The sequence below is a fragment of the Magnolia sinica genome, chromosome 6 (assembly GCF_029962835.1).
Source record: "Magnolia sinica isolate HGM2019 chromosome 6, MsV1, whole genome shotgun sequence".
NCBI classification, from domain to species: Eukaryota; Viridiplantae; Streptophyta; class Magnoliopsida; order Magnoliales; family Magnoliaceae; genus Magnolia; species Magnolia sinica.
The window spans coordinates 49,712,971-49,785,059 of NC_080578.1; positions in this window are offsets into that span (position 1 = coordinate 49,712,971).

The window sequence follows — 72,089 nt, forward strand, 5'->3', positions numbered from 1 at the left end:
GAGGAACTGTATTGATATGTGTACTTGACGAGAACTGGCATGCTTGCTTTGCATCTTGCATATGACATTCGGCTACATAGGCCTCGCATTGCATGGCCTTGGTATGGCCGATAGCATTCATGCCTTGCATTATATAGCTTTAGTACAGCTGATAGCATTCATGGACTTATCGCGTATTTCTGCATTACTCTGATATTGTACACTTGGCGCTTGCTTGCGCACACACTTACACCACCCTCTAAGCTTTTGTAAGCTTATGCACAACCGTTTCGTGTAGGTGTCATTGGACAGCAGTAGCATTGAGGCAAGAGCGCGCATCTGATCATTTTGGAGTTTTTTTTATCACCCTATATCTCCCTTTCCGCATTGTACTTAAAGCTTTTGATATAGTGGATATGTGGTGATGTTGTTTTGTGACTTAGTTATGCTTGTGGTTATGCTCCATTTCAAAAAAAAAATCATACTAAAAATCCTCCTTGTAGGATCCCAGGATCGGAATCTAGCATGTGAGTGCCGGGATCCAAGAATGGGGCACTACGGAGGCTGTCGGTGCCTGATTCGGTGATCGAAAATTTTGTGAGCCCATTTTTCGAGTTTGGGGTGTGACATCCCATACACCCGGCCTTTAACCCAAGTTGAGAGATTCCAAACACTATCCTGACTCGACATCCATGATAGACATCAAGCCCGGTAAGATGGTTGTTATTCTATAGTTTCGAGTCTACTAGGTCACTAATGAATGATCTATATCTAATCCGGTGAATCTGGGCATTTTCAGGATGAATTGGGTAGCAATATTTCTCATACACAATGATTGAGATTTGGATTATCGAAATTCATAGTGTGACCTATTTTTAATTAGTGGAAATGGTAATTCGGCTTTAATCACCTTAATCAACGACCATAATTCAACTATAGTCGAAGTTATCTGAATTAGAAAAATATACTAAAAAAATTAAAAGAAAATATTAATTTAATTATATTGGATGATTCCTAGTATGATTATAAGAAATTCTTAAGAAGACATCAAATACAAAAACTCTAAGATGAAAAAGATATGAGCAGTTCATCGACAACGTGTAGTAGTAGAAATTTTCAGTTTCAATAAGTTTATTTCATATAATAATTTTGCTACTTTTAATTATTATATTATTTTTATTATTTTTCTAGTAGTTCTTCATCAATTCCACTTTATCTATACCAAAATTCATTACATTCTGAGTTAGAGAAAAATTCTAAAATTTTTGGGAGTACTAGATGCCTAAAACTAATGATTTTGGTACAGTTTCTAAAAAGTCCTAAATTTAACCTCTTTTAATTTTTGTTTTTATTTTTTTTTTATGTATTTTCTATAAAACTAGACTCATCAAGATTTAATTTAGTTTTTGAATCACCTCAATTGGATTGTAGAAAAATAGATATGACTTTTTGAAGTCATACACTGAACTATCAAAATCCGAACATGCAAAAAATTGCTGAACGGAGTTACTCAGTTACACCGAGTTTGACTTAGTGCAACAAAACCCTGCTGTCTAGATTTTCTCGGTTGCTTGAGGATTACTCGGTGCAACCGTGTAGGGCTACCCCAGTTGCTCCAGTTTGCTCGGTCCACTCGGTGCAACAGAATTATAGTGATTCACTGCCCAAATGCAACCTACTCCACTCCCAAAATTACTACACTCGCAATTTTGGTTTTCTCTATTTTAAGGTTTTTCAGGGTCACCTTAACAACCTGATATAGTTATTGTGATTTTCACGGGCTATCACAATTAAACCTACTTTGAGATTTTCACAGGATCACCACAAATAAATCCGCTGAGATTTTCGTGCTATCTCAGAAAAACCCAAACTGAAATAAATATAAAGATAGTACTTATCTTCAATTGACGAGTCAAAATCGTAGCTGTAACTTGAATGCAGCAATCTTCTTCTTAAGATGTAAATCAAGTCTTTGTATGAGTTTAACCCAAAAAGAAATAAAGGGATCTAATGTATTTTCAATAAAAATGAATGATGCCCTAATGCTGCAAATTCAATTCTTTATTTCTTAAGTAGAGTATGGATTAATCTATTAAAATAGTTTAATCTAACTTGATAGAAAGAATAAAATTAGCTAAAATAAATATAAAAATTACAGCACGAATAACTTAAGGAGGCTTGGAGTTTCTCTTTTCAACACTGAATAGATCTATCAATTTTCGTGGTTTTAAGAGTAAGAAAGAGCCTCTATTTATAGCCAAGGATTCTGGAAGTTCGATTGGCCCGAGGGTCGGTTTGGTTAGCTGGATTCTAAAGATTAAGTTTCAATGGAACTCAGATTTCGCGGGATAAGATCTTTCAAAAATTCGGCTGGCCTAAACCCAAGTTCGGCTAGCTGAACATCAGGTTCGGCTGACCAATCAAGTGGTTCAGTTAGCCCAATTTGCCTAAAATCCGAAGATGTGCAGTTGCTGGAAACTTAACTGAACACACCTTAGGCTGGTCAAAGGTCATGTTCAGCTGCCCGAATCTCAGGTCAGGCTAGCCGAACAGGCCACAAAAAAATCTTTTCAGATATGTCTTTTCACCTGAATATTGTAAGGTTGGACAAAGTCAGTTAGGCTGGCCGAACCAAATGTCAAACTAGCCTAACTTGAGTATATTTAACATAAAATATGATTATAGTTATGCATATGTGAAATACACCTAACCTATGGTCAATCTAGGTTTATATCACCTAAAGGTTGACTCATATGAAGTGTTCTGAACTTTGAACCATGAATGATCTTGTCTTAAGATGTTGAGTCTTCTTTTCAGGTGCTTGATCGAGTTGATAACTTGTCTTCAGTAGAGCTTATGATCCTAACAGGACTACAAAATTTGATAAATTATAATGTGCTTAAATATAAGCACTTACACCATCGAAGATGACTTCGATGTCATCAAGAGATACTTTGATGCCATCGAGATTTTCTTTGTAAAATTCACTTTGGTTGCTGGACAGATTTGTCCCTATTTCGATGCAATTGATTAGACCTTCAATCCCATCGAACTGTCTTCGATGCAATAAAAAATATTAGATTTTCCTAGAAAGCTTGCTGGAAAAAATGGTCTATATTTTGATGGATCAATCTTGTTTCAATGTCATCGATAACTTACTTTCGATATAATCTAAATTCTTTCGATGCCATCAAACGAATTTAGATTATATCGAATAACACTTAGAGAAAAATCAGAGTTGATAGAGGAAGTGGCTAAGGTCGATGCAATCGAAGAGGGTTCGATATCATCGAAACTTATGTTTTTATGTCATCAAACCTCCTTCGGTGCAAATGATAATTCAAGCTTGTTTTTACAAATGTTGCTAGACAATTATACCTGAATTTTGATTCCATCGAACATTGTTCGATGCCATCGAAACTTCCCTTGATTGCAGCTCAATGCAATCATCAATACCAGAATTTTACCTGTTTGATTTCTTTCTCTACCAACTATAAGATATCTCTAATCTAAGCTTACCACGAAGTTTGCAAATATGTCTTTGGGTAGGATATGTTCATTTTATTTTGAGGCATATACCTGATAGGTTTGGTTAGGGAGATGAGGCTTAATTTACCTTTTAAGCGCATCCGTACATCTTCATCTTGATGAGTCATGAACTTGTGATCTTCAATTTGGGGCTCACTTGACAGACAGACTCACAATTCATGTATATTGACAAACAAGGGAACTTTCACCGTCATGTACCTACAAAACCAAATAACGATGGGGGCTCTGGTATAGCTGAGGAACCTCCGATGCCTAATTTAAAATAAGCACTCCAGGTAATGTCGTATTAGGATAGGAGAAATTAACATAAGGATAAAGATGCATTGAAAAATAACTATAACATAGTATCCAAATGTAAGTGAAGCAAGAGTAAAAATAATTCTGAAGTTATTACAGACCATAGTTTATAAACAAATATCTTAGTCAAAACTAGAAGAGGATGGTGCAAACATGTCATGATCATTAATCTTCAGACTTCTATTGAAATGATGAAAGTACTTTTTCATGTACTTCATTTATTGTTTCTGAGTCTAAAGTAATGCTTCCTGAGAAACATGCAAGTTGTCCACCTTTTTCTCTAAACTCTCCAACCTCTTTGAAAATTGTGAAGGCTAGAAGTCGGAGTCATTGGTGTCGTCTGATTCTTCCAGGTCAACAAAGATGTCATCCATGTTAACATCTCCTTCAGGAACAGCTTCCTGATCACCTCGTTGCTCAGTCCTTATTGCATCATATTTAAATTTACATTACCAAAAGGGGGTTCAGACTCCGGTGCTTCAGTCGCGAGAATTTGAACATGATACCGCAAAGGAATGGAAGTAATAAGGAATGCAAAAGGAATAGAGTCATAACGAGGATGGAGATGATACTGAATAATCAAGTAAGTAATCAACGATGGAAGACAAATACGAATATCAAAAATGACAGAATGCAAAATGCGCATCATATAAGGAGTAAGATCAGTCTTATTCCCACCACGAGGATAGACATTTGAAGTGAAAATATGATGCAAAATGCGATATTTTCGAAGAAGATTGAAGGTGGGGAGTGAGTTATGGTTACATCAAGTTTCATCAAAACCACATAACACCCGAATTGGAGAATCACTTTCCATTGGATACATATCTTCAAAAAGTGGTGGAATAGAAATTCCATCTTCCATCATATCAATGTCTAAGATTGACGATATGATGGAGGGTGTAATGGTGACAGTGTCTTCCACAAACTGAATAGTAAAAGTAAATTGTTTAGAAGAGATTGCACAAATGGATGCATACATCCCTTGAGAGATGAACCAATAAGATGCACCACCCCATGCAAAGATCTTCTCCCATCCCACCTCGGATAGAATTTCAACAAGGCCAAATCAGGTAATGTGATTTGCATTCATAGTGCGCTCAATAATTATGTTACGAGTACAAAAATCCCACACATTCTCCAAATCATTTTCCAGTAAGCGAATAGTGACCATAATCCGATTGGTAGAGCGGGAGGAGGAACCGGACTGAGGATGTTGAATAGTATGCTTAGTCCGAGATATTATCAAAGAAGTACCAACAAATAGATGAAATAATATAGATGAGATTTTCCAATAAAAACCCAACAAAAGAGAGCTCTAGATTCAAATAAGATGATGAAATCTTCAATAAAGCACAACTAGGAGCTTAAATCTAAAAGTAAACACAAAAAGATACACTTACAAGAAGTTTAGATTGATGGGTTGGCTGAAAGAAGCACCGACGAGCTGCGGAAGAAGATGATGAAATGAGGGTTTTGAAATTTTTTTTCCCAAATAGCCCAAATCACGCTCGATTTGGCTAGCCCGAGTGCGGTCTTCGGCTGGCCAAACCAGTCGGTCGGCTATGGGCCAGTTGAAAAATTTTTTAAAAAAATTATTTTTGAAAAATGATATATATGAACATTATTCTATTAAAGCAATTAAAATGAAATACAATAAAATTGTAATATATAATGATTAGTTAAGAAATACAACATAATCCAATATCATTTTTTAGATTAAAAAAATCTGACACTACCAAGTGGTTTTGTCAGAATCTCTGCAAGCTGTTTTTCAGTATTGATATATTCAAACATAACAGTCTTGCTTTCAACTAATTCTCTGATATAGTGATATTGAATATCAATGTACTTAGTTCGAGAATGTTGAATGGGATTTTCAGATATGTTTATGGCACTAGTATTGTCGCAGTATAAATGCATTGTTTCTTGATCAATAACATAGTCTGCTAACATTCATCCACATTAATTGTGTGCAAGCATTTCCTCCCGCAATATATTCAGCTTTTGTAGTGGATAATGATACTGAGTTTTGCTTCTTGCTCATCAAGGAGACAAGATAATTTCCAATGTAGAAACATCCATGACTTGTAGATTTTCTATCATCCACATTACCTACCCAATCAGCATCAGTAGATCCAGCAATTTGTAAAGATGTATCATGAGGATACCATAAACCTAGATTAACAGTACTGGCAACATATCTGATTATTCTTTTAACCACAGCTAGATGTGATTCTTTAGGGTTAGATTAATATCTAGTACATACGCCTACACTGAAGGAGATATCGGTCTGTAAGCAGTTAAATATAAGAGATTACCAATCATGCTACGATAGAGACGAGGATCAATGCTTTTACCCAAGTCACCTTTAAATAACTTGAGTGTTGTATCCATGGGATTTAAAAAGTTTTTACCATTCTTAAACCCAAATTTCTTAATTAGATTTATCGCATACTTGGTCTGAGATATGAATATCCCATCTTTAAGTTGTTTCACTTGAAGACCAAGGAAATAGTTCAGTTCTCCCACCATGCTCATATCAAATTTTGTTTTCATAAAGTCTGCAAACTTAGAAGAAAGGTTATCATTTGTTGATCCATAAATAATATCATTTACATATATTTTGAACAATTAACATATCTTTATTAATTATTTTAATGAATAAGGTTTTATAAACACTTCCCATTTAAAAATTTTGACTAAGAAGAAATTTTTTAATTTATCATACCATGCTCTAGGAGCTTGTTTTAAACCATACAGGGCCTTTTTAAGACGATATACATTGTTAGGAAGTTTAGGATCTTCAAAACTTTTAGGTTATTCTATATAAACTTCTTCATTTAAGTCACCATTTAAAAAAGCACTCTTAACATCCATTTAGTAAATTTTAAAGTTTTTATGACATGCGAAGGAGATAAATGATTTGATGGATTCAAGATGAGCGACTGGAGCAAACGTCTCATCATAGTCGACTCCTTCAATTTGGGAGTACCCTTGTACAACCAATCTAGTTTTGTTTCTTTTGATATTCCCAAATTCATTAGATTTTGTAAGTACTATGGTTTCATGCTCCTTTGATTGTCAAATTTTGTAGTGTCAAAACCTCAATGTGTCTTGTGTAGCACATTGGTATATATGTTCAAGGCAATGCATCACATGTACAAGGACAATGCTTCAAGTCAAGAACAAAGATCTACTTCAAAAACTGCAAGATCAAGTACATTGTTCTCTTTTGTAAGCTTCAAAGCTCAGTGTTTTAAAACTACATCGAAAGACGAGATCTTGTTTAAGACTCAAGGTGAAGTACAACTTAAGAACTACGAATTCAAGCTTTCAAAAATCTCATGTTCAAGCTTCATTATGTGTCGAGATCTCAAACTTCATGAGCTTCAAAGATCGTCTACCATCTGAAGAAAAGAAGGTTCAATGTCCATACTTCATGTTTAAGGTTTGAAAGACCTTAGATTGACCTTAGGGTAGGTAATTTCGAATACATAAGTCAATTGCTTATTTTATAAATGTTTTGGTCTATTCTTAAACTAGTCCTGGACTCTGTTCGACTAGTCCTAGTAGTGGCTCGACCACTCTAAGAAATTCCAAGACTAGTCCTAAGTTTGTTGCAAATTTTCAGAATTTTTTTGTTAAGCCACAACCAGTCCTGAAGTTTGCTCGACCGGTCGTGTGAATAGTACATGACTCATTCACGACCAGTCCATCAGCTACGACTCAAACTCCAGCAACTATTTCTGGCACCTCATGACCAGTCATGGTTAGGTCACAACCAATTGTGGAGGTCTCACGACCGGTCATGAAGTGCCTACAACCAGTCGTGGAATGGTTTTATCCGATCGCGCTTAAAATTTCAAAAATCAGTTCGTTCTATGACCAATTGTAGTGTCCACAGGACTAGTCGTAAACGTGATTTCTGCAACTATAAATAGAGCACAATTTTCAGAGTTTGATATCTAATTCAAGTAAAATCAAGGCATCACTTTAAGAGATAAGTTTGTAATCTTCTTAAGGTAGATTGTGCATATTTATTATTCTCTTTTCAGTAGCTTTTTATATTTGATTTTGTTTCTGCATTCTAATCTGATTTGAAAGAGAAATTGTGTTATTCAACTTCTTGTAATCAAAATCAAATAGAGCTAGCCCCAACTCAATTTAATTTAAAATCAATTAGAACCTAGAACCATTTCAAAGTGAGTGTGGACATTGAACTTCTATATTCGAATTTCTACTCAGTCTTGGTTCTTCCGAGCTGCAACAAAAGGAGAAATCTAGGTATTTTACATTATTGTAATTTCTATTGTGTTGATTTCTTTTGCAGTTAAGCTAGAAAAATCTCATTCTTTTTGGTTATCTGAGGAGAGCCAGAAAACTCAAAGAGTGTGGTTTTTGAATTGTGTAAGCCCACTTGAAAGACACAATTGTGAGGGTTTTATGTGAACCTAAGAAAAACCTATTTTCATAGTGAACGCTAATATCCACTGTGTGAGGATATTAGGAGTGGAGTAGCTGTGTAACTATTGTTGAACAGTTGGTGTACACACAGGCAAACCACTATAATTCTTTGTATTTTGTGGATGTGTGATTTATTTTCTATATCTTTTATCATTCAAAGTTGTGGGATGTATTTATGGATGTGAATGTTGTAATATTTTTATTTCAAGCATTGTGGGGAATGTTGTAAGAGTTTAGATTTTAATTCTTGCTATTTTATTTCTCTTTAGATTTTGTTATTGATTCTTAGATTGTTCTAGTAAGGTTGTCCTTGCCATAAACCCTTAGTTTTTATGGTGTAAGGTTGTCCTTAGAACATCTAGAATTTTAAGGTTGCTTTACATTTCAGTATTGTGAATTGTTTAAAGCGCTAGATTTTCTTTATTTAATTAAATTCCACTGTTATCATTTTAATTTGGCGTAGTCCTATTCACCCCCCCCCCCCTCCCCCCTCTAGGACATATTCCTTGCCCTTTTCAGATTTGTTTTTAAATATCCGTTTAGTTTCAATCACATATTTGTCAGATGGTCTAGGAACTAGATACCAAAGATCATTTCTGACAAATTGAGTTAGTTCATCCTGCATAGCCAAAATCCAATTTTCATTGGCTAAGGCTTCATTTACATTTAACAATTCTATTTGGGAAGTGAAACACACATGATTACAGATGTTTTTCAATTGTCTTCTGATTTGAACACGAGTGTGAGGATTTCCTAGTATTTAATTAGTCAGATGATCTTTGAATAATCTATTCTCAGTTGAATATGATTTCGATGAAGGTTCTGACTAATTGACGATAACTTCATCATCATGATCATGAGATGGAGTGATTGTTTGATCATCAATTACAATGTTTATGGATTCTTGTATCACTCCGGTCCTTTTATTTAGGACATGATATGCTTTGCTACTTAGAACATACCCTAGAAAAATGCCCTCATCACTTTTTGCTTCAAATTTTCCTAGATGTTCTCGATCTCATCGAATGAAGCATTTTCTTTCGAAAGTACAGAAATATTTTACTGAAGGTTTTTTGTTAAACCAGAGTTCATAAGCCATTTTTTTCCTGCTCTTATATATACTCAATTAATAATACAATAAGCAGTATTAACAGCTTCGGCCCATAAATTTTTTCCTAATTTTTTATTGTTATGCAAAATAGTCCTCATTTCTTGTAGAATTCTGTTTTTCTTTTCAGCTACACCATTTTGTTGAGGAGTTTTAGGGGCAGAGAATTCATGTAATATTCCATGGTCATTACAAAACTTCTCAAAATTGCTATTTTTAAATTTCGTTCCATGATCACTTCTTATCTTCTTCACAGACAGTTCTCTTTCCGTCTGGATGCGTTTAAATAATTTTTTGACTTCGTCAAAAGTATCCGACTTTTCTCTTAAGAAGGCTACCCATGAATACCCAGTGTAGTCATCAACTACAACTAGAAAGTATTTTTTACTTCCTCTACTCTTTGTTCGAGTTGGTCCAACTAGGTCCATATGGAGTAATTCAAGGGGTCTAGATGTGGTTAAGGAGTTCACCTTCTTCTGACTACTCCTGATTTGTTTGCCTATATGATAGGTACCACATACTTTCTTTTCCAATTTTTTAACTTGGGTAACCTTGAAAATGATCTCTTTTGCTTCGTTTATATAGATCGCTAAAGTTCACACGTTCAAGACGTTGATGCCATAGTTCAGTTTTGTTTGTTTGGACCATATAGTGTCATGCCCCAAACTTGAAAACCGGGCTCACAAAATTCTCGATCACCAAATCCGGCTCCTACAGCCTTCTTAGTGCCCCATTCTCTTCTCCCGACACCCATACGCTAGGTTTCGATCATGGGACCCTACAAGGAGGATTTTCAGTACGTATATTTATTGTCATGCCCCAAACTCGAAAAATGGGCTCACAAAATTCCCAATCACCGAATCCGGCGCTGACAGCCTCCGTAGTGCCCCATTCTCGGATCCCAGCATTCATATACCAGATTCCGATCCTAGGATCCTACAAGGAGGATTTTCAGTATAATTTATTTTATAATGGAGCATAACCACAAGCATAACCAAGTCACAAAACGACATCACCACATATCCACTATATCAAAAACTTTAAGTACAATGTAGAAAGGGAAATACAAGGTGATAAAAAAGGCTCCAAAATAATTTGATGCACGCTCCTACCTCAGTGCTGCTGCGATCCAACAACACCTGCATGCAACGATCGTGCATAAGCTTACAAAAGCTTAAAGGGTGGTGTAAGTGTGTGCGCAAGGTAAGTGCCAAGTATACAATATCAGAGTAATGCAAAAATATGCGGGTAAGTCCATGAATACAATCAGCCGTACCAAGGCTATATGATGCAAGGCATGAATGCTATCAGCCAGACCAAGACCATGCGATGTGAAGCCTATGTAGCCAAATGTCATATGCGAGATGCAAAGCATGCATGTCAGTCCTCATCAAGTACACATATCAGTACAGTTTCTCTTTGGGATATCACCGGGGTCTAATACACTTCACACTGACTGCCACCTTCCTAGCCGCGCAGCCCGATAAGTGGAATAGACCACACTATCCGCTCGTGGCCTACTAGACGTTGGAGCATCTCCTGGTGCCAAAAAGGTTCTGAGACTTTCACCCAAGGACATCCTAAGTGCCCACAGTGTTAGAGCTAATATTTTTGGTATCCAATCCGATCATCCATGATGTGCCTGTGGAGGCCATGGCCCTGATGTCGCTGGGCGTACAATGATCATGTCACACATATGCAAGATACATGAGTCACACCGTCCAGTCACGTAGCAATCCTGCGCGTACTGCACGATCATGTGGGTAACTCCTATTAATGAGTCCCATAAATAATCTGCCAAATATCATATGCTATGATCAGTCACTCCTCATATCAAGCATACATATGATGCCTATGGGCATGAATCATGGAGTTATACTAAGCATGTTATAAGGTGATGAACTATTCTCACAACGAAGATGGGCCTAGATGGCCTACACACAACAAGTATGGGCCTATCAATGGGCCTTAGGGAGAGTTATAATGCGGACATTTAACTAACATTATTCTTACAATGTGGATGTCAAACCATCATTGCTCCCAAGGCATAGCCTGCCACAAACATCATTACATAAACCATGGTGGAATCACACATTGTAATGGTTCTTATGTACATCCCATTAGGCCTCGACCCATGGGCCTCAAATACATCCAATGGGCCGCGTCACCTGGGCCGCATGTATATCAAGGTGGGCCTCAATGGACGGGCCATAAATACATCAAGATAGGCCTCATCACATGGGCATCACACACACACACACACACACACACATATAGATATCAAGGTGGGCCTCAACGGATGGGCCACCATACATTAAGATGAGTCTCATAAGGCAGCCCATGATTAGGCAAAATAGATGGACAGTGGGTCAAAAACATACATCATGGTCGGTCCCACGTGCTATGGCGAATGACATGGATAAAACATACATCACGAGGGGTCCATTGGACGGTGTGGATATGTACCACATAAATCAAGGCAGGCCCCTCAAGCCTTGTTAACGTCACTACAGCAGCCATATGGCTAGAGTGAGGTCCACCAACCATCCCACCTCCCACACATGGGGACGGTGTGGGTAAAACACTTACATCAATGGGGCCCACCATAATGTTTATTTCCCATCCATCTGATGATTAGGTCACACAGACCAAAAAAAAGAATAAAATAAAAATTCCTTTTTTCTACAAAACCTCTAGAGCTAGAAGAGTTTCAATGGCAGACGCTCAATTCCCACTGCTTTTTGCTGTGTGGTCCACTATCAGGCAGATCTACCTCATTTTATCTCAAGCCTTAAGGCAACTCGCCAACTGGATGGACGGTTTAGATGTGACATAGACATCAAAGGTGGGGTCCACTAGCCGTTTAGCAGCCCAGCAAAATGGCTAGATGGCATAGATAAAACACATACGTCATAGTGGGTTCCACTGTCCAATCATGTGCACGGTGTGGATAAAACACATACATTATGGTGGGGCCAGCGCTGGGACCCACAGTCCCTGCACCCCCCTTCACGTCCTAATGCAGCAGGCATTGCGCATCCTCTGGATAGCAGCAGCGCCTGCTACACTACCTATTATTATTATTATTATTATTATTATTTGCATTTTTATGGTTTTTCCTAAGTAAGGCCCACATCAGGAGGATTCGAACTAGCCGTTGGATATATGGCTCAAGGCAGTCCAAATGAGCCCAATATTTGATGTGTTTTGGTGTGTAGAAACCTTAGAGTGGATTTTAACAGTAAAACTACTGTTTTTAAAGATATGGCCTCCCAGATAATTGGATTGGCCTCATTTTTCGGTTCAATGCCTAAAATGAGCAAGGGAATGGGATGGACGATGTGGATTAGATCAATGCATCAAGGTGGGGCCTATATGAACGGCCCACCCAAAAAGTTTAGAATCAAGGTGATATTTTTTTTAGTACAATCCATTGTCTGTTCACACTTCACTACACGTCCAGCATCCGGGGACGCTGGACGGTGTGAATATAACTCATCCAGGTGGGTCCCACATGGACGTAGCCCACTTGATTTGTATCAATCTAATATTTGTGTTTTTCCCATCACTATAAGGTAGGGCCCACCTGCCCACATGGTTTAGATGGTGTAGATCTAACACGTCCATCAAGTGGGTCCCATGAAGGTGGACATCTTGGATAAATTGCACACATCATAGGGCCAACAACAAGGGAAAAGAGAGAGAGAGAGAGAGAGAGAGAGATCGAGTAATGGAGGGACCCCGGCACTATGGGCCCTCCCTTCCATGATTTACAACATACATCAAGTGGGTCCCATTACATATGGGCCCACCGATCAAAATCAACGGTGGAGATCCTTTCTCCACTGAAATGCAAGGTCTAGATGACCCTATCCATGTAAGGAAAATAAACATCATGATGGGGTCCATGGAGAATGGCCCCATCATGGAATGATCATGAGAATCAAGGTGGGCCATCGGCCACACCTAAGGTCCAAAGTGAGATCCATACCATCAATCGGTAGGCCTCACTTGGCTCATCATCAAAGCATCAAATCTAGGCCTATAAAACACCCACCTTTCGATCTTCTTGGTCTGACAAAATGTCGAACTCCTTGTGTCCCTCTTTGATGGAAGATGATGAGAAATGAAGGGCTAGGATGATGGATCTGGGAGAGGAAGTGGGCCACACAACACACTCTCTTTTCTTTCTTTTGGAAGTGCTTGGACGTGCACTATTTTTGTCTCCTTTATTGCTTGGAAAATGTGAAGAGAGAGAGAGAGAGGGAGAGAGAGAAGGGATGGTTGTAAGAGAGGTGATGGATGTAAGTGATTGATGTGAGGTGATAGTTGTACTTGACATGTATGGGTGTGTAAGAGAGAAAAAGGGAGAGAGTTCACTTTGGGGTTTCTCTTGTACTTGGCATGTTGTAGAGATTCTCTTGAGATTGCAAACGCCCAGTGTTTTCTCGAACTGAACGCAAGCCCACATCTCCTGGCCAAGGTATCGGATCGGTATATAAGACGCGGCGACGATACGATCGCAATGATATAAGTCTCAGATTGAGCCGACTTAGATCTATAGGATACGACTTAGGGTCATGCACAAACGTCGATTATAGGTCACGGATTGCCGAAATTCGACAGAAAGGATCGCGGGAGTCGATGAAACAGTACAGACTAGGATACAAGCCTTATATTTATCTCATAAGAAGCATAACCACAAGTTTACCCAAATCACAAAGGCAACATCATCATCACATATCCACTAATATAAACAGTTGATTACATTGCTGAAAGGGAAATATACATATATAACAAATCAAAGCTCCAGAAGACTGCTGCATGCTCCAAGCTCAACGCTATTGCGACCTAACGCCACTTACACGCATCTATCGTGCATAAGCTTACAGAAAGCTTAGAGGGTTGTGTAAGTGTGTGTTCAAGGTAAGTGCTAAGTATACAATATCAGAGTAATGTGGAAACATACTGGTAAGTCCATAAATACCACTAGCCTTATCCAAGTTATGTGATGCAAAAAGATAATAAGCCAATATCATATACTAAGATACAATGCAATATGTAAATCCTGACAAGTCCATGAATGTCGTTAACCTCATCTAGGCCATATAAATGCAAAAACGTAGCAACCCAAAATACCATATGCCGCGGATGTAATTCAATATGCGGTGCAAATGAAATAACCAAGCTGGTGTGTGAAGTTGAGATGATAGTACGTAGTATCATAGGCTAAGGGGTCCATCACAAGGGACTTCTATCCAAACCAGTCTCATACCTAAATTTGGATAGATAGAATTAATGTGGTAAACTCCTGAACTCAGGTTGGTCATGTGCCCCAACCCAAATCTTAGCCATTGCGAAGGTGCACATAACAATTAGTTGCGCACCACCAGCCCAAGTGGATAGTGAATGAATGAATGAAAGAGTAGAAATGCTGAGTATGCAACTCCTGCTCAATAAGTCCACATATCAGTACCATACATCTTTGGGATCATCATCAGGGTCTAGTACACTCAACGCCACCTGCTGCCCCATCAAGCGCACAACTGGATAATTGGAAGAGACCTCACTATCCGCTTGGCTAATAGTCAGCCAATATATACTCGGCACATCGATAGCGAACTTATTTATAGGTTGGTCAAACTTAGCCCAGTTATGCCTACTCCCTCCGACGGGTAAGGCCACTACCCCCTCCAACTGACCACAACACAGCGAGAGAAATGGCCTACTAGTATTTGGTACTTGGGCGCTCATGTATCCACTCAGTTTAGGTGTTGGAGCATCCTCTGGTACCAAGTGGGTTTAAGGACTTTCACTTAAGGATATCTATGGCACCCTATGTAGAAAAAGATTTTCATTGTCTCATCTGGCCATCCACGATATGCCTATGGAGGCTACGACCCTAATATCGCTAGGGCGTATGGTAGTCATATCACAAAATGAGAGATGCATGAGTCGCACAGTGTAATTATGCATCAATCCTGCGCATACCGTGTGCTCATGTGGGACTACTCTACCCATCAAGGAGTCTCATAAACAACCTGCCCTATGACATATGCAATGGTCAACCACATCTCATAAAAAATATGCAGGTGATGCGTATGGGCATGTATCATGATGCTATGCTGTCACATACTCATAATCGGTATCAATAATCGGCTTCTATAATCAACATCGATAATCAGCCTCGATAATTGGCATCGATGATCAGCATCGGCCTGATAATCGACACCAATAATTAGCATCGATAATCGGCACTAATACATCATCAACCTTGATAATCGACACTGATAATCAACATCGATAAATGACATTGATAATCGACCTAACAAAGGGCCTAAGGGAAGGTCACGATGTGGATATTTAACCATCATTGCCCATCAACGTGGACATTTAACCAACATTGCTCTCAAGGAGTGGCCCACATAGAACCAAACGTATAGTGGGTCCATGGCCTCACATAAAGGCCTAATATATATCACCATGGGCCTCACTCATTGGCCACATATACATCATAATGGGCCGAATCACATGGGCTACATATTCATCGCATTGAGTCTCATCAAATGGGCCATAATTAAATCACATTGGGCCTCATCAATGGGCCATAAATACATCACATTGGGCCCCATCAATGGGCCTCATATACATCAAGTGGGCTGCATTAATGGGCCTCATAGATATACAATACATACATCATGGTGGGCCGCACAAATGGACAACATAGATATACAATACATGCATCACAGTGGGCCGCACAAATGGATAACATAAATATACAATACATGCATCACAGAGGGCCTCACAAATGGCCACATAGATATACAATACATTCATCATGGCGGGCCGCACAAATGGACATCATAGATATACAATACATGCATCACGGAGGGTCGCACAAATGGATAACATAGATATACAATACATGCATCACGACGGGCCACACAAATGGACATCATAGATATATAATACATGCATCACGGCAGGCTGCACAAATGGACATCATAGATATACAATACATGCATCACGGTGGGCCACACAAATGGACAACATAGATATATAATACATGCATCACGGCGGGCCACACAGATGGACAGACAGTGGGGATCAAACACATATATCAAGGTGGGCCCCACCCCCAAACGTCCAGCATGTGTGGGGTGGGTCCCATGTCCAGAGAAGATGGACAACATTGATGAAACACACGTATCACGGTGGATGCACGGCGTGGATCAAACACATGCAACATGGTGGATCCCACGTATCAAAGGTGGATACCCACCGTCCAATTCATTGGATGGTGAGGAAGGGAGATGAAACGGATACATCTGGTTGGTCCCACATGGGCCCACCAGCAATATATAACATATTATATTATATATAATGCTTATATTTGGTGGGTCCCACGTGGGCCCAGTAGCGATATATAACATATTATATATATATGTACATATTATATTATATTATATTATATGTATATTATAATTTTATCTTTGAATCATCCAGTCCGTGGATGTTATTGGCAGACGGTCCTGATTAACAGCTGGTGGGTCCACGCATGCTACTAGCTGTAACAAGCTGATATTTATGTTATCCCTTCCTCCATGCCAGCCTGAGAATGGACAGGAAGGTGGGCCGACTGGACATGGCAGCGAGATGGGCCCCACTTTGGACAGCGGTATGTTCCACTAAATGCACGGCGTGGGTCAATTCACGCATCATCATGGTGGGCCATCAACATGGAGAGAGAGAGAGAGAGAGAGAGAGAGAGAGAGGGAGAGAATGCGTGATGGAAGGAAGCCTCGCCACTATGAGCTCCCTTAAACACATTACATACATCAAGATGGGTCTTAAAATATTTGGGCCCTCAAAATAGCAAATCAAGGTGGAGATACCGTACCCACCACAAGATCATGGGTCTAAATGGCCACTACATATTGAATATCAAATAAACATCATGGTGGGGTCCATGGTGAATAGCCCCAACATGGATTTATATATATATATAGGGAAATGCTCACCTGCGCACCAGTTTGCATGGAACTAGTGTGAACTTTTTTGAGAACCCATCATACGTGATGCGGATCCAATATCTGAACCATTCATGTGAAGCAGCACCTCGTGAAACCCCTCGGGCCTAAGTTTTACTTTGATTTAAAACTTTGATGGGCCATGAAAAATGAAAACAGTTTCCTCCTTTGATTTGCATTTCTCTTTGCCATGGCCCACCAAAATTTTAGATCAGGGTGAAAATTTGTCACATGGGGTTTCATGGGATTCCGCATCACATGGACTATTCAGATTAGACACCCATGACACGTGTGCAAAGGTGCGCATGTGCATAGGTGCGCAGGTGAGCATGACTCTCTCTCTCTCTCTATATATATATATCATGATGGGCTATTGGCCAAACCTACGGTCCAAAGTGAGATCTATACCAACAATCAGTAAGCCTTACTTGGCCCATGCATCAAAAATCAATTTTAGACCTAAGATCACCCACAGTTGGATCTTCTTAGTTCGATGGAATGTCAAACTCCTTGGATCTCACTTTGATGGAGGTTGATGAAGGTTAGAGGGTGAAGATGAGAGATTTAGGGGTAGGGAGTGGGCCACACTTGGCTCCTCTCATGGACGTTTCCTCTCCATGAGAATTACTTGAATAGAGTGAAGAGAGAAATGAGAGAGTGATGGGAATTGTAAGGATGGATGACATGGAGTGTATGGGTGAGAGATGGGGCTTATTAACTTCTTGGGGATGAGATGAGATGGGGTATGGGTAACATTGCCTTGTTGGCATGAAAGATATTGGAGAGGTAAGCGCTTGGTTGACTTGGTGGAAAGAGGGGGTATGGGTAGAGATTGCATTTTCTCAACCAGGAATCTTCTTGGAAACAGCGCACACGTTGACTATGGTGTTTCCTCGATTTATTCTCAAGCCCACAACTCTAAGCCTGGGTATCGAATTGGTGCATGAGACATGGCATTGGAACAACGACAACGGCGTGGTCGTAAGGGTACAAGTCTTGGGTCGAGCTGACTCAGATTGACAGGATGTGACTCAGGGTTACGCGCAAATGCTATTTATGTTTCATGGGTCTCCAGAATTTAACCAGGAGGATTGTGGATGTCATGCCCTAAACTAGGAAACCGGGCTAACGAAATTCTCGATCACCAAATCCGGTGCCAATACCCCCATGGTACCCCATTTTCGGCTTCTAAAGCGCATACGCCAGATTCCGATCCTGGGATCCTACAAGGAGGATTTTCAAACGTACATTTGTCTTATAAGAAGCATAACCACAAGTTTACCCAAATCACAAAGGTAAAATCATCATCATATATCCACTAATATAAACATTTGAATACAATGCTGAAAGGGAAATACATATATCAAAAATCAAAACTCCAGAAGTCAGCTACACGCTTCAAGCTCGATGCTGTTGCAACCTAAAGCCACCTGCACGCATCTATCCACTACCAAAAAAAATGAGCAAAGGATATAGACTATGTAGGTTTTTAGCTACGGATATAAACCGTAGCTATATTGCTACGGATTTAATCCGTAGCAAAAAGATAGCTATACCACTAGAAATTGACGGTCCTGTAAAGGACTTTTTGAGGCCCACCACAATATATTTGTTTTATCCAATCCATCCATCCTTTTAAAATATAATTTTAGTATATCATCCCATAAAATGAGGTATATCGAAGGCTCAAGTGGACCACACAGTAGGAAAAAATAAATATTAAATCACATGTGATTCCTATGGTGTGGTCCACTTGGGCCTTCAATATACCTCATTTTTGGGATCATTCCCTAAATGTATTTCTAAAAATTAATGGACGGAATGGATAAACCATATACATCATGGTGGGCCCCACCTAGGCATCCACGCCCAAAATAATTGGGCGCACGCTTAAAACAGAGACGCTCGCCCAAATCAATATCGGTCCTCTCTCTTCCCCCCTCTGTCTCTCTCTCTCTCTGTCTCTTTCTATATCTCTCTCTCTACGCCAAAACCAAGTCTCCCTCTTTATGCCCAAAACCCTCTCTCCCTCCCTCTTTCTCAATCATCCTATTTTCAAAGCCCTAGCATTTTCTCTCTCTCGCTATCTCAACGAACTTGGAAAGGTGAGCGATTTCTCCTTTTCTTTTTATTGATTTCCTTATGTTTTGCGAATCTTCTCCAATTCTCGACCGAGGATCTTGATTATCAGTGAAGAAATGGGATATTTCTGTCATGATTTTGGAATTTATTGCCTCATTTGCTGCATTTCCTGCATTTTTGCTCTCATTTCTCCATTTAGGGTTTTGTTTATGTGGTTAAAATTGTTTGATAAAATGCCTCGACAAGGATAGCTATGTATGTTGTTGATTTTATAAATGGGTTACAGGTAAAGAAGGGCTTGTACAAGCCCATGAGCAGGGGCTGTAAATGTGGAGGCGGCTGGCTATGAGCCTGGGGCTGGGCTTGCAGCTAAGCCTAAGGATGTGGATGAGGCTGGGGCTGCTGCATCTACATATGAGGAGGATGTTGGAGGTGGGGCTGAGGGGCTTGGCATGGTAGTGGGGTATATGCTATCCAATCCATTCTTCAGACTTGCCCCACCAAGATGAAGGGACACCCAAAAATCATCTATTTCAAAAATCAGGTGGACAACATCATGTGATTTTAGGATTTTTTAGGCATGATTTTGCATTGTTCCCTATTGTATGTTTACAGAGAGGAGAATAATTCATAGAATAAGCTTATTCAACAAAGAACTATCGTAGAACTAGCCTCTTTGGAAATGTTGATTACTCTGATAATACAAATGAAATGGATGTATGGCAATGTGAACTATATTTTAAATGGACCACTCACTATTTTAACCATCCATTTGATAGACATTAAATGGATGGCTAAGATTTCCTTAAACATACCATGCTCCATTTACCATGTGCCTAAAGTTTGGATGGTATGGATGGCATTACATGAGTTCCATGTGTGAGGTGGACGAGTGACCACAGATTCTTACAAACCAAAGATCATTAGACTATATAAATCTTCTTTGTAGCAATTACGTCACAAGTGATTGGATCCTTATATTCATTTAGCATTTCAAACTGCCATTCTACATTTCACACATATATTTCAAAAAAAAAAAAGGGCCCTACACCATAAAATATCATTTATTTCGCAAAATGCCTCCAGACCAGCATTTATATTAGCCAGCCTTTATTTAGATTTTCCAAAAGAATGGTCCATCTTTCATCATTTGATTTTTTATATGATTTTTCTTTGCTTTAATGAATGCAGTAGTTGGCTTCATTTGTAATGTTGTTACAAAGGTTTAGGCTCACGATGATATTTACTGTGTTCAGGAACCTATAATGATGTTGCTGCCCTGTTCTCAAATTGTTTCACCTAGACTTGTATAAAGCATTTCTCTAACTTGTCTAACATTTGTTTTAATTTTTGTTTGTGCACAAATGTGAATCTTCCTTGATATATGTTGAGAAATGTGGTTAGAAGGGTTTTGCTATAATATGGGTACAATTAGAGACTTATTTGTAATTTTCCAAAGTTTCTTTTAAATATATTAGAAAGGGGGCAGAAACATCTTTAGTTTTTTTCCCAAAACTTCTCTCTCTCTTTTTTCCCTTTTTCTTCTCTTCTCCTCTCCTCTTCTTCATCATCTCTTGATAGGGTTTTATCCTCTATTTCCTCTTTATATTAGAGTAGGGAAAAACACCTGCGATTTCTCAAATATGAGTTTCAGTGCTAATTTTGGACAACCATAAATTTGATTTTATCCAACCTTCAAACTCTGACCTCTCCCGCTGAAGAGTGGGCAGCAAACCCCACTTCTTATCAATATGATAGTTAGCTTCTATACCCTTTGTACTAAGAGTACATAGATAAACGGATTTTGGCTCAGGGGATTGAAGTGATTTGTTAGACAATATCTACATTAGCTGACCAAAGTCAATCTACAGCAGGTCATTATGGTTTCAATGTTTATGTCACTACTTGATGGGTTTCTACAAGAATTGACCTTCAAAATTTATTAATATCTGATAGTTATTGGCTTGTGATACTTTCATGACTTGTTTTCATGGTCCGTTTTACTATCTTATAATTACATGCTTTGCTCTCTCTCTCTCTCTCTCTCTCTCTCTCTCTCTCTCTCTCTCTCCCTCAGCAATTGATCTATTTCTAATGCTACAACACTAATTTCTTATTGAATTTTTATAATTTGTTGGATCTTCCTATGACTCTTTAATTTTTGCAGTTTTTTATTTTTTTATTTTTTTATTATTTTTTTCTGGCTTAAATCCAAATTGTAGTTTTATGAAATATTGTACTTGGTTGCCATGGTGATTTAAGTGATTTGTTTGACATGATGATCAGGCTTCAAGGGAATTCTGTATGTACTAATGCAAATGAAGTCAACATAATCAAGTTCTATGGGTCTCAGAATGGAAATGGAGTGACCTGGAGGCTCAACAAACGCCACACCCATTTGTCCCATTCTAGCATGCCGTGTAGATTTCAATTTTAAATGTTTCAGAATCTTATCTTTTTTTCTTCTTTTTTTTTTTTAATGAATTAAAAGTCTCTCGTGGTGCTTGTGAAGAAGAACCTACAGGAAATCTGTCGAATTTTCAAAAACCTTTCAGGCATGATCCAAGCCTTGCATGCTAAACTTCTAGAAGAAACTCTCATCCATGAGCCATAGGTGTGCTTTTTCCTAACTTTTCAAACTGACAATTTGCTTCCCAAAATTTTCCATATTTGGGTTTTGTTGGTTTGAATTGCAATTTGGTTTGGACCCATGTGTGCAGGAGTCCTCTTTGCTGGTAGAAAATGATGAAAAGAACTCGGTTGGTAATTTCAAGAGCCCCATGGATGCTAACAAAAAGCGTAAAAGATGAAGTATTGCTAGACTGGCAAAGGTAACTTCTTTCATTGATCTCAATTCAACTTCACCTCCTAGCAATAGTAGATTATGACTTTCAAGAAAGATTCTAGGGAACTTCCACTAGATTTCTATATGAGTTCAGGGAAAAAGAAGCCTGACCAGACAATCATTTTCCATAGTTCTGCATTTGGTTGGTGTTGTAGAATGATACCATCTGACACTCAGCATTTGGTAAACTATGTGTATGTATGTGTGTGTGTGTGTGTACATATATAATTGTTTGCTAGACCAACCATTGCTCTCTCTACATGCACTCTTAAATGCAGCTATAGGATATTTAAGTTGTGGCCCCGCTCGAATCCTCCCATGTGTATTAGTTTTGATGTTATTTGCATCCTGCTAAATGGAGGGTGAAAAAGGTTTTTTTTTTTAAAAAAAAAACATCAAAGTTGTGCATCAGTCTGAATCTACCATGTAGATGACCTAGACCCTAGATTAGACTATTAACAATCAGGTTCTTGATGCATTTATGGTAATAATTGCTGTTTTAAACCACCTGCTCATTTTAATCAGGTGTGGTGTTATCAGGGGTTAATCCGCCTATTGCTTTAGACCTGATTATCTATATAATAAGTCCAACTTTATATATAGCTGAGATGTCCTAACGCAGGTCATGTAGATCACATGTGAAGCTCATGTTTGAATGCTGAGGCTGAATGGTTGTATGCATGTCTAGCTACCCTACTCATCTACATCAGAGCTCTTTCTAGGTTTAATGGCGTCGAGCATTGGGTTTCTAGGTCTATTGAATTTGAGTTGTAACAGATATTGCCTTAACCTTGAGAATTTTTTAGTCTTAAGATCTTACCTTCTGTTTTGCTTTACCATTCTTCCTCATTCTAATTAAAAGAAACTATTTGAAGTATTGCTCTGATTGACATGTTTATACATTTGATCTCTGGTTTGGCTACACAATTATATCTTATTCTGTTAATTGGATTTTATTGGGGATAGGAAAACACATTTCAATCAGATGTGGTTCATTTTTTGTTCTTTAATAACAGCATGTCTCTTGTTTTATGAGAAACAAGATCTGCATAAATGGTCCCAAATGTCACTGACTTCACAAACCATAGTTTAAAAAAAGGATCTTATCCAATGTGTATCTTTGCTATCTAGATATCTCTCATGTTACAAGAGCTGAGGCTGTGTGTGTCGATTTGTGTAGGGGCCAATATTACAAAGTATGCCTTTATGCTGGAATTAACATTAGTTGGATCAATGGTGAAGTTATGTCTAGCCAAGTAGTAATCTCTAGCTTGTATTCTCTCTTTCGGTTTAGCTTAAATTTTAATGCAGTCCATGTGAGCCCCACTTATCTTGAGGACCAAGATTGGGAGGAAGTGTCAAGCCATTTCCTATGGACAACAATATGGGTGGCCTTGCCATTTGGATAGGCCCATGTTTATATATTATCTCGAAATTGATGAAGCAGATCCAGATGTGCGTCGGAGCTATCTGGATGTTGAGTGGGGGTCCTTGGAAGGTGGGAATCGCTATTATGACCATGATAAAGCTGTCCATTTCTTATGGACAACAATGGAGGGACCCGGCCATTTGGACAGGCCGTGTTTATATCTGTATTTGCAGGGACCACACCCTTAACCTAAACCACACCCTAAACCTATAACATAAACCTAAACCTTAACCTATAACCAAAACTTTAACCTATAACCTAAACCTAAACCTATAACCTATAACCTAACCTAAACCTAAACCTAAACCTGTAACCTAAACCTATAACTTATAACCTTAACCTAAACCTAAACCTATAACCTAAACCCGATCCTAAACCCGATCTCGAACCCGAACCCGATTTCCTAAACCTATAACCTATTCTCAATTCCCTAAAGCTATAACCTATAACCTATAACCTAAACCTAAGCCTAAACCAAAATCTATAACCTTAACCTAAACCAAAACCTATAACCTAAACTGTAACGCCCTGAAATTTGGGGGTCGAGCATAACTCATCTCCCGAGTTTCAAAACATCACTTATGCAACATATTGAATGATGGATGTATGTTGTCTGTATGAGTGCATAAAACATGGAATAGATTAAGCCAAACTGCAAACATAATTCAGGGATAAGTGAAGAATACAAGCGGAAGACTTAAAAGAATATATGTGTACATGTGCAAATCCCTGAAATACATATACATACCAGGTCATACTTACAAGTGTTACTATCAAAATTACAAGTATTAAATGCCATTATTTATTCCCAAAAAGAAATCCCAGAATCCCACGCATCAGAACAAGGCTCACTAGAACCCGCCTGAAAACTGCATGAAAGAAAATGTAGCCTCATCATCCTCGAACTCCAACTCTGCCTCAGGGGTCGCATCAATATCTGCATCAAAGACAGAGTCTAGTGGGTGTTTAAACACCGTCCTAGAACGTGGGAGTGAGTGATCAACTCAGTGGAACAATAAAGTAAAGGTTAACATGTTATCAATTCAATCAAGCAGTAATGATAAAGCAGAACAATCAAACATGTCTTAAGTACTTTGTTAGTGCAAGGATGTATGTAGAATGATGCGTGCCCTCATGCGTATACCCTCAGCATCTTCATCTTACGTTACGCATGACACCACCTCAAGTGCTCTACCTCTTCCAGGCACATGCAATGCGGTGCATGAACATGATTACCAAGTTGTTATTAGTCCTTTTCATACAGCAGGATTGGGAAGCTAAGGTACCTTCCTCATATCACTATCCAAACAGTGATCCATTCTAGGGTTGTCAGTCCTAGACATCTCATACGATCATATGGTTTTAGATCGCTGCAAAGGGCTCGTCACCAATCAATGCACGCCTATCATACCTTTGTTACTACAATAAGGCTCATCACCTCAATGCAGTAACTAGGTATGCTCGAGGTCACTACAAAGGGCTCGTCACCAATCAATGTAGGCCGACAGCACAAATATAGTGTCCCATACCACCATAATCGGCTCACGAGTTTGGTTACTCACTGGTCACTACGGGGAGGCTCGTCACCCCAGCGTAGGCCGACAGCTCGACCACGGTGTCCCATACCACCATGTCTGGCTCATGAGTCTTAGCGGATCAAGGTACCACGGTTAATAAAATTTTGTCGGTAAGTTTGGTACCCTAGATTCAAGCAATAGCGTCCATACATGGTGAACATACATCGGACAATCGGGTTACTTGACGAACTCGACTAGCACGAGCGCACGTTGGGTTGAACGACATAGAGTACGCAAACACTCCGTGTGGCCAAACCACTGCCGATAACTCTAATACGACTCGGGTTTGTCAAATCACGTCCTACATGGCGAAAGCAACCTCAGCCACGAACTCAAGGCCGATTACCGATTTCCTGGACTATTCATAGTCCCAAACACATTCCACTATAATAGATATTCATATTGAATTTAGAACAGTAATGGAACAATAATTCAAATCATGTAGTATGTGAGCATTTGAAGAATACCAACACAACATGGATTTAAACATACGTACTATTTGAAGTTAACAACAAAGAATGTGACTTGCATGTAGTAAATCATACACATCAATAGGAGAGTTGAGAATTGCTCCTCAACGCCCGTAATTAAGTTAATACATTATACTTTAGATCATTCAGACATTTCTACAAACACTTAGACTACATAGGTCAACATACATGACGTATGTTGGAATACACGCATTTGGACAATTCCTTTTGCCAAGGAATTGACACACATACAATTAGCACAAGTACATGACAAATAATCATGGCAATCACATGTTCATATTTTATACGTATACGGTACTTTATACATATACATAGAATACACAAATCTCAATATAGCACATGCATATCAGGAACGCATAATAAACATAGCATTAGGCATATGAAATTTCATCCATAACAAGAATAAACCATTAGCTGGCATTGAAAGCCTTGAAAACCATAACCTATACGATTAAAGTCCGCACCTTAAACTAGAAATAGCACACCAAACTGATTCAGACGATATGTCTTCGTCAACGGCGACTAGATAACCTAAGGCAAGAATAGAAATGTGATACGACAACACATAAACTATTCTAAGCTCTAAAACAGATTAGGGTTAGGTTAACTTACCCAAAGATGAACTTAGAATCGCCGGAATAACGATTCAAAGTGATGGCTTAAGGATGAAGAAGAACAGGAAAGAATCCAAGATGATTCACCAACTTCTCTCTCACTTTCTCTCTCTTTTCCCCTCTCTTTCTTAGCTAGGGTTAGGAAATTCGTATGGAAAAGAGAGTTAGGGTTTTAAGGTCTATATATAGCCTAACATTGATGAAAATAATCCCAGGGCCAAAGTATACTTAGGTTATAACCAAAACAGGCCTCTCTCGATCCAACGAAGCACTTCTGGTGGGCCTTTTTCCACGTGCGGTCGGACTTAAGCTCACTGACCATGGATTTAGGTCAGGCTGAGTTTTCGTACCGATCGGATTTACAGATCAACCGTGGCGGACCACACTCAATTCAACGGTCACCGAAACTCGATCAGGTCCACAAGCATAATGACATGCCTGGGCCACCTTCCCTGATCCGAGGGTGAAATTGGGTCAGAATCCAATGGTCAGATTGCTTAAAATCGTCGTGCAAGCGACACGACTCAGATTTCATAAAATCACATTTAATTTTTCACCGTTCTCACACTCTTCACTCCGGACTCAATCAAATCGACCCAGAACATCATCTGGACTTGATTTTTGAGGTGATGGTCAAGCCCAACATGGTGACCATAACTGACTAAGATCATCGCCATCGGACTTTCAACGCGCAGTCCAGGTTCGATCCAAAGCTTCCAAAAATTCCCAAGAGCAACTGGATTTAGCGATGAATCCTAGATTTTAGAGTAACATAGCGCTAACTATTCTACAGGGTTTGAGTCATGCAGATCAAATTTAAAGTGATTGGTGCTAATTTCACAAGCAATCGAGTTTAGTGCTAATTACCCACAATTAACTTCTAAGGAAAATAGAGGTAGTACTCGGGTCTTGACACAATTTTTTAGGTCATTACAATCTACCCCCCTTAAAGAAAAATTTCGTCCTCGAAATTCGTACCTTCTCATATTCCTCAAGGATATGAGGGTAGCTCTTTCTAACCTCAGCCTTAGTTTCACAAGTAGCCTCTTCTTCACTATGATGCGTCCATAGAACTTTCACAAGAGGGATGACCTTACTACGCAATACCTGCTCCTTCCTGTCTAGAATACGCGTCGGTCGCGGCACATATGTGGCATCCTCGCTCATCTGCACCTGCTCCCAACTGATAATATGCGAAGGATCAGGAACATACTTTTTCAACATAGAAACATGAAATACGTTATGCACGCCCGCAAGTGGTGTGAGCAAAGCAAGGCGGTATGCTACTGCTCCCACTCGATCCAGAATAAGAAATGGACCAATAAATCTCGGCGTGAGCTTTCCCTTCTTACCGAACCGCAGAACTCCCTTCATAGGGGAAACCTTAAGAAATACATGGTCTCCAACCTCAAACTCAAGCGGTCGCCACCTCGTATCAGCGTAACTCTTCTGCCTACTCTGGGCTGTCAGAAGTCGACGTCGAATAATGTTAACTTTTTCTGAAGTCACCTGCACCAATTCCAGGCCAATCAAACTACGCTCGCCAACTTTTGCCTAGCAATGCGGTGCTCTGCACAGGTGACCATACAATGCCTCGTAGGGAGCCATGCCGATACTCGCCTAGAAACTGTTATTATACGCGAACTCTGCATACTGAAGACAATCATCCCAACTGTCCTTGAAATCCAAGACATAAGCTTGCAACATGTCTTCCAGAATCTAATTCACACGTTCTGTCTGCCCATCTGTCTGCGGATGAAACGCGGTGCTGAACTTCAATTTCACACCCATCGCTTCCTGGATACGAGTGCAGAAGATAGACGTGAAACGCGCATCTCTGTCAGACACAATCTCCAAGGGAACTCCATGCAGACGTATAATTTCCTTGATATACAACCTAGCCAACTCATCTGCAGAGTTTGTGACTCTGATAGGTAAGAAGTGAGCCGACTTCATCAATCGGTCGACGATCACCCAAATAGAGTCATGTCCCTTCCTCATTCTTGGCAACCCAGAAATAAAATCCATAGAGATGAAGTCCCACTTCCATTCTGCTATGGGCATGGGCTAAAGTAGCGCAGGAGGTCGGCGATGCTCTGCCTTGACCTGCTGGCATGTGAGACAACGAGATACAAACTCAGCAATGTGGACCTTCATGTTGTCCCACCAATAAGATCTTCTCATATCTTGATACATCTTCGTGCTACCAGGATGCATCGCAAGCTTAGAACTATGGGCTAACTCGAGAACCTCCCGTCTCAAGTCAAGAATGTCTGGGACACATAACCGGCCACGAAATCGTAGGCCCCCATCAGAACCAACACTCTAGTCGGAGTTCTCATCTGTACCAACCCGCTTTCTCATCTTTGCCAAAAGCTCATCATCTGCCTGAGCTACAACGATCCTCTCGTTAATGAGGGGCTGTACACGAATGTGTGCGATAACCTCATATGGCTCTTCCACCGTAAGTTTCTACTCAAAGTCTCACACAAACTCTAACATGTCCCATTCAGCTATCATCAGCGGAGCCACAAACTCTATAGCCTTCTTGCGACTCAACGTGTCTGCTACAAGGTTCGCCTTGCCCAGATGGTAAGAAACATCGAACTTAAAATCTTTCAATGTTTCCATCCATCGGCGCTGCCTCATATTCAAGTCACGTTGCGTGAAAATATACTTAAGGCTCTTGTGGTCGCAAAAGAGCTCTCCATAGAGGTAATGTCTCCAGAGCTTTAATGCGAAAATGACAGCTGCTAACTCCAGGTCGTGCGAAGGGTAATTCTCTTCGTGTTTCCTCAACTGTCTCGAAGCATAAGCAATCACCCTGTCTTTCTGCATAAGGACACAACCCAGACCAATGCGAGAGGTGTCAGTATATATCATATACTTAACCCCTTGCTCTGGCAATACTAGCACAGGGGCGGACGTCAACTTGTCCTTCAGCTCTTGAAAAGCTATCTCCGCCCTATCATTCCAAGCAAATTTCAAATCTTTATGCGTCAACTGAGACAACGGTCTGGCTATCTTCGAGAAGTCTCGTATGAAGCTTCGACAATAGCCTGCAAGACCCAGAAAGCTTCTCACCTCAGTAACTGAACCAGGCTGCTTCCAGTCCTGCACTGCAGCTACCTTAACAAGATCGACAACTATCCCTTCCTTGGACACCACATGTCCCAAGAACTTAACTTTCTCTTTCCAGAAATCGCATTTCTTGAACTGTGCAAAAAGCTGATTCTTCCTGAGAGTATCCAAGACCTCTCTTAAGTGCTCCTCGTACTCTTCTCGACTCGCAGAATAAATCAAAATGTCATCGATAAAGATGAAAAGGCCAAGCTATATGTCCTAGAGAGGGGGTGAATAGGACAATGCCAAATAAAACTTATAACAGCGGAATAATAAAGAAAATGATAGCCAAATTAAATAATAATGCAGGAAAGAAAAATAACCTCAAGATTCAGATCTTGAGAGGTTGATACAAACGTTATTCTAAGGACAACCTTACACCAAAAACAGAGTTTATGGTAGGACAACCTTATTTCTAGAAAGGTCTTTGTATCAAGTCTCAAATCGAAGAGGAATACATAATTAAATACAAACTGAATTGAAATAACTTGTAATTAAAAATGTATTGTTCTAGGGACAGCCATACACCATAAAAATGGCAGGGCAACCTTGCTGGAACAACTTTCAAAATGAAATTGAAAAACAAGCTTATAAAGGAATAGCAGAAAGTAAATTATAAGCTATTACAACATTCTCACAAAGCTTGAAATAATTACAACATTCACCACCATACATACATCTCACAAAAAGAATAAAAACAATTAAAAGAATAAATCAATCAACCACAACTCAAAGGATTTATAGTGGTTCGCCTGTGTGTTCACCAACTGTTATCCAACAGCCACACAAAAAGCTACTCCACTCCTAATATCCTCACACAGGGGATATTAGCGTTCACTAAGGATAGGTTTTCCCAGGTTCACCCAAAACCCTTACAATTGTGTCTTTGTATGTGGGCTTACACAATTAAAAAAACCCCCACTTCTGAGTTTTCCTGGCTCTCCTCAGATAACCAAAATAACAAGATTTTTCTGGCAAATCTTGAAAGAAACCAAAATAATAGAAAGGAATTTACAATATGTAAAATACCTGAATATCTTCTTCGTTGTAGCAGCCTGGTAGAACCAAGTCAGAGTAGATGATTGAATGTCCAAGTTCAATGTCCAGTACTCGATTACAATGGTTCTAATTCTAATAGATTTTAAATTAAACCAAATAGGGCTTGCCTTAATTGATTTTGATTCCAAAGAAAGGGAATAACAATTCCTCTTTATCAAATCAGATTGGAATATAAGAAACAAAATCAATTAAAATAAAGCTAAGGAAAGAAGATATTAAATAAGCACACTTAGCTTAGATGGAGCACAAAATTATCTCTCAGAAGTTCGATGAAGATTGGCTTGAATACTATAATTAAATCGATGATTTCTTCTGAGATTCGTGCTCTATTTATAGGTGAGAAGATCAGGTCTTCGACTGGTCTAGAGTGCTCTTCGACTAGTCGAAGCTGTAACAGATATTTGAAAAATCCGGCGGGATATACTTTGACCGTTCTACGACTGGTCGTAGCCCTCCTACGACTGGTCGTAGGTCACCTACGACTGGTCGTAGGTTTCCTTCGACTGGTCGTAGGTCCTGCAAAAGTTCACTGGACTTCGAGTCGTAGATTCTACGATCGTCGAAGATGCGTAAACACTGCTCCTACGATCGGTCGAATGCATTCCGTGACTAGTCGAAGGCTAGATTTTATCCTAATTTGTAACAAACTTACGATCGATCCAGGAAATTCTTAGACCGGTCGAAGCAAGTCTAGGACTAGTCGAAGGGACCTAAGACTAGTCGAAGAATAGAAATCAATCACATGTAAAATAACATTCGGTTTATGTATCCGAAATGACCTACTTCTAAGGTCATCCTATGGTCAAACAAACCTCAATCATGAAGTATGGACATTGAAACAAGAGACCATGAAGAATGAGCCTTGAAGTCTTGATGTAGATTAAACCTTGAAGTAGCTCAATCATGAAAGTGGCTTGAGTTTCAGCTTGAGTCTTGAGTTCAGCTTGAGTCTTGCCTTGTACTTTCTTTTTCTTTTCAGCTTGAGTCTTGTGAGCAGTTCTTGCATTCAAGAGTCTTGTCTTGTGATCAGTTCTTTCATTCAAGATCTTGAGTCTTGTACTTGAGAGCGTTGCTTGATGTGAGCTTAGCTTGTACATGTATGTTGATCCTTGAGAGAGCTTCACTTATGCAAGTTATATATAACAGAGTATAATAGTGATTTTGGCACTACAAATTTGACAACAAACAGGGATATAAACTATAGCACTTACAATCTCCCCCTTTGTCAAATTAGTGACAAAACACATAACCAAACAAAAGTAAAACAACTGGTTAATACATGCAAATCAATAAGCAACATTAAACATTCAACCAGTTTCAACATTCAACAAGATCAAACATATGTTCTTCTTGACACCCCACTCCCCCTGAGTAACATAACCAATGCTACTCCTCTCACAATCACATTAACAATAAACCATTCTCCCCCTTTTTGTCACAAGATGACAAAGGAGAACTAAATAAAGGAATGAGAGTAAACATGAGGAGGAAATAGAGTATAGCAAAAGAGTCATAGAGATACTCAAGATAGCATCACAGATATCCAGCATAAATATTACATGAAAAACAAATATCCAGCATAGAATCCAACTCAAACTCAATCAAACAAGAGCAAAGTAATAAAGTTATTACATACCAAAAGTCTCATAGAAACTAGTCAGAATTAGAACTTGAAGATGGAGCAGGAATAGAAGGATCAAGTTGGTGCATGCCTTTGTTCAAGCGCCTTAGGTATTTACGCATGTATTTGAATTACAAATCATGAACAACAGACATGTTTTCCAACTTAACATTTATATTCTCAACTCTACCTTCTAATGCACTCAAACGTGCATCAACATCAGATGGTACAAAATCTGGATCATTAGCTGAGTCAGAATCCAGTTCCTCAAAAATATCATCCATATTAATATCAACACCAGCTTCTTCAGGACCACCACCACCACCATCTTGTTCAGGAAGCAGATCCAACTTCATCTTATTAATATTTGTATTGTTGAAGATCAGATGATGGATAGGTGCTTCATCAACAGGCATATCGACTAACATATGAGTAGCCAATACAGTCATAAAGTATGCAAATGGAATGTCACTATGACCAGGATGGAGTCGAAACTGAAGAATGAAATGACAGATTAAGGAAGGCAAACAAATCTGAGTACCATTTGAGATAGCATGGATAACACGAACCATAAATGAAGTTAAATCAGATTTATTACCCGATCGGGGATACAGATTAGACACAAAGATTCTGTGAAGAATTCTGTATTTGGGTAACAAATACCTTGCGGGGAGCGCATTCCCTTTTTGAGTCCATTGAACATCCATATTACACAAATCTCTAGTGAGCATGCGTTTTTCAGCCATTGAGGGTTTATCAGTTAAATTATGAATTGGAATACCCTCATCATTCACAGGAATTTCCATAAGGGCTGAAATTAAATGACGATCAACGTCAAATGGCCCTTCTCTAGTAGAAATTTGGAAAGTTAAATTATCTTGTGAAAATGCACTAATACATGAAAACATGGATTGGGCAATGGACCGGTATGCAGGCCCACCCCAATGCAATAAGTTAGTCCAACCTACAACTTCAAGCATAGGAAGGATGTCAAATGGAGCAATATGATTGACATCAACGATGTTCAACGATAACCTTACGAGATCTAATGTCCCTAACAAATGATGGATCATCATTGGGAACAAGAAGATGACGTTTAGATAAAGGGGTAGATCCTGGAGGAAGAAGAAGGACCACGTGAAGTAGTTTTCTTACCTCTAGAAGCCATTTGCAACAAGGATTTAAAGGAATAAAGAAGTTGCAAAGGATTGAGAAGAGGGTTTGCTCAAAACAGATTTTTCAAAATCTCAACCCCAAATCTCAATGATTTTCAAGATAGAAAGCTTCAAGAGAGAAAAGGAAGCAATCTTGACACAAATATGCAAGAAAACTATTTGGAACACTAACCTTGAAGAACTTGAAGGATGGGTTCGACGAGTCGAAGTTCGGCTCCAAGGAGAAGAAAGAAGAAATGAGGAAGAAAGTGAAAAATCCCCAATATGAAGTGAAATCCGTGCTCCACGACTGGTCGTGGGTATCTACGACCGGTCGTAGTACGACTGGTCGTGTATACTCACGACTGGTCGTACAAACCCCAAAAATTCAATATCTTGCAATTTACACAAAAATAGGAATTCAATCTAGCAAATATATACAATATTATACAAGAAGGCATAAATTATCAATTTAAAATGCACATGCCAAGATCAAATTTCATCTTTTTGAACCTGCTTTTATCAAGAGGTTTTGTGAAAATATCAGCACGTTGATCTTCAGTAGGAATATATTCTAGAGATATAACTTTTTCTTCTACTAATTCCCTTATATAATGAAATCTAATGTCAATATGCTTAGTACGAGAATGCTGAATAGGATTTTTTGAAATATTTATCGCACTGGAATTATCACAATGTAATAACATAGAATCCTGTTTAATTCCATAATCACTTAGCATTCGTTGCATCCAAACAAGCTGTGTACATGCATTACCAGCTGCAATATACTCAGCTTCAGCTGTTGAAAGTGATATAGAATTTTGTTTCTTACTAAACCAGGAAACTAAACAATTTCCAATGAAAAAACAACCACCACTGGTTGATTTTCTATCATCTAGATTACCAGCCCAGTCAGCATCCGAGTACCCAGCTAATTGAACATTGGTTTCATGAGGATACCAGAGACCGAGATTTACAGTACTTGCGACATATCTAATAATCCGCTTGACAGCAGTCAAATGAGATTCTTTTGGATCAGATTGATATCTTGCGCAAATACCAACACTTAGAGAAATATCAGGTCTACTAGCAGTTAGATATAACAAACTACCAATCATACTCCGATAAAGTTTTGAGTCAACATTTTTACCATTAGAGTCTTTTGATAGTTTCAGGGTAGTACTCATAGGAGTATCGAAATTCTTGCCATTCTCAAATCCAAATCTCTTGATTAGATTCAAGGCATACTTAGATTGAGAAATGAATATTCCTTCAGATTGTTGCTTTACTTGCAATCCAAGGAAATAAGTCAATTCCCCAACCATGCTCATTTCAAACTGTGATTTCATCAAATCTGCAAACTCAGTAGTCAAGTCAGTACAAGTTGATCCATAAATGATATCATCAACATAAATCTGTACCATTAAGATATGATCATTTTGTTTTTTAACAAACAGAGTTTTATCAACAGATCCCATTTGAAAATTATGAGTTAAAAGAAATTTCGTTAGTTTCTCATACCATGCCCTAGGTGCTTGTTTTAATCCATAAAGTGCCTTTTTAAGCCGATACACATGATCAATATTTTTGGAATCTTCAAATCCCATTGGCTGTTCAACATAGACTTCTTCATGTAAATCGCCATTTAGAAAAGCACTTTTCACATCCATCTGATAGATCTTTATATTTCTAAAACATGCAATGGATATAAATAGTCTGATAGATTCAAGACGTGCTACTGGTGCAAAGGTTTCATCGAAATCAATCCCTTCAATTTGAGTATAACCTTGTACCACCAGTCTAGCCTTGTTTCTAATTATATTTCCACATTCGTCAGACTTATTTTTGAAAATCCATTTTGTTCCAATGATGTGTTTATCTTTAGGTCTTGGTACGAGATACCAAACATCATTTCTTATGAATTGGTTGAGTTCATCTTGCATCGCAACAATCCAGTTCTCATTAAGCGCTTCTTTTACGTTAGATGGTTCAATTTGGGATGTAAAACATACATAAGTACATATATCCTCAAGTTGTCTACGTGTTCGAACACCGGTGAGAGGGTTTCCAAGAATTTGTGTGGTTGGATGATCTTTAACAGTCCTCAACTCGGAATCAGTTTGATTTGATCAAGTATCAGGATTATCAATCATTAGTACATCATCATTATCAGAATAATAAGTATGAGAGTTAAAATGATCATCAAATACAACATTAATGGATTCTTGAATCACACCAGTCCTTTTGTTCAGGACCCTATAAGCTCGACTGTTTAAAGAGTATCCTAGAAAAATACCTTCATCACTCTTCGTATCGAACTTTCCCAAATTTTCACGATCACGTAAAATATAGCACTTGCTGCCAAAAATTCGAAAGTATTTAACAGTATGCTTTTTATTGAACCACAATTCGTAAGCCGTCTTATTATTATCTTTTTTTGTGTAGACTCGGTTAATAATATAGCAAGCTGTGTTGACTGCTTCAGCCCAAAGATTTTTAGAGAGCTTCATGCTATTCAACATGACATTAGCCATTTCTTAAAGCACCCTATTCTTCCTTTCTACAATTCCATTTTGTTGTGGAGTTTTGGGAGCAGAGAATTCATGTAATATTCCTTGGTCAGTACAGAACTTCTCAAAATTGCTATTCTCAAATTCAGATCCATGATCACTACAAATTTTACTGATTTGAGAAGATTTTTCAGTTTGAATCCTTTTGAGAACTTTTCTTACTTCTTCAAGGGTTTCAGATTTATCCCTTAAGAAGACTACCCAAGTGAACCTGGTAAAGTCATCAACTATTACCAAGATATACTTTTTACCACCACGACTTTCCGTTCTGGTAGGTCCTATCAAGTCCATGTGGAGAAGTTTGAGTGGTCTTGATGTGGTATTTGAATTCACCTTTTTGTGTGAGTTCTTTGTTTGTTTGCCTATCTGGCATTCACCACATATTTTATCTAATTTCTGAAGTTTGGGTAAACCTCTTACAAGTTCTCGTTTGCTCAATCGATATAAATTTCGATAATGTACATGTCCAAGACGTTTGTGCCATAAATCAGTCTCGTCTGTATGGACCATGTAACATGTTTGATTAGATGAGCTGGATTCACTAATAATATAGCAATTTTCAGACGTTCTACGTCCAGTTAATATTACAGAACCCTTATTATTTAATATCTCACAGCTTTGATTAGAAAACCGAACATTATGGTTATTATCACATATTTGTGATATACTAAGCAAGTTGTGCTTTAGGCCTTCAACGTATAAAACATTTTTAAACACAGGAAGATTAAAAAGTTGAACCATACCTTGGCCTATAATCTTGCAATTGCTACCATCACCAAATGTGATTGAACCATCAGTCATATCTTTCAGATCGGTGAATAAAGCTTTGTCACCTGTCATATGCCTGGAGCATCCACCGTCTAGGTACCACTTTGAATGACTTGTTGCTTTGAAAGCAGTGTGAGCAACCAAGCGGGTGACTTTAGGAACCCATTTCATAATGTTTTGGGTTTAGGACCATAGTTTGTCTTCTATTGCGGATACTTGTAGGAATGACCTCTAGAGCTAGATTTTAATAGCTCCTGGAGTAAATCAACTATCTTTTCAGCTAGTGGATTTCGATTCTGATTAAAGTTGACATGGCTGTTTCTAGGTTTTTGAAAAGTTTTTGAATTTTTAGAAAAATCTTGATAAGTACTTTTCCTTTTGAGTTTGAGGACTCTCCTTTAACAAACATAGGAGGAGTATACTTTTGTTTAGGAGGTTGATTTTTATCATAGCCCAACCCGGATCGATCGCCACATTTTCTTGATCCGGATAACAATTTTTCTAACTTTGGATCACCTTGGGCATATTTCCATGTGTCCTTTAAACTCGAAGAGAGGAAACTTCAGTTTTAAGTTTCTCAATTTCAGATTTTAAATCAACAATTTGAGAGTTTTTAAATTCCAAATCGCATTTTGATTTTTCAAAATTATCGGAAATTTGTGATTTTTCTAAGACAAGCGATTCAAAACAATTTTTGAGTTTAGAAAACTTTTCTTTTTGAAGTTTAAGTTTGACAACAATTTTACAACTTTCCTTATATAGGGCATTGTAAGCATCTTGAAGATCATCTTCATTTTCACATTCACTATTCAGATTTTCTTCACTTGTAGAGTCATTATCTGAAAATGTGAATTTGGCTAGAGTCATAAGAGCTTTGACCTCATTGCCCGACTCGATTTCAGAATCTTCTGATTCAGAAGAACCTTCAGAATCAGATGATTCATCCCATGTAGCCAACATACCCTTCTTCTTGGGTTTGTCCCTTTTAGGACATCTATTTGCTAAGTGCCCATATTCTTGTAATTGTAACATTGACTATCTTTCAAAGATTTTCTAGATTTGGGTCTAAACTTCTTTTTATCATTTGATTTTTGAAAATCAACTCTTTTCTTGCTTTTGAAAATTTTGTAAAATTTTTTAGCTAAAAAAGCCATATCATCTTCTGAATCAGAATTTTCTTCTGAATTACATTTAGAAGATTTTAGTGCGATAGATTTACCTTTAGGAGCTTTAAAGTTTAACTCATAGGTTTGTAGAGAACCAACTAGTTCTTCAACCCTCATATTATCCGTATCACGAAGTTACTGGATTGCGGTTACTTTAGAATTGAACCGTTCAGGAAGTGAGCGTAGTATTTTTGCACATACTTTACTTTCTGGGATTTTATCGCCAAGACCCCACATTGAGTTTACAATGTCATTCAATCTAGTGTAAAAGTCCATAAACATCTCATTTTCCTCCATATGAATTTCTTCAAATCTGGTTGTGAGGAGTTGGACTTTAGATTTTTTGACAATTGTAGTACCCTCGTGTGTCATTTCTAATGGATCCCAAGCTTGCTTTGCAGTATCACAGGAAATGATTCTTTTGAACTCATCCGGTGATAGTGCGCAAGTAATTGCATTTAGTGCTTTAGCATTTGCACTACTCTCACTTTTCTCAAGAGTGGTCCATTGGTAATATGGTGTGTCTTTCATAGATTTTGAACCATCAATCCCAGTAACTTCCATGATAGGAGGATTCCATTCAGTCACTGTGGCTTGCCACACATTTTCATCCATTGATTTGAGGAAGATCCTCATTCTGGCTTTCCAATAAGCATAGTTGGAGCCATCAAAGGGTGGAGGCCTAGTGACTGAAAGGCTATCAAAATTTGACATCTTAAATAGCTTAAATCGTTAGCTCAGGAATTAAATCCAAGAATTAAAAGGAGCTATTAGGCTCTGATACCACTTGAAAAGGCCAAGCTATATGTCCTAGAGGGGGGGTGAATAGGACAATGCCAAATAAAAACTTATAACAGCGGAATAATAAAGAAAATGATAGCCAAATTAAATAATAATGCAGGAAAGAAAAACAACCTCAAGATTCAGATCTTGAGAGGTTGATACAAACGTTATTCTAAGGACAACCTTACACCAAAAACAGAGTTTATGGTAGGACAACCTTATTTCTAGAAAGGTCTTTGTATCAAGTCTCAAATCGAAGAGGAATACAGAATTAAATACAAACTGAATTGAAATAACTTGTAATTAAAAATGTATTGTTCTAGGGACAGCCATACACCATAAAAATGGCAGGGCAACCTTGCTGGAACAACTTTCAAAATGAAATTGAAAAACAAGCTTATAAAGGAATAGCAGAAAGTAAATTCTAAGCTATTACAACATTCTCACAAAGCTTGAAATAATTACAACATTCACCACCATACATACATCTCACAAAAAGAATAAAAACAATTAAAAGAATAAATCAATCAACCACAACTCAAAGGATTTATAGTGGTTCGCCTGTGTGTTCACCAACTGTTATCCAACAGCCACACAAAAAGCTACTCCACTCCTAATATCCTCACACAGGGGATATTAGCGTTCACTAACGAATAGGTTTTCCCAGTTCACCCAAAACCCTTACAATTGTGTCTTTGTATGTGGGCTTACACAATTAAAAAACCCCCACTTCTGAGTTTTCCTGGCTCTCCTCAGATAACCAATATAACAAGATTTTTCTGGCAAATCTTGAAAGAAACCAAAATAATAGAAAGGAATTTACAATATGTAAAATACCTGAATATCTTCTTCGTTGTAGCAGCCCGGTAGAACCAAATCAAAGTAGATGATTGAATGTCCAAGTTCAATGTCCAGACTCGATTACAATGGTTCTAATTCTAATAGATTTTAAATTAAACCAAATAGGGCTTGCCTTAATTGATTTTGATTCCAAAGAAAGGGAATAACAATTCCTCTTTATCAAATCGATTGGAATATAAGAAACAAAATCAATTAAAATAAAGCTAAGGAAAGAAGATATTAAATAAGCACACTTAGCTTAGATGGAGCACAAAATTATCTCTCGAAGTTCGATGAAGATTGGCTTGAATACTATAATTAAATCGATGATTTCTTCGAGATTCGTGCTCTATTTATAGGTGAGAAGATCAGGTCTTCGATGGTCTAGAGTGCTCTTCGACTAGTCGAAGCCGTAAAGATATTTGAAAAATCCGGGGGATATACTTTGACCGTTCTACGATCGTCGTAGCCCTCCTACGATCGTCGTAGGTCACCTACGATCGGTCGTAGGTTTCCTTCGATCGGTCGAAGAACCTCAAAGGTTCCATGGACTTCGAGTCGTAGATTCTACGATCGGTCGAAGATGCGAAACACTGCTCCTACGATCGGTCGAATGCATTCCGTGACTAGTCGAAGGCTATGATTTTATCCGGAATTTGTAACAAACTTACTACTGGTCGAGGAATTTCTTAGATCGGTCGAAGCAAGTCTAGGACTAGTCGAAGCAGACCTAAGACTAGTCGAAGAACAGACCAATCACATGTAAAATAACATTCGGTTTATGTATCCGAAATGACCTACTTCTAAGGTCATCCTATGGTCAAACAAACCTCAATCATGAAGTATGGACATTGAAACAAGAGACCATGAAGAATGAGCCTTGAAGTCTTGATGTAGATTAAACCTTGAAGTAGCTCAATCATGAAAGTGGCTTGAGTTTCAGCTTGAGTCTTGAGTTCAGCTTGAGTCTTGCCTTGTACTTTCTTTTTCTTTTCAGCTTGAGTCTTGTGAGCAGTTCTTGCATTCAAGAGTCTTGTCTTGTGATCAGTTCTTTCATTCAAGATCTTGAGTCTTGTACTTGAGAGCGTTGCTTGATGTGAGCTTAGCTTGTACATGTATGTTGATCCTTGAGAGAGCTTCACTTATGCAAGTTATATATAACAGAGTATAATAGTGATTTTGGCACTACAAATTTGACAACAAACAGGGATATAAACTATAGCACTTACAAAAGACAATGACGAATCAGAACAAGAATGGCCGAAACACTCTGATCATCAGATCCATGAACACGGCCGGTGCATTCGTAAGACTGAATGACATCACGAGGAACTCATAGTGACTGAAGTTAGTCCTGAAAGCGGTCTTCTGCACGTCTTCATTCTTGACGCGCAACTGATGATACCCTAACTGCAGATCAACCTTCGAAAAGTACTGTGCCCCCTTCAACTGATCAAACAGATCATCTATCCTGGGCAAAGGGTACTTATTCTTCACAGTTACTTGATTCAACCTGCGATAATCAATACATAATCGCAAGGAACCATCCTTCTTCTTAACAAACAGGATAGGTGCTCCCCAAGGAGATACACTAGGCCGAATAAAGCCCAAATTCAACAAACCATCTATCTGCTTCCTCAATTTCTCCATTTTACTCGGAGGCATATGATAGGTGCGTAAAGAAATGGGCGTCGCACCAGGCATGAGATCGATAGTAAAATTAATCTCGCGTTGAGGAGGTAATCCAGGAATCGACTCAAACACATCTTCAAACTCCCGAACTACAGGCATGCTTTCAAATGCCGATCCAGCCATACTCTCCAATAGAGAAATATAATAATCAAGACGAAAAGGGTAACTGACCTGAGCTGGAAAAGTAACTGTCTCGCCCTCAGGTCTATGGATTGTCACCGACCTTATTTCATAATCAATCTCTGCTCGCATCCTTGTGAGCCAATCCATACCCATAATAACATCGTAATGGAAAAGAGGTACGACAAAAAGGTCAACAAGAATCGATCCACTCCTTAGATCAATCAAACAATCCATACAACGCTTGTTCATAGCAGAGGAGATCCCTGTAGCGGTAGTGAGCGTCACTCTTTGCATAGAAATAGTGCTCAAACTCAGACGCCTAACTGCCACATACGATATATGAGAGGTAGTGGACCCTGTATCCACCAACATAGAAACGAGAATACCTTCAATGTGCGCTGTAACCTCAAAGGATCTCGACACCAAGTCAGCCACAAGCGCTTCAGCTGAGAGCACCTGAACTCGAGCTTGCTGCTGGCGATTCGGCGGAGGAACCATGGGCTGCTGAGGTGGCCTGAAGCTAGGTACAGAAAGTCTGAAGGATGGATGAGCTGGCGCTGAAGGAAGAGGTGGAGGTGAAATAACCTGAGGCATCAGACGACTGATCCTCTGCAGTAGAGTAAAACCACTGTCCTGCATACGCGAAAAGAAAGAACAATTCAAATGCCCCATCTTCCCACAGTACGAACAGCGAAGATCAGCTCGCACCTGCAGAGCGGGCGGCACTGAATGCCTCGGAGGAGAATCTGCCCGCGGCCTCTTGCCAAGAAAAGGTGCGCTTTGAAAGTCAGGTCGCGGCCTAGGAACCATAGGTGCTCGCATATGGGACGACCTGTCCCCGTCCTGCTCTGCTCGCAAGGACATGCTCACCAACTTCGCATAGGAAGATATGCTAGCACAGCATATCTTCGATCGGATCTCAGGCCTCAATCCCTCAGAAAAGCACTGCATCCACATCGACTGATCACCCAGAATTAAAGGAACATAATGACCTAGCTCAGTGAACCAGTTCTCATATTCCATCACCGACATCCCTCCTTGGCGAAGGCGAAGGAACTCACTCTCCTTCTCATGTCGGTACGTAACCGAGAAATACTTATCATGGAAGCGTACCTCAAATGCCTGCCACGACCACTCATATCCTTCCTCAACAGTGCGAAGAACATTGTCCCTCCATAAACTAGCCTCCTTCTCAAACATGAAGGAGGCAAGCTCGACCTACTCAACCTCAGAGCAGTACAGCGGTCTCAGCATCTTAGAGATATGATCAATCTAGTACTCGGCCTCCTCGGGTCTATGAGAACCCACAAATGTGGGAGGTCATAAGCGCTAGAATCGCTCAAATGTGCCGCTCGTACTAACGCTCCCAGATGGGGGCATAGGTGAAGCAGGTGGAGTCGCCCCCACTGACTGAGCAAAGATGTCAGCCATGGAAGACAAACTGCTTCTGCTGCTGCTGAATCTGCTGCTGCTACTGGTGCAACTGCTGCATGAACAACATCTTCTACTCAAATCTATCAGAAGGCAGAGCAGACAAAGATGCACGGTTCGGCTCAGGAACCGAAGGCGTGACTGGAGGAGCCATAGGTGGAATCACAGGTGTCGGCCCAAGACCATCATGAGACGGGCCCGATTGTGGATCCGTCTGGCTATCGCTCAACCAAGTGACTCAACCAAGGAGAGACGGGCCAAAGTCTTCGAACCCTTAGGAGGCATACCCTACATTCAACAGAGGATGCAACCTGTAAGATTCTATGTCCACATAATCCACCCACACAGCAATCACAGCACAACTTCAACGATAAACAATATGCATTCCATTTAACAAAATTATCACAATACAAGAAGTGCAGCATTACATGAATCGCGACAGAGAAAGCATGAGAACTACAACATCTAAAACTTCAAACAACAAATAACTACCAACAACAAAGCCAACAATGGCTACACACAGAAAGAAACAATAAAACAAAGCAAAGGACGACTACAACGACAACTACTCGTCGAAATTAGGAGATAGAGGTGGGGCATCCTTATCCTGCAAACAACACAGGATAGACTTCAGAGTTCGAGTCACCTTCTTGAACTTATGCTTCACAAGGCCTCGAAGATCCATGATATCCTGGCATAGAACAGCCTGTCCTTCCTCAAGCCGAGCGATACGGGCATTCCTGGCAGCCTGGTCTGCGCTCTGCTCTGGTGCCACAGGAGGAGAGCTCTCATTCATATCCTGTGCCTCAACCTCTTCCTCGTCCTGCTCTGTTTCTTCTTCAATCTCAGCTCCACCCTCGGCATAACTCTCTTCCTCATCACTCTCTGACTCATCCTCACTTCCTAAGGCTTGTCGACGAGGACTAATTTCCATCTGCTTAAGGGTCGTCAGATTAATGCGGCGAACAGGTACCGGCTTTTCTGCCCCAAGCCTATAGCCAAACTCATGTGCAAGCTTACAAATGAGTCGGCGAAATGGGAGCGATTCGGTCCTCCTAGTCGAACGAGCGATAAGGAAAATCTGACGTAAGATGTACGTCAGCACACATAACTTCGCTCCTTGCCCCACCTGATACAGAAAATCTACCATCAGGTGCGGACACTCACTGCGGTTGCTCCACCTTGGATACACATTGAACGTACACATGTGGTGAAGCAAGCGGAAGTCGTCTGTCATGTTGGTAGCTAGAAGACTTCTATTAGGCTGCCATTCGACCAGATGACCACACAAGAGCCGGGTGCGATGATCCCTCTCACGCATACTGTTTAAATTCTTCTCACTGGCATGCACCTCACCAAGTGGCACATTCAAGAGTCGGGATATCAAAGCGACGTTGACCGTGGCCTCCCGACCGCTATCACAAGGAATCTTGAACTGTAGAGGCTCCAGCGAAGGATCACGAATGTTGGCATAAAAAGATTGAACAGTGCTTGCATTAGCGCGATACTCGCCCTCAAACAAGGGACACCAACCGGCCCCTTCCAGACGCTCCAATAACAGAAACTCGCCAAATAGCTGCGGATCAACATGAGCCTCAAAAAGGACCCTACGGCCTACATAGACTCTATGTGATAGCTCTGCCAACAGGGTTCTTCCAATGGAAGCTTGAGGATCAAGGTCCCACTTGGTCTGAAACTCACGGGCGGCGGTCGTGCTCGCAGCGGCACCTCTCGGCCTCCGTGCACAAGTTGGGCTGCTAGGCCCGACTTCATCCACAGGTGCTCTCTTCTTCCCCATCAAAGAAAGAAGGGTAGAGATGGAAAATATGGCCGTGATAAACTCAAAGAGGGCCATGGGAAATGAGAGAAAGAGAGAAATAGGAAGAATGGTGAAGCTTCTACACACTTGAGATCCCAAAGAAGGATTTGAGAGCTCAAATGAGAAGAAAAGAGAGTAAAATCAACAATGGGGATGAGGGTTTGAGATGGATTGGTTGGGAAAGCACGAAAATGGAAGAAGAAGGAGATTTGGGAAGGATTTTGGTGGAGTTTTGAGAGAAACTTGGAGAAAAGGAGAGCTTGGGAGGGTGATTTGTGAAGGAAATAGGGTTTAAGAAGGGTTTTAACCAAGCAACCATGGAGGAGTGGGCCACACTAGACCCGAAAATCATCGGCCCGAGCCGGCCCGCCCGGCCTGGCCCACTGGGCGGCGAGGGCTCGCCGAACTGGTGTGGTCATCGCCGGTCTCTTGACCATCTGGCGATGGCTCGCCGTTTGGGATAGGTCCTCCAGGCCCCTTAGCTCTAAAATGATGTGGGTCCCCCTGGGTCCCCCTGAAAATGCCCCGATTGGCCCCTTTGTCCGATTCGACGCCATCGGGCCACTCAGATTGAAATCTGATGCAAACTGACGTTTACTGACATTTAAAGGGTGGAAATGGAAATATAAACCATTTAAACTCGTCAATGGACGGTCTAGAAGAGATTTTGGGTCACTATGTGTGATCAGGAGAGAACATAGACTCGATCTCGGCGTTCGTTTTCAGTAAACTTTCACCGATAGAAGAAACGGGACATACACAAAATCTACAATAAACTCGCACCCAAATACACTAAATTTTGATGCAGTCCATATGAACCCCACTTATCTTGAGGACCAAGATTGGGAGGAAGTGCCAATCCATTTCCTATGGACAACAATATGGGTGGCCTGGCCATTTGGACAGGACCATGTTTATATATTATCTCGAAATTGATGAAGCAGATCCAGATGTACGTCGGAGCTATCCGGATGTTGAGTGGGGGTCCTTGGAAGGTGGGAACCGCTATTATGACCATGATGAAGCTGTCCATTTCTTATGGACAATAATGGAGGGGCCCGGCCATTTGGACAGGCCGTGTTTATATTTGTATTTGCAGGGACCACACCCTTAACCTAAACCACACCCTAAACCTATAACATAAACCTAAATCTTAACCTATAACCAAAACTTTAACCTATAACCTAAACCCGATCCTAAATTCGATCCCGAATCCGAACCCGATTTCCTAAACCTATAACCTATTCTCAATTCCCTAAAGCTATAACCTATAACCTATAACTTAAACCTAAACCTAAACCAAAATCTATAACCTTAACCTAAACCAAAACCTATAACCTAAACTGTAACGCCCTGAAATTCGGGGGTCGAGCATAACTCATCTCCCGAGTTTCAAAACATCACTTATGCAACATATTGAATGATGGATGTATGTTGTCTGTATGAGTGCATAAAACATGGAATAGATTAAGCCATATTACAAACATAATTCAGGGATAAGTGAAGAACGCAAGCAGAAGACTTAAAAGAATATATGTGTACATGTGCAAATTCCTGAAATACATATACATACCAGGTCATACTTACAAGTGTTACTATCAAAATTACAAGTATTAAATGTCATTATTTATTCCCAAAAAGAAATCCCAGAATCCCACGCATCAGAACAAGGCTCACTAGAACCCTCCTGAAAACTGCATGAAAGAAAATGCAGCCTCATCATCCTCGAACTCCAACTCTACCTCAGGGGTCGCATCAATATCTGCATCTAAGACAGAGTCTGGTGGGTGTTTAAACACCGTCCCAGAACGTGGGAGTGAGTGATCAACTCAGTGGAACAATAAAGCAAAGGTTAACATGTTATCAATTCAATCAAGCAGTAATGATAAAGCAGAACAATCAAACATGTCCTAAGTACTTTTGTTAGTGCAAGGATGTATGTAAAATGATGGCGTGCCCTCGCGCGTACACCCTTAGCGTCTTCATCTTACGTTACGCATGACACCACCTCAAGTGTTCCACCTCTTCCAGGCACATGCAATGCAGTGCATGAACATGATTACTAAGTTGTTATTAGTCCTTTTCATACAGCAGGATTGGGAAGCTAAGGTACCTTCCTCATATCACTACAATAAGGCTCGTCACCTCAATGTGGTAACCAGGTATGCTCAAGGTCACTACAAAGGGCTCGTCACCAATTAATGTAGGCCGACAGCATGAATATAGTGTCCCATACCACCATAATCGGCTCACGAGTTTGGTTGTTCACTGGTCACTACGGGAAGGCTCATCACCCCAGTGTAGGCCGACAGCTCGACCACGGTATCCCATACCACCATGTCCGGCTCATGAGTCTTAGCGTATAAAGGTACCACAGTTAACAGGATTTCATCGGTAAGTTTAGTACCCTAGATTCAAGCAATAGCGTCCATACATGGTGAACATGCATCAGACAATCGGGTTACTTAACGAACTCGACTAGCAAGAGCGCACATTGGGTTGAATGACATAGAGTGCGCAAACACTTCATGTGGCCAAACCACTGCCGACAACTCTAATACGACTCGAGTTTGTCAAATCACGTCCTATGCGGCGAAAGCAACCTCAGCCATGAACTTAAGGCCGATTACTGATTTCCTGGACTATTCATAGTCCCAAACACATTCCACTACAACAGATATTAATATTGAATTTAGAACAGTAATGGAACAATAATTCAAATCATGTAGTATGTGAGCATTTGAAGAATACTAACTCAACATGGATTTAAACATATGTACTATTTGAAGTTAACAACAAAGAATGTGACTTGCATGTAGTAAATCATACACATCAATAGGAGAGTTGAGAATCGCTCCTCAACGCCCGCAATTAAGTTAATACATTACACTTTAGATCATTCAGACATTTCTACAAACACTTAGACTACATAGGTCAATATACATGACGTATGTTGGAATACACACATTTGGACAATTCCTTTTGCCAAAGAATTGACACACATACAATTAGCACAAGTACATGACAAATAATCATGGCAATCACATGTTCATATTTTATACATATACGGTACTTTATACATATACATAGAATACGCAAATCTCAATATAGCACATGCATATCAGGAACGCATAATAAACATAGCATTAGGCATGTGAAATTTCATCCATAACAAGAATAAACCATTAGCTGGCATTGAAAGCCTTGAAAACCATAACCTATACGATTAAAGTCCGCACCTTAAACCAGAAATAACACACCGAACTAATTCAGACGATATGTCTTCGTTAACGGCGACTAGATAACCTAAGGCAAGAATAGAAATGTGATACGACAACACATAAACTATTCTAAGCTCTAAAACTAATTAGGGTTAGGTTAACTTACCCAAAGATGAACTTAGAATCGCCAGAATAACGATTCAAAGTGATGGCTTAAGGATGAAGAAGAACAGGAAAGAATCCAAGATGATTCACCAACTTCTCTCTCACTTTCTCTCTCTTTTCCCCTCTCTTTCTTAGCTAGGGTTAGGAAATTCGTATGGAAAAGAGAGTTAGGGTTTTAAGGTCTATATATAGGCCTAACATTGATGAAAATAACCCCAGGGCCAAGGTATACTTAGGTTATAACCAAAACAGGCCTCTCTCGATCTAACGGAGCACTTCCGGTGGGCCTTTTTCCACGTGCGGTTGGACTTAAGCTTACTGACCATGGATCTAGGTCAGGCTGAGTTTTCATACCGATCAAATTTACAGATCAACCGTGGCGGACCACACTTGATTCAACGGTCACCGAAACTCGATCAGGTCCACAAGCATAATGACATGCCTGGGCCACCTTCCCTGATCCGAGGGTGAAATTGGGTCAGAATCCAATGGTCAGATTGCTTAAAATCATCGCGCAAGTGACACGACTCAGATTTCATAAAATCACATTTAATTTCTCACCGTTCTCACACTCTTCACTCCGGACTCAATTAAATCGACCCAGAACATCGTCTGGACTTGATTTTTAAGGTGATGGTCAAGCCCAACATGGTGACCATAACTGACTAAGATCATCGCCATCGGACTTTCGATGCGTGGTCCAGGTCCGATCTAAAGCTTCCAAAAATTCCCAAGAGCAACTGGATTTAGCGATGAATCCTAGATTTTAGAGTAACATAGCGCTAACTATTCTACAGGGTTTGAGTCATGTAGATCAAATTTAAAGTGATTGGTGCTAATTTCACAAGCAATCGAGTTTAGTGCTAATTACCCACAATTAACTTCTAAGGAAAATAAAGGTAGTACTTGAGTCTTGGCATAAAATTTTTTGGGTCATTACATAAACCAAAACCTATAACCTAAACCTTAACCTATAACCTATAACCTATAACTTAAACTTATAACCTATAACCTAACCTTAACTTAAACCTATAACCTAAACCTAAACCTATAACCTAAACCTATAAACTAAAACCTAAACCTAAACCTAAAACCTAAATGTATTCTCAAATCCTTAAACATAAACCTACACCTAATCCTAAACCTATAAACATTCCCTCAAACTAGACAAGGATGGTTCGTCTCTTGTCAAGAATGCACATGTGTAGTTCATCAAACAATACATTATGTGATATCGTGTGCATGATATCTATGTTGTAATTATAGTTATCTAGAATAATAATAATTTGTTCATTATATTGCATTCACAATGGTTATTATTGTGGTTACAGTTATTAATTATGTGACAGGTATTCAGGTGAGATGAATGAGTTTTAAAACAAAACAGTCTGCAGTTTTGAGAAGCGATTCCCAGGATGTATGTGTGTTTCAGGGGCCATCTGTACCTTAGAAGCATACAATAGAAGGTAAAGAAAACCCTCGAGTTTCCTTTGAATCATGAAAAGGACAACATTGGAGTCATTTTTATATCTGTTTTTGCTCAAAATTGATGGAGCAGACCCGGATGTGCATCGGAGCTATCCGGATGAGCGGGGGTCCCTGAAAGATGGGAACCGCTGTTATGACCATGATGAAGCTATCCATTTCCTATGGACAGCATTGGAGTGGCTTAGCCATTTGGACAGGCCGTGTTTATATCTGTATTTGCTCGAAATTTATGGAGCAGACCTGGATGTGCGTCGGAGATATCCGGATGAGCGGGGGTCCTTGGAAGATGGGAACCACTGTTGACCATGATGAAGCTGTCCATTTCCTATGGACAACATTGGAGGGGCCTGGCCAACTGGAGCAGGCTGTGTTTATATCAGTATTCGCAGGGACCACACCCTTAACCTAAACCTAACCTAAACCTATAACTTTAACCTAAAACCTGAACCTAAACCTAAAACGTAAATGTATTCTCAAATCCTTAAACCTAAACCTACACCTAATCTTAATCTCAACTCCCTAACCTAAACCTAAATCTAAACTTGAAAACCCAAACTTAAACCCAATCCCGAAACCGAACCCGATTTCCTAAACCTAAACCTATAACCTAAACCTATAACCTTAACCAAAACCAAAACCTATAACCTATAACCTAAACTTATAACGTATAACCTAAACTTAAACCTAAAACCTAAATGTATTCTCAAACCCTAAACCTAAACCTACACCTAATCCTAACCTCAAATCCCTAAATCTAAACCTACACCTAATCCTAATCTCAACTCCCTAACCTAAATCTAAACCTAAACTTGAAAACCCAAACTTAAACCCAATCCCGAACCCGATTTCCTAAACCTAAACCTTAACCTATTCTCAATTCCTTAAAGCTATAACCTATAACCTAAACCTATAACCTAAACTTAAACCTAACCTAAACCTATAACCTAAACCTAAACCTAAACCTACAACCTTAACCTAAACCAAAACCTGTAACCTAAACCTTAACCTATAACCTATAACCGATAACTTAAACTTATAACCTATAACCAAACCTTAACCTAGACCTAAAACCTAAACTTAAACCTATAACCTAAATCTAAAACCTAAATGTAGTCTCAAATCCCTAAACCTAAACTTACACCTAATCCTAATCTTAACACCCTAACCTAAACCTAAACCTAAACTTGAAAACCCAAACTTAAACCTAATCTCGAACCCGAACCCAATTTCCTAAACCTAAACCTTAACCAATTCTCAATTCCCAAAAGCTATAACCTATAACCTAAACCTATAACCTTAACCTAAACTTTTAACCTAAACCTAAACCTTAACCTAAGCCTAAACCTATAACCTTAACCTAAACCAAAACCTATAACCTATAACCTATAACCTAAACTTATAACCTATAACTTAAACTTAAACCTAAACCAATAAGCGAAACTTAAAACCTAAACCTAAACCTAAAACCTAAATGTATTCTGAAATTCCTAAACCTAAACCTACACCTAATCCTAATCTCAACTCCCTAACCTAAACCTAAGCCTAAACTTGAAAACCCAAACTTAAATCCAATCCCAAACCCGAACCCGATTTCCTAAACCTAAAGCTTAACCTTAACCTATTCTCAATTCCCAAAAGCTATAACCTATAACCTAAACCTAAACCTATAATCTAAACCTAAACCTTAACCTAAACTTAAACCTATAACCTTAACCTAAACCAAAACCTATAACCTATAACCTATAACCTAAAGTTATAACCTATAACCTAAACCTAAACCTAAACCTATAACCTAAACTTAAAACCTAAACCTAAACCTAAAACCAAAATGTATTCTCAAATCCATAAACTTAAACCTACACCTAATCCTTATCTCAACTCCCTAACCTAAACATAAACCTAAACTTGAAAACACAGACCTAAACCCGATCCCGAACCCGAACCCGATTTCCTAAACCTAAACCTTAACCTATTCTCAATTCCCTAAAGCTAAACCTAAACCTATAACCTTAATCTAAACCAAAACCTATAACCTAAACCTTAATCTATAACCTAAAACCTATAACCTAAACTTATAACCTATAACCTAAACCTAAACCTAAACATATAACCTATAACTTATAACCTAAACCTAAATCTAAAACATAAATGTATTCTCAAATTCCTAAACCTAAACCTACACCTAATCCTAATCTCAACTCCCTAACCTAAACCTAAACCTAAACTTGAAAACCCAAACCTAAACCCGATCCCGAACCCGAACCCGTTTTCCTAAACCTAAACCTTAACCTATTCTTAATTCCCAAAAGCTATAAGTTATAACATATAACCTATAACCTAAACCTATAACCTTAACCAAAACCTATAACCTAAACCTAAACCTTAGCCTAAACCTAAACCTATAACCTTAACCTAAACCAAAACCTATAACCTATAACCTATAACCTAAACCTAAAGCTAAACCTATAACCAAAACTTAAAACCTAAACCTAAACCTAAAACCTAAATGTATTCTCAAATCCATAAACCTAAACCAACACCTAATCCTAATCTCAACTCCTAAACCTAAACCCAAACCTAAACTTGAAAACCCAAACCACAACCTGAACTCGATTTCCTAAACCTAAACCTAAACCTTAACCTATTCTCAATTCCCTAAAGTTATAACCTAAACCTAAACCTATAACCTAAACCTATAACCTTAACCTTAACCTAAACCTATAACCTAAACCTTAATCTATAACCTATAACCTATAACCTAAACTTATAACCTATAACTTAAACCTAAACCTAAAACCTAAATGTATTCTCAAATTCCTAAACCTAAACCTACACCTAATCTTAATCTCAACTCCCTAACCTAAACCTAAACCTAAACCTAAACTTGAAAACCCAAACCACAACCTGAACCCGATTTCCTAAACCTAAACCTAAACCTTAACCTATTCTCAATTCCCTAAAGTTATAACCTAAACCTAAACCTATAACCTAAACCTATAACCTTAACCTTAACCTAAACCTATAACCTAAACCTTAATCTATAACCTATAACCTATAACCTAAACCTAAACCTAAAACCAAATGTATTCTCAAATTCCTAAACCTAAACCTACACCTAATCTTAATCTCAACTCCCTAACCTAAACCTAAACCTAAACTTGAAAACCCAAACCTAAACCCGATCCTAAACCCGAACCCGATTTCCTAAACCTAAACCTTAACCTATTCTCAATTCCCAAAAGCTATAACCTATAACCTAAACCTATAACCTAAACCTAAACCTATAACCTAAACCTAAACCAAAACCTATAACCTAAACCTAAACCAAAACCTATAACCTAAACCTTAACCTATAACCTATAACCTATAACCTATAACCTAAACTTATAATCTATAACCAAACCTTAACCTAAACCTAAAACCTAAAGTTAAACCTATAACCTAAACCTATAACATAAAGCTATAACCTAAATGTATTCTCAAATCCCTAAACCTAAACCTACACCTAATCCTAATCTTAACTCCCTAACCCAAACCTAAACCTAAACTTGAAAACCCAAACTTAAACCCAATCCCGAACCCGAACCCGATTTCCTAAACCTAAACCTTAACCTATTCTCAATTCCCAAAAGCTATAACCTAAACCTATAACCTTAACCTAAACCTATAACCTAAACCTAAACCTTAACCTAAACCTAAACCTAATCCTAAAATCTAAATGTATTCTCAAATCCCTAAACCTAAACCTACACCTAATCTTAATCTCAACTCCCTAACCTAAACCTAAACCTAAACTTAAAAACCCAAACCTAAACCTGATCCCGAACCCGATTTCCTAAACCTAAACCTTAACCTATTCTTAATTCCCTAAAGTTATAACCTATAACCTAAACTAAAAACCTAGACTTAAACCTAAAACCTAAATGTATTCTCAAATCCCTAAACCTAAACCTATAACCTACGACATTAACATAAACTTATAACCTAAACCTATAACCTATAACATTAACCTAAACCTATACTTATAACTTAAACCTATTCTCAAATCCCAAAACTATAACCTAAACCTAAACCTACAACCTAAACCTAAACCTAAACCTTAACCTATAACCTATAACTTATAACCTAAACTCAATTCCCTAAACCTTAACATATAACCTAACCTAAACCTAAACCTATAACCTATATTTATAACCTAAACCTAAACCTGTAACCTTAACCTAAACGTAAAACCTAAACCTAAACCTAAAACGTAAATGTATTCTCAAATCTCTAAGCCTAAACCTAAACCTATAACCTACAACATTAACATAAATTTATAACCTAAACCATATGGTGAGACCATTCCTTGGGAAGTGGGTACTTGTGGCTACCGATGGTCCTCTTTGCAGAAATCGTCCAGACGTTTATTTTGGCCCTAAAAACCATATGATGAGACTATTCCTTTTGTGTCAATTTCATTCATCTTTGAGTTTTTATTAATTCATTAAGAAAAAGAAAAAAGAAAATGGTTATACATGATGCACTTCTTTCACTTTATTTTTCTTTCCCCCAATGGTCATTCTGATTTATGAATGCCATGACTATTTGTAGGATGATGAAATATACGAAGATGTTATGGGAAGTGATTTTGTCATTACTAGAGTTGCATTTCGAGACAACTCTTCAAAGTATTACATAAATGACCGTGGAAGTAATTTTACAGAGGTCACTAAGAAATTGAAAGGAAAAGAGTGGACTTGGACAACAATCGATTTTTTATTCTTCAGGTGGGTGATGGTTGAAAAAGGCCTATTTGCTTGTGAAAAAATATCATACCGTTAAAATATATCTTCTCTTTCAATTCTTTATCATTGAAATTTCAGGGTGAAGTTGAGCAAATTTCTCTAATGAAGCCAGAGATTTGTATTTTCAGCATTATTGTAATGATTGAATGAAGGATTGTAATTGATTGTAATTGTAATTGATTGAATGAAGGATTATAATTGATTGTAATTGTAATTGATTGAATGAAGGATTGTAATTGACTGTAATGGAATGAATGAATGTTTATGCATGTGGTAATTGAATGAACAAATGATTATATATATATTTTTTAATGTACGAAATAACTATGGATATTGACCGTAGCCGGTAATCCGACAGCTGTAGCCATTATTAAATTTGGCATATTGCTACGGACTTTTAGCTATAAATAATATCCGTAGCTGTTTATATTTATCGCTACAGATATAATTGCTATGGATTATATCTATAGCTGTTGTAACCTATAGCTACGGATTAAATCCATAGCTATAGGTTCCAGACCTATTGTTACGGCAGCTACGACTACGGTCGTGCTACGGACCAGAACCATAGCCATAGGTCTAAGGCTACGGATTTTATCCGTAGCCTTTGCCCCTTTTTCTAGTAGTGATCGTGCATAAGCTTATAGAAAGCTTAGATGGTGGTGTAAGTGTGTGCACAAGATAAGTGCTAAGTATATAATACAATGCCATAAATCAAATAATATTGGAAATATTGGCAAGATCATGAATCATACGATATCAGAGTAAGCGGAAACACTGATAATTCCATAAGTATCATCAGCCTTATCCAGGCTATGCGATACAAAAACATAATAAGTCAATATCATAAACTGAGGAAGTAATGTAGATCAGTTATGCAGTGCAGAAATATAGTAAAAAAAATATCATATACTAAGGATGCAATGAAATATGCTAACTTAATGAGTCCACGAATACTGTCAGCCGTATCTAAGCCATATAAATGCAGAAACATGGCAACCCAAAATGCTTAAATGTCATAGATGCAATGCAATATATGGTGTGAATGGAATGACCATACTAGAGTGTGAAGTTGGGATGATAGTACGTAGTATCGCAAGCTACGGGGTCCACCACAAGGGACTTCTATCCAAACTAGTCCCATACTTAAACTTGGATAGTTAAACTCAATGTTGTAAACTCCTGATCTCAAGTTAGTCGCGCATCCTAACTGAAGTCCTGGTGTAACGCCCTGAAATTCGGGGGTCGAGCATAACTCAGCTCCCGAGTTCCAAAACATCACTTATGCAACATAATTAATGAATGATGTATGTTGACTGTATTAGCACATAAACACGGGATAGATTAAGCCAAAACGCAGATATGATTCAGGGGTAAGTGAATAAAGCAAGCGGAAGACTTATAGTAAAATATGTGTACAAGTGTAAGTCCCTGAATTACATATACAACCAGATCGTGTAAAAGTGTTATTTATCAAAATTTATAAGTACAAGTTACATCATTTCAGTTCCCAAAAATAGTAATCCCATAGATCCCGCGCAACAGACCGAGGCTCGCTAGAACCCGTCAGTGCATATAGGAGAAGGCGGCCTCGTCGTCATCCGGCTCGCTCTGCCTCGGACGTCACATCCACATCTCGCAACATCGGGGCCTAAGGCAGTCCGGTGGGTGTGAAACACCGCCCCGAAACGTGGGAGTGAGTGATCAACTCGGTGGAACAATAAGGCCTTTGGTTAACATGCTATCAGCTCAATCAAACAAGTAATGATAAAGCGGGACAATTAAATAAATCCTAAGTACTCTTGTTAATGCAAGTATGAATGCAATATGATGCGTGCCCACACGCGTACACCCACAGCGTCTTCATCTTACGTTACGCATGACATCGCCTCAAAGTGCGCCACATCTACAAAGCACAAGCAAATGCGGTGCATGGATATGATTACCAAGTTGTTATTAGTCCAATTCATACAGGATTGGGAAGCTAAGATACCTTCCTCATAACATCATCCAAACAGTGATCCATACTAGGGTCGTCAATCCTAGACATCTCATACGATCATATAGTTGAGGTCGTAGCAAAGGGCTCGTCACCAATCAATGCACGCCTTTCATGCCCTTACTACCACGGATCGGCTCGTCACCTCCTTGCGGTATCCGGGTATGCTCGAGGTCACTACAAAGGGCTCGTCACCAATCAATGTAGGCCGACAAAGGACGAATATAATGTCCCATACCACCATAATCGGCTCACGAGTTCAGTTGCTCACTGGTCACTACGGGGAGGCTCGTCACCCCAGCGTAGGCCGACAACTCTAACACGGTGTCCCATACCACAATGTCCGGCTCATGAGTCTTTGCGGATCGGTACCATGGTTATTAGGATTTCACTGGTAAGTTCGGTACCCTAGATTCAAGCAGTAGCGTCCATACATGGTTAACATACATCGGACAATCGGGTTAGTTGACGAACTCGACTAGCACGAGCGCACGTTGAATTGAGCGACATAGAGTGCGCAAACACTCCTCGTGGCCAAACCACGCCGCCAACTCTAATACGACTCGGGTTCGTCTAATGCGTCTCACGTGGCGAAAGCAATCTCAACCACGACCAAAGGGTCAATTACCGATTTCTTGGACTAAGGCATAGTCCCAAACATCCTACACTACTACAGATATTCATATGGAATGTAAAACAATAATGGAACAATAACTCAAATCATGTTACATACACATCGAATAATATCAACTTAACATAAATGTAAGCATAGGAGATGCTTGAATTTAAATAACTTGGAATGTAAATGCATAAGGAAATCATGCGCATCCATAGAAGTATTGAGAACCACTTCTCAACGCCTGCATTTAGTGTAATCAATTACACTTAGGTCATTCATGCATTTCTACAAACACTTAGCATACAAGGAATAACATACATGACGTATGTTGGAATACATGCACTTAGACAATTCCTTTACCAAGGAGTTGTCATACATGCATCTAGCATACATACATGACCAATAATCATGGCAAGCACAAGTGCGTATTTTATACGTATACGGTACTTTATAAATACACATAGAATACACAAATCTCAATATAGCACATGCATATCGGAAAGCAATGCAAACATAACATTTGACATGTGAAATCTCATACAAAACAATAATAAATCACTAAGATGGATTGAAAGCCTTGAAAACCATAACCTATACACTTAAAGTCCGCACCTTAAGTGAAGAAAGAACCGCCGAGCTGATTTAGACGAGTTGTCTTCGTCAACGGCGCAAGAATACCCTAAAATAAGGATAGAAATGAGATACAACAACACCAAGTCTAATCTAAGCTCTAACACAGGTTAGGGTTAGGTTAACTTACCCCAAAGGAACTCAGAATCGTCAGAGGAACGATTCAAAGTGAAGATTCAAAGGTGAAGAAGAACAAGGAAGAATCAAGATGATTCACCAACCAATCTCTCTCACTAACTCTCTCTTTTCCACTCTCTCTCCAAGCTAGGGTTAGAGAAAATTCGTATGGAAATGAGAGCTAGGGTTTAAGGACTATATATAGGCCTTAAAATGATGGAAATAACCCCAGGGTCAAGGTATACTTAGGTAATAACCAAAGTACGCCTTTCTCGATCCAACGAAGCACTTCTGGTGGGCCTATAACCACGAAAGGTCGGACTTAAGCTCACTGATCTAGGTCAGGCTGAGTTTTCGTACCGACCGGCTCTTCAGATCAGCCGTGGCGGACCACACTCAATTCAACGGTCACGGAAACTCGATCAGGTCCACAAGCACTAGGATATGCCTGGGCCAACCATCCTGATCAGAGGGTGAAATTGGGTCAGAATCCAACGGTCAGATAGCTTAAAATCGTCGCGCAAGCGACACGACTCAGATTTCATAAAAAGCTTATTAAATTCCAACCGTTCTCACACTCTTCACTCCGAACTCAATCAAATCGACCCAGAACATCAGATCGACTTGATTTTCGAGGTGAAGACCAAGCCCAACTCAGTGACCGCAACAGCCTAAGATCATCGCCATCGGACTTTCGATGCGCGGTCTAGGTCCGATCCAGATCTTCCAAAAATTCCCCAGAACAACTGGATTTAGCGATGGATCCCAGATTTCAGAGTAACGTAGCGCTCACTAATCTACACGTTTAGAGCCATGCAGATACAATTTAAAGTGATTGATGCGAATTTCACAAGCAATCAAGTAGAGCACTAACTACCCCAAAACAACTACTTAAGGAAAGATTAGCACAAAATTCCAAGGTCGTTACAATCTACCCCCCTTAAAGAAAATTTCGTCCTCGAAATTCATACCTTCATATAAGCCTCGAGGATCAGAGGGTAGGTCTTCCTGACCTCAGCTTCAGATTCCCAAGTAGCCTCTTCTACGCCATGATGCGACCATAACACCTTCACGAGAGGGATAACCTTGCTACGCAGTACCTGCTCCTTTCTATCCAGAATACGTGTCGGTTGCAGTACATAAGTGGCATCCTCACTTAACTGCACTTGCTCCCAACTGATAATATGCGAAGGATCAGGAACGTACTTCTTCAGCATAGAGATATGAAATACGTTATGCACGCCCGCAAGAGGTGTGGGCAAAGCAAGGCGGTAAGCTACCGCTCCCACTCGATCGAACTTGAAATGGACCAATAAATCTCGGCGTCGGCTTCCTTCTTACCGAACCGCAAAACTCCCTTCATAGGAGAGACCTTGAGAAAAACATGATCTCCCACTACGAACTCAAGCGGTCGACGCCTCGTATCGGCATAACTCTTATGTCGGCTGTCAGAAGTCGGCGTCGAATGATGTCGACCTTCTCTGAAGTCACCCGCACCAACTCGGGCCAAGCAAACTACGCTCACCAATTTACGCCCAACAATGTGGTGCTCTGCACGGCGACCATACAACGCCTCGAAGGGAGCCATGCCGATACTCTTTGGAAACTATTATTATACGCGAACTCTGCATCAAGACAATCATCCCAACCGTCTTTGAAATCCAAAACACAAGCTCGCAACATATCTTCCAGGACTTGATTCACGCGCTCCGTCTGCCCATCTGTTTGCGGATGAAACGCGGTCTGAACTTCAGTTTCACAACCATCGCTTCCTGGATACGAGTCCAGAAGATAGATGTAAAACACATGTCTCTATCAGACACAATCTCCAGGGGAACTCCATGCAGACGCACTATCTCCTTGATATACAACCTAGCCAACTCGTCTGCAGAGTAAGTGACTCTGATCGGTAAGAAATGCGCCGACTTCGTTAATCGATCGACGATCACCCAAATAGAGTCAAATCCCTTTCTCGTCCTCGGCACCCCAGAAAAAAAATCCATAGAGATGAAATCCCACTTCCATTCAGCTATGGGCATGGGCTGCAACCACCCAGGAGGTCGGCGATGCTCTGCCTTGACCTTGGCACGTGAGACAACGAGAAACAAATTCAGCAATCTGGACCTTCATATTGTCCCACCAATAAGACCTCTTCATATCCCGATACATCTTCGTGCTAACTGGATGCATCGCAAGTTTAGAACTATGGGCTAACTCGAGAACCTCACGTCTCAAGTCAGGGATGTCAGGAACACATAACCGGCCACGAAAACGTAGGCCCCCATCAGAACTAACACTCCAGTCGGAGTTCCCATCTGTACCAACCCGCTGCCTCATCTTCACCAAAAGCTCATCATCTGCCTGAGCTGCAACGATCCTCTCGTCGATGACGGGCTGTACACGAATGTGTGCGATAACCTCATACGGCTCAACCACCGTAAGCTTCTGCTCAAAATCGCGCACGAACTCCAACATCTCCCACTCTGCTATCATCAGCGGAGCCGCAAACTCCAAAGCCTTCTTGCGACTCAACGCATCTGCCACAAGGTTCGCCTTACCAGGATGGTAAGAAACATCGAACTTGAAGTCCTTCAATGTTTCCATCCATCTGCGCTGCCTCATATTCAAATCACGCTGCGTGAAAATATACTTAAGGCTCTTGTGGTCGCAAAAGAGCTCGAACTCCTCACCATAAAGGTAATGTCTCCAAAGCTTTAATGCGAAGATGACAGCTGCCAATTCCAGGTCGTGCGTAGGGTAATTCTCTTCGTGTTTCCTTAACTGACGCGAAGCATAAGCAATCACCTTGTCCTTCTGCATAAGGACACAACCCAGACCAACGCGAGAGGCATCAGTATATATAATATACTTAACCCCTTGCTCTGGCAATACTAGCACAGGGGCGGACGTCAACTTGTCCTTCAGCTCCTGAAAAGCTAACTCCGCCTGCTCATTCCAAGCAAACTTCAAATCTTTCCGTGTCAGCTGCGACAACGGTCTGGCAATCTTCGAGAAGTCTTGAATAAAGCGTCGATAATAGCCTGCAAGGCCAAGTCCTCACCTCAGTAACTGAACCAGGCTGCTTCCAGTCCTGCACTGCAGCTACCTTGGCAAGGTCGACGGCTATTCCTTCCTTGGACACCACATGTCCCAGGAACTTGACTTCCTCTTTCCAGAAATCACACTTCTTGAACTGTGCGAAAAGCTGATGCTCCCTAAGAGTATCCAAAACCGCTCTTAAGTGCTCCTCGTGCTCTGCCCGGCTCGCCGAATAAATCAAGATGTCATCGATAAAGACAATGACGAATCGAAGCAAAAACGGCCGAAATACCTGTTCATCGAGATCCATGAACACGGCCGGTGCGTTCGTCAACGAACGACATCACAAGGAACTCATAATGACCGGAGCTGGTCCTCGGTCTTCTGCACATCCCCATCCTTGACGCGCAATTAATGATACCACATTGCAGATCATACTTTGAAAAGTACCGTGCCCCCTTCAACCGATCAAGCAGATCATCAATCCTGGGCAAAAGGGTACTTATTCTTCACGATTACCAGAAGTTCAACTGCGATAATCAATACACAATCGCAAGGAACCATCCTTCTTCTTCACAAACAGCAGTGCTCCCCAAGGAGACACACTTTGGGCCGAATAAAACCCAATTCTAGCAAACCATCTATCTCGCTTCCTCAACTCCTCCATTTCACTCGGAGGCATCCGATAGGTGGGTAAAGAAATGGGCGCCGCACTAGGCATAAGATCGATAGCAAAATCAATCTCACGCTGAGGAGGTAATCCAGGAATCGACTCAAACACATCTTCAAACTCCTGAACTACCGGCGTACTAACCAACGCCGACTCGGCCGAACTCTCCAACAGAGAAGAATAAAAATCAATACGAATAGGGTAACTGACCTGAACCGGGAAAGTAACAATCTCGCCCTCAGGTCCATGGATCGTCACTGATCTCGCTTCACAATCAATCTCGGCTCGCATCCTCGTGAGCCAATCCATACCCATAATAACATCGTAGTGATAAAGCGGTGCGACTAGCAAATCAACACGGATCGATCCACTTCCCAGATCGACCAAACAATCCATACAACGCTTGCCCAAGGCAGAGGACATCCCCGTAGCGGTAGTAAGCGTCACTCCTTGCATAGGAACAGATCTCAAACCCAAAAGCCTAACCGCCGCATAAGAAATAAGAGAAGTAGTGGACCCTGTATCCACTAACACAGAAACGGGAATACCTTCCATATGCGCTGTCACCTCAAAGGACCTCGGCACCAAGTCAGACATAGTTGAAAGCGCATGAACACGAGCCTGCTGCGACGATTCGGCGGAGGAACCATGGGCCGATGAGGTGGCCTGAAGCGAGGTGCTGAAGGATGGATGAGCTGGCGCCGATCGAAGAGGAGGAGGAGAAATAACCGGAGGCATCGGACGGCTAACCCTCTGCGGTGGAGTAAAACCACTTGCTCGCATACCGGAAAAGCAGAAACGGTCCAAGTGCCCAACCTTCCCACAATAAGAACATCTCAGATCAGCTCTCATCTGAGCGGGCGGCGCTGAACGCCAAGGAGGAGAATCAACACGCGGCCTCTTGCCAAGGAAAGGTGCACCATGGAAATCCGGTCTCGGCCTAGGAGGCATCGGTGCTCGCATGCGGGACGCTCTATCTCCGTCTGCTCTGCTCGCAAGGACATGCTCACTAGCTCCGCATATGAAGAAATGCTGCCACAGCAAATCTTCGATCGGATCTCAGGTCGCAGCCCCCTCAGAGAAACGCCGCATCCTCATCGGTTGATCACCCAAGATCAAAGGAACATACCGCCCCAACTCAGGAAACCGGTTCTCATACTCCGTAACCGACAACCCTCCACAGGCGGAGGCGAAGGAACTCACTCTCCTTCTCATGTCGGTCATCAGGAAATACTTCTCGTGGAAGCGCGCCTCAAACGCCCGCCACGACCACACGAAGTCCTCCTCGACAATGCGAAGCACACTTGTCCCACCACAAACCGGCCTCCTTCTCAAACATGAAGGTGGCAAGCTCAACTGCTCGACCTCAGAGAAGCGGCCTCGGCATCTTAGAGATGCGGTCAATCCAATACTCGGCCTCCTCGGGTCTGAGAACCCGCAAAGTAGGAGGTCTCAAGCGCTGAATCGCTCGAATGTGCCGCTGGCACTACCTCGCACTGGCACTCCCGGATGGAGGCATAGGTGAAACAGTTGGAGTCTCCCCACCGACTGAGCAAAGATGCCGGCCATGGAGGAGAGGAACTCCTGCTGCGCTGCCGCCGCTATCGCTGCTGCTGCCTTTGCATCAACAACATCATCTGCTCAAACCTATCAACAGGTGAAGCGAAGAAGGTGCATGGCTCGGCTCGGGAACCGAGGGTGTGACTCGGAGGAGCCATAGGTGTCGACCCAACACCGGCACGAGATGGACCCTGTGGATCTGACTCGCTATCGCTCAAGGGAGGAACCCCGACAAGCGATCAATCAGAGAAAGACGGGCCGAAGCCTTGAACCCTTAGGAGGCATCCCTACATTAAATCAAAGGATCAACATGTCAGATTCTAAGTCACATAATCCATCCACACAACAACAACACCACAACACCAAAACAAACCACATGCATTCCATTAATCAAAATCGTCGCAATACAAGTAGTGCGGCAATACATGAATCACGACTAGGAAAGCATGAAAACAACAACATCTAACACTACAAACAACCACAACTACTACAACCACTAACAGCTACCACACTACAACAACTCCAACTACAAGCCAACAACGGCTACACACGAAAGAAACACCAAACAAAGCAAAGACGGCCACGACGATGCTACTCGTCGAAATCAGGAGACGGAGGCGGAGCACCCCTTATCCCGCAAGCAACACGGGATAGACTTCAAAGTCCGGACATCTTCTTGAACTTGTGCTTAACAAGCCTCGAAGATCCACCATCTCCTGGCGTAAAGCGGCTTGCCCTTCTTCAAGCCGTGTAAGACGGGCATCTCGGGCAACTGCTCTGCGCCCTGCTCTGGCACCACGGGAGGAGAGCGATCACTCGAATCCTGTGCCTCACTCTCTTCCTCGTCTTGCTCTGCTTCTTCCTCAGACTCCGCACCACCTTCAGCATAACTCTCATCATCACTCTCAGACCCGGCCTCACCCTCAGAGGCAAGCCGACAAGAACCAACCTCCATCAGCTTATGGGTCCTCAAGTTGAGATGACGAACAAGGACCGGTTTCTCAGCTCCAAGCCTATAGCCAAACTCATGTGCAATCTTGCAAATGAGGCGGCCAAAGGGAAGAGACTCGGTCCGTCTACTCGAACGAGCGGTGAGAATAATCTGGCGCAGGGCGTACGTCGGCACACACAACTTCGCATCCTGCCCCACGATATAGAAAATCTACCATCGGCGCGTACACTCATTGCGGTTGCTCCACCTTGGATACACATTGAGCGTAAAGATGTGGTGAAGCAAGCGGAAGTCGTCCGTCATGTGAGAAGCCAAAGACTCCTATTCGGCTGTCGAACAGACGACCACACAAGGATCGGGTGCGGCGATCCCTCTCGCGCACACTGTCCACTTCTTGCTGGCATGCACTTCCCCAAGTGGCACCTTGAGTCGGGATATCAAAGCAACATTGACAATTCCAACTCGACCGCTACCACGGGGAATCTTGAACTGCGATCCAGCGAAGGCTTCAGAATGTTGGCATAGAAGGCCCGAGCAGTGTTAGCATTCGCGCGATACTCGCCTTCGAACAAGGGACCCCAACCAGCCCCTTCTAGGCGCTCCAACAAAAAGAACTCACCAAAGAGCCGCGGATCAACATGAGCCTCAAAAAGGACTCTACGCCCCTCATAGACTCCATGCGACAATTCCGCCAACAAGGTCCTACTAACGGGAGCTCGAGGATCGAGGTCCCGCTTCGTCTGGAACTCGCGCGTGGCGGACGTGCTAGCGGCGGCACCTCTCGGCCTCCGTGCACGGGTTGGGCGGCTTGGCCCGGCTTCATCCACGGGCGCTCTCTTCTTCCCCATCAAGGAAAGAAGGGAAGAAATGGAAAAGATGGCCGTCACAATCTCAAAGAGGGCCATGAGAACTGAGAGAAAGAGAGAAATAGGAAGATGGTGAAGCTTCCACACAACTATGAGCCAAAAAGGGAATGAAAGGGCTCAAATGAGAGGGAAAGATGGAGAAATCAGCAATGAAATGGAAGATTTGAGAATGGAGTGATGGGTTTGCACGAAAATGGAAGGAAGATGAAGATTTGGGAGAGATTTGAGAGAGTTTGGAGAGGTTGTTGAAGAAAAGGAGAGCTTGGAAGAGGGTTTTGTGAAGGAAATAGATGAAAGGAAGGGTTTTAAAATGGAAACCGTGGAGGGGTGGGCCACACAAGCCTCATGGACGATCGGCCCGCGTCGGCCCGGCCCGCCTGGCCCGGCGACCGGCGATCCCTCGCCGAACCGGCGATGGCATCGCCGGTCTCTGGACATATCGGCGATGCCTCGCCGATTTGGCGAGGTCCTCCTGGTCCTCCTTGGTCCAAATGATGTGGTTCCCCCCCTGGGTCCCACAGAAAATGCCCCGATTGGCCCCTTGTGTAATTTGAAGCCTATCGGGTCATTCTGACAGAAATCTGATACAAACAGCGATTTCTGGAAGGTTTAAAAATGAATAATGGGAAGGTAGACCATCTACACTCATTAATAGAGGGTCTAGAACAGGTTTCGGGTCGCTGTGTGTGATCAGGTAAGGGTGATCACGGTAAAGGTTTTCAGGAAACTTTCGCCGATAGAAACTACGGAGCACAAACACAACGCGATGATAGACCCGCACCCAATTACACTATAGTGGTGACAACGTTCGGTGTGTGACCATAACCCAGGTCCGGTTTAATCCAGATCATGCGATACCAACTTGTAACGCCCTGAAATTCGGGGGTCGAGCATAACTCTGCTCCCGTGTTCCAAAACATCACTTATGCAACATAATTAATGAATGATGTATGTTGTCTGTATTAGCTCATAAACACGGGATAGATTAAGCCAATACGCAGATATGATTCAGGGATAAGTGAATAATGCAATCGGAAGACTTATAGTAAAATATGTGTACAAGTGTAAGTCCCTGAATTACATATACATCCAGATCGTGTAAAAGTGTTATTTATCAAAATTTATAAGTACAAGTTACATCATTTCAGTTCCCAAAAATAGTAATCCCATAGATCCCGCGCATGCGAGGCTCGCTAGAACCCGTCTCAACTGCATATAGGAGAAGGCGGCCTCGTCGTCATCCGGCTCCCGCTCTGCCTCGACGTCACATCCACATCTGCAACATCGGGGCCTAAGACAGTCTGGTGGGTGTGAAACACCGCCCCGAAACGTGGGAGTGAGTGATCAACTCGGTGGAACAATAAGGCCTTTGGTTAACATGCTATCGCTTCAATCAAACAAGAATGATAAAGCGAGACAATTAAATAAATCCTAAGTACTCTTGTTAATGCAAGTATGAATGCAATATGATGCGTGCCCTCACGCGTACACCCTCGGCGTCTTCATCTTACGTTACGCATGACATCGCCTCAAAGTGCGCCACATCTACAAAGCACATGCAAATGCGGTGCATGGATATGATTACCAAGTTGTTATTAGTCCAATTCATACAGCGAGATTGGGAAGCTAAGATACCTTCCTCATATCATCATCCAAACAGTGATCCATACTAGGGTCGTCAATCCTAGACATCTCATACGATCATATAGTTGAGGTCGTAGCAAAGGGCTCGTCACCAATCAATGCACGCCTTTCATGCCCTTACTACCACGAGATCGGCTCGTCACCTCCTTGCGGTATCCGGTATGCTCGAGGTCACTACAAAGGGCTCGTCACCAATCAATGTAGGCCGACAAAGACGAATATAGTGTCCCATACCACCATAATCGGCTCACGAGTTTAGTTGCTCACTTTGGTCACTACGGGAGGCTCGTCACCCGGCGTAGGCCGACGGCTCGACCACGGTGTCCCATACCACCATGTCCGGCTCATGAGTCTTAGCGGATCGGGTACCATGGTTATTAGGATTTCACTGGTAAGTTCGGTACCCTAGATTCAAGCAGAGTAGCGTCCATACATGGTTAACATACATCGGACAATCGGGTTAGTTGACGAACTCGACTAGCACGAGCGCACGTTGAATTGAGCGACATAGAGTGCGCAAACACTCCGCGTGGCCAAACCACTGCCGCCAACTCTAATACGACCCGGGTTCGTCTAATGCGTCTCACGTGGCGAAAGCAATCTCAACCACGACCAAAGGGTCAATTACCGATTTCTTGGACTAAGGCATAGTCCCAAACATCCTACACTACGACAGATATTCATATGGAATGTAAAACAGTAATGGAACAATAACTCAAATCATGTTACATACACATCGAATAATATCAACTTAACATAAATGTAAGCATAGGAGATGCTTGAATTTAAATAACTTGGAATGTAAATGCATAAGGAAATCATGCGCATCCATAGAAGTATTGAGAACCACTTCTCAACGCCTGCATTTAGTGTAATCAATTACACTTAGGTCATTCATGCATTTCTACAAACACTTAGCATACAAGGAATAACATACATGACGTATGTTGGAATACATGCACTTAGACAATTCCTTTACCAAGGAGTTGTCATACATGCATCTAGCATACATACATGACCAATAATCATGGCAAGCACAAGTGCGTATTTTATACGTATACGGTACTTTATAAATACACATAGAATACACAAATCTCAATATAGCACATGCATATCGGAAAGCAATGCAAACATAACATTTGACATGTGAAATCTCATCCATAACAAGAATAAATCACTAACCGGGATTGAAAGCCTTGAAAACCATAACCTATACACTTAAAGTCCGCACCTTAAGCAAAGAAAGAACCGAACTGATTTAGACGAGTTGTCTTCGTCAACGGCGCAAGAATACCCTAAAATAAGGATAGAAATGAGATACAACAACACCAAGTCTAATCTAAGCTCTAACACGGGTTAGGGTTAGGTTAACTTACCCCAAAGGAACTCAGAACCGTCAGAAGAACGATTCAAAGTGAAGGTTCAAAGGTGAAGAAGAACAAGGAAGAATCAAGATGATTCACCAACCAATCTCTCTCACTAACTCTCTCTTTTCCACTCTCTCCAAGCTAGGGTTAGAGAAAATTCGTATGGAAATGAGAGCTAGGGTTTAAGGACTATATATAGGCCTTAAAATGATGGAAATAACCCCAGGGTCAAGGTATACTTAGGTAATAACCAAAGTACGCCTTTCTCGATCAACGAAGCACTTGGTGGGCCTATAACCACGAAAGGTCGGACTTAAGCTCACCGACCATGGATCTAGGTCGGCTGAGTTTTCGTACCGACCGCTCTTCAGCGGTGGCGGACCACACTCAATTCAACGGTCACGGAAACTCGATCAGAATGTCCACAAGCACTAGGATATGCATGGGCCACCCTGATTCGAGGGTGAAATTGGGTCGAAATCCAACGGTGAGATAGCTTAAAATCGTCGCATAAGCGACACGACTCAGATTTCATAAAAAGCTTATTAAATTCCAACCGTTCTCACACTCTTCACTCCGAACTCAATCAAATCGACCCAGAACATCAGATCGACTTGATTTTTGAGGTGAAGACCAAGCCCAACTCAGTGACCGCAACAGCCTAAGATCATCGCCATCGGACTTTCGATGCGCGGTCTAGGTCCGATCCAGATCTTCCAAAAAATCCCCAGAACGACTGGATTTAGCGATGGATCCCAGATTTCAGAGTGATGTAGCGCTCACTAATCTGCACGTTTAGAGCCATGCAGATACAATTTAAAGTGATTGATGCGAATTTCACAAGCAATCAAGTAGAGCGCTAATTACCCCAAAAACAACTACTTAAGGAAAGATTAGCACAAAATTCCAAGGTCGTTACACCTGGCCATTGTGAAAGTACTTGTAACTAATAGTTGCGCACCACTAGCCCGAGTGGATAGTGAATAAATAAATGAATGAGTATGCAACTCCTGCTCAATAAGTCCACATATCAGTACTGTACATTTCTAGAATCATCACTGGGGCCTAGTACGCTCTACGTCAGCTTGTCACCCCATCAAGTGCACAATACAACTGGGTAAGTGGAAGAGACCTCACTACCCACCTACCAATATCGGCCCGACTCATCGATAGCAGACCCATTTAGGAGATGGTCCGACTCAGCCTAGCTATGCCTACTCCCTCAGGTTAGTAAGGCCACACCCCCTCCTAACCAACCATGACATAGTGGGAGACGTGGCCTACTGGTATACAGCCCTCATATGCTCATATATATCTACTCAGTCTAGACGTTGGGGTATCCTCTGGTAGCAAGAGGGTTTAAAGATTTTTACCCAAGGCCATCTGTGGTAGCCCGATGCTAATAACATATTTTCGGTGTCCCATCTGGCCATTTACGATATGCCTATGGAGGCTACAGTCCTGATGTCACTAGGGCGTACAGTAATCACAACACACAATGCAAAATGCATGAGTCATATAATCTAGTCATGCATCAATCTTGCACATACCATGCGCTCATATGGGATAACTTCACCTATCAGGGGGTCCTATAAACCACCTGCACTATGGCCTATGCAATGGTTAATCACATCTCATAACAAACATGCAGATAATGCATATGTGTATGTATCATGATCCTATGCTGTCACATACTCATAATCGATATCAATAATTGGCCTCGACAATCAGCCTCGACAATGTGGACATTTAACCAACATTGCCCCCAAGGAATGGCCTACATAGAGCCTAACGTATAGTGGACCATTGGCCTCACAAAGGTCCTAATTTACAACACCATGGGCCCCACTCAAGGGCTTAATACACATCACGATGGGCTTCTCCAATGGTCCCAATATACATCACAATGCACTCCATCGTTTGGCCCTCAACTGCATCGCAATGGGCCTCATCACCTAAGCTTAATATACATCACAATGGGCCTTCAGCACGGGCTGAATACACATCACAATGGGCCTCAAATATGGGCCGCATATACATCACATTGGGTCTCGTCAATTAGCCTTGGTGGTCGGCCTCGACAGTCAAAATTGGCCTCGATAATCGAACTCAGCCTTGACAATTAGAATCGGCCTCGATAATCGAAATTGGAATTGGCCTCAACAATCGACCTCGACAATCGGAATCGGCCTCAATAATCGGAATCGGCCTCAACAATCAGAATCGACCTCAATAATTAGAATCGGCCTAACAAAGGGTCTAAGGGAAGGTTACAATTTGGACATTTAACCATCATTGCCCATCAATGTGGACATTTAACCAATATTGCTCCCAAGCAGTGGCCCACATAGAGCCAAACATAAAGTGGGCCTATGGCCTCACACAAAGGCCTAATATATATCGCAATGAGCCTTATACAAGGGCTACATACACATCACTAAGGGCTGCATCACATGGTCCTAACTCACGTCACAGTGGGCCGCATCACATGGGCCTAATACGCATCATGATGGGTCACAACCCATGGGCCTCAAATACAACAAGTGGGCCGCACTAATGGACCTCATACACAACAGGTGGGCCCTACTCATGGCCTCAAATACATAACATGTGGGCCCTAAACATAAGTCTCGTATGCATCAAATAGGCCACGTATCTGGGTCTCGAATACATCAAATGGGCCATGCGTCATGGGCCTAATACACGTCACAATGGGCCACACGATAAGGGCCTAATACACATCATAATGGGCCTCACATAAAAAGTCTAATGTACACCACAATGGGCCTTACTTAAGGGCCATAAATACATCATGTCTGGCCTCACTCATGGGCCTCGAATACATCACAATGGGCCTTGCCCATAGGCCCATGCATACGTCTCAATGGGCCTTGCCCATGGGCCTCGAATAATCACAATGGGCCTTGCCCATGGGCCTAATACATATCATAATGGGCCTCGTACACAATAGGTTGGGCCTCATCATATGGGCTTCAAATACACAACAGGTGGGCCCTACACATGGGCATATATACATCATAGGTGGGCCCTGCACATGGACCTCAAATATACATCATGATGGGCCTCATGGATGGACCGCACCAATGGGCCTCAAGTGGGCTTGGACCACACTAAAAATCATTTCAATAGTTGCAGGTGTAACATGCGTGTCATTGTACACTATCATTCTATGGGGCACATGGCACTAATGATGATCAATACTGTCCAAACATTGTCCAAGTAAATCAGCACCGTCCAACACTGTCTGGATGATGTGAATGAAACAAATACATCTTGGTGTGGTCCATACCAGCAACACAAGTGGACGACTTGCATATACAACACATCATGGAGGGGCCCACATGAGTGGACAGTGTGGATGAAATGGATGGGCGGTGTGTATAAGACCGTACATTAGGGTGCATCCCACCATCAGATGGTTGGGATATAAACCATACATCACAGTGCACCCCACACCTGCATGGTCCAAATGGACGGTGTGGGGTAGAATAAATACATCAAGGTGGGTCTCAGCCCCACACATGCCACATGTGTGAGGTGGCCCCTCATCCAAACAAATGGATGGTGGAGAAAACATGTCCATCATGGTGGCTTGCAAGCATTGTCTAGATGGATGGTGTGTGTAAGACACATGCATCTTGGTGGCCCTCATAGGTTGTTGACGTAATCTAGTGGTGGGACCCACCATCCTAGCCAATGAACGGCTGGATGAAACCATCCTCATGGTGCGTCCCACCATCGGACAACTGGTATGGATGAGGCGCATACCTGATGGGACCACGAAACTTGCTGACATTACCCCAGCAACCACATGCTGCTGGGGCTCACAGAGATGAATGGGCAGTGTGGATTCATCCCAGCTCATAGCAGCTGATGTAGGTATGGTGGGCCCCACGTGGGAGTGGCCCACCATCACATTTATTTAAATATAATATAATATATTATATAATATTATATATTATACATAAATACATAAAAAATGGCAGGAGGCTACCCAGAACCCACCGTCCAGATGAATCTGGATGGTGCAGATTTACATATTAAAGGTGGGTCCCATGTGGAAGTGGCCCACCATAGCATGTGATAATATAATATATTATATTATATTATACAACATTATATATATATATATATATGTATACGTGTGTGTGTGTGAGAGAGGGAGAGAGGACAGCGTCTAGACCCTCTGGACGCTGGATGGACGGCTGGATGGAAGAAGCACATCCATGATGGTAGGCCCCACAAGAATGGATGGTCTGGATGACCCCATGCCACACAGTGGCCCCACGTCCAGTGGGCCACACTGTGGAACAAGCTTTGTGTTTCC